The sequence below is a fragment of the Sprattus sprattus genome, assembly GCF_963457725.1.
Source record: "Sprattus sprattus genome assembly, chromosome: 2".
Taxonomy (NCBI): domain Eukaryota; kingdom Metazoa; phylum Chordata; class Actinopteri; order Clupeiformes; family Clupeidae; genus Sprattus; species Sprattus sprattus.
This window is the reverse complement of record NC_137921.1, coordinates 40,199,598-40,270,731: the sequence shown is the minus strand read 5'-3', so window position 1 is coordinate 40,270,731 and position 71,134 is coordinate 40,199,598. Positions and strand designations below refer to the sequence as shown.

At 41.9% G+C, this 71,134-nt stretch overlaps 5 protein-coding genes across 8 annotated transcripts; 1 reads left to right on the top strand and 4 right to left on the bottom strand.

Moving 5' to 3' along the window:
* Positions 1-12,107: 12,107 nt before the first annotated feature.
* Positions 12,108-16,667, bottom strand: LOC308360823 (torsin-1A-interacting protein 1-like). 3 transcript variants are annotated; one of them, XM_080832970.1, is made up of 9 exons: positions 16,527-16,667; positions 15,828-15,947; positions 15,527-15,694; positions 14,883-15,047; positions 14,598-14,756; positions 14,408-14,494; positions 14,231-14,278; positions 13,690-14,105; positions 12,108-13,269 (listed from the first exon to the last, which is right to left on the bottom strand). In XM_080832970.1, the coding sequence occupies exons 1-9, from the start codon at positions 16,597-16,599 to the stop codon at positions 12,880-12,882; spliced, it is 1,626 nt and encodes a 541-aa protein (XP_080689096.1). In that variant the 5' UTR covers positions 16,600-16,667; the 3' UTR covers positions 12,108-12,879. The 3 variants fall into 3 exon arrangements, with proteins under 3 accessions (XP_080689096.1, XP_080689098.1, XP_080689097.1); XM_080832972.1 differs by having other exon boundaries at positions 14,619-14,756; XM_080832971.1 differs by having other exon boundaries at positions 15,527-15,691.
* Positions 16,668-17,011: 344 nt separating this feature from the next.
* On the bottom strand, positions 17,012-22,054 carry LOC308360822 (uncharacterized protein). Of its 2 annotated transcripts, none has more exons than XM_080832968.1 (14): positions 22,025-22,054; positions 21,181-21,251; positions 20,757-20,840; positions 20,512-20,661; positions 20,141-20,404; positions 19,929-20,045; positions 19,693-19,836; positions 19,344-19,487; positions 18,956-19,117; positions 18,721-18,864; positions 18,516-18,632; positions 18,295-18,414; positions 17,810-18,186; positions 17,012-17,725 (listed from the first exon to the last, which is right to left on the bottom strand). In XM_080832968.1, the coding sequence occupies exons 2-14, from the start codon at positions 21,203-21,205 to the stop codon at positions 17,345-17,347; spliced, it is 2,229 nt and encodes a 742-aa protein (XP_080689094.1). In that variant the 5' UTR covers positions 21,206-21,251; positions 22,025-22,054; the 3' UTR covers positions 17,012-17,344. The 2 variants fall into 2 exon arrangements, with proteins under 2 accessions (XP_080689094.1, XP_080689095.1); XM_080832969.1 differs by having other exon boundaries at positions 21,181-21,247.
* A 6,099-nt stretch (positions 22,055-28,153) lies between these two features.
* psma8 (proteasome 20S subunit alpha 8) lies at positions 28,154-31,053 on the top strand. Its single transcript, XM_080832973.1, has 7 exons — positions 28,154-28,331; positions 29,487-29,613; positions 29,744-29,868; positions 30,072-30,194; positions 30,292-30,411; positions 30,652-30,714; positions 30,831-31,053. The coding sequence occupies exons 1-7, from the start codon at positions 28,230-28,232 to the stop codon at positions 30,924-30,926; spliced, it is 756 nt and encodes a 251-aa protein (XP_080689099.1). The 5' UTR covers positions 28,154-28,229; the 3' UTR covers positions 30,927-31,053.
* A 2,408-nt stretch (positions 31,054-33,461) lies between these two features.
* On the bottom strand, positions 33,462-44,491 carry taf4b (TAF4B RNA polymerase II, TATA box binding protein (TBP)-associated factor; the record flags this gene model as incomplete). Its single annotated transcript, XM_080860195.1, has 15 exons — positions 33,462-33,596; positions 34,641-34,733; positions 35,219-35,275; positions 35,508-35,633; positions 35,815-35,945; positions 36,618-36,787; positions 36,898-36,997; positions 37,108-37,225; positions 38,147-38,308; positions 38,388-38,477; positions 41,961-42,086; positions 42,726-42,860; positions 43,135-43,521; positions 43,733-43,833; positions 43,984-44,491. The coding sequence occupies 15 exons, from the start codon at positions 44,489-44,491 to the stop codon at positions 33,462-33,464; spliced, it is 2,439 nt and encodes an 812-aa protein (XP_080716321.1).
* A 1,763-nt stretch (positions 44,492-46,254) lies between these two features.
* kctd1 (potassium channel tetramerization domain containing 1) lies at positions 46,255-49,356 on the bottom strand (the record flags this gene model as incomplete). Its single annotated transcript, XM_080860184.1, has 4 exons — positions 46,255-46,416; positions 47,822-48,127; positions 48,506-48,650; positions 49,190-49,356. 4 exons carry the CDS (start codon positions 49,354-49,356, stop codon positions 46,255-46,257), a joined length of 780 nt encoding a protein of 259 aa, XP_080716310.1.
* Between the last annotated feature and the right edge of the window lie 21,778 nt (positions 49,357-71,134).

Below are 71,134 nucleotides of genomic sequence, written 5' to 3'. Positions count from 1 at the left end.
GGGGCGGAGATAACAGGGGGTGCCGATGATTGTGTAGAGTCTGGGTTGGAGCGGGTGAGGGGTGTGAATGTGGGGTGATCAAATCTGCAGTAAAACACATTCAGATTGTCAGCCAGTTGAGGATTCTCCATGGAGCGGGGGGAGGTTTTCCTATAGTTGGTGATGTCCTGCAGGCCTCTCCACACTGACGCAGGGTCGTTAGCTGAAAACCTGTTTTGATGCGTTGTTTAATAAAGTACAGAAGGACCTGGATAGGTGGATGCACTTACCAATTTCTCTGATCGGGAGAGTGAACTGTATTAAGATGAATATCCTATTGAAGTTCCTCTATCTGTTTCAGACTCTTCCTATATTTGTACATAACAATTTCTTTAAGAAAATGCAAAAACTGATTTCCTCATTTCCTCATGAGGTCACCCTTCTTATTTTTTATTTTCTTTCTGTATCCCTGCAAACCTATGATCTCCTCAACGAAATAGGGTGGGGCAGTGGGGTGAAAAGTTTACAACCATGTATTTTCATTTGCGCTGTATTTACTACTTGCATGTTGTAAACCAAAAATCAATAAATACAATGTTAAAAAAAAAAAATCATATTTCAGATAACTAAAGTCAATAACTAAAAAGCATATCCCTGTTAGGAGGAGCTAATAGTTTCATTTACATTTTTGTTAGGCAACTGAGAAGAACTATAGAAAAATTTGTATAAAAGGTATAAAAAATGTTTGTGTTACTATTGATTCAATTCAATTAAATGTCATTTATATAGAAGGGAAGGGAGGGGTGAGCCACAAACATGGCATATGAGAAATGTATACGATACATACAAACATAAGATGGTATATACATAATACCGTCTGTTCTCAACTATTAACCGCACCATATACAGTATAAACCCTGTTTCAGTATGTTATGTAATTTTTATTTAACAAACCTGTGTGTTGACCGCACTTGTTTATTAACGACAGTTTATGCACGCGTCTCTTCTACCACAGCTACAACAACCACGTCTATGACAGAAAAGCCCACAACTCAGCCCACAACTTCATCAACAACACCTACAAAAGGTAATATCACAATCTTCTTTGATAATATAACTAACTATTTGGAAGTTCAGTCAAGGTGAGAGAGGTTGTTTTATATTCAGTGTTTAAATGGAAAATGTACCTTTTATGCATAGGTGTGTACATGCTTACCCAACTTGTGACTCTCCAGGTTCCTTAAATAATCATATCTCAGATTACTCAAGTCAATAACTAAAAAGCATATCCCAGTTAGGAGTATCTAATAGCTTCCTTTGAATTTGTGTTAGGTAACTGAGAAGAACTTAAAATGAGTATAAAAGGTATAAAACATGTTTGTGTTATTATTGATTCAATTCAATTCAATTTTATTTATATAGGAGGGAAGGGAGGGGAGAGAGTCACAAACATGGCATATGAATTCATACATGTATCAGGATAGGCATGCTAGCATGCATATGAGAAATGTATACGATACATACAAACATAAGATGGGATATAAATGATATACCGTCTCAACTATTAACCACACCATAAACAGTATAAACCCTGTTTCAGTATTTTATGTAATTTTTTAAAACAAATCCGTGTTTTTTCCGCACCTGTGTATTAACCACAGTTTATACACGCAACTGTTCCACGACAGCTACAACAACCATGTCTTTGACGGGAAAATCCACAACTCAGCTAAGCCGTTTAGAACTTTTTATGTGAGAAGGAGCACTTTAAAGTAGATTCTCCTATTGACAGTGTGTGAGGGGCAGCGTTCTGTATTAGTTGGCTCTTTATTGAGTTGTTGCTACATCCGGACAGAAGAACATTGCAGTAGTCGCAATGCAATAAAAGCGCGGATTTGTTTCTCTGCATCTTGGAGGGGTAGGACTTTTCTGATTTTGGCCATTTTGCGTAGTTGAAAGATGTATGGCTTTGAGATCAGTTTTATGTGTGAGTAAGAGGTCTAGGTTGATTATTACACCAATATTTTTGATGCTAGAATTTGAATAATCGGTGTAATAACCTAACAAATGACAACCTCTATTATTGATCAATGTGACCACAGCTCAACACACTACAACTGTCCATCCGTGAACTAATCTCCTTTATTCCTCTCCAGAACCTACCCTGCTTCAAAGGTCCCAACAGGAATTGCCTCCATGGTTAACATGTCATGCCAAGAAATCACACTCAGTTGTCTTAACAGGAGAGCCCCACACAATGTTCACAACACCGCAAGATATATTGCAAAAGGTATTATGAATCTATGATACTTAAGCAAAGCCCCACACCTAAGCACGCAGCAACACGGCACCCCACATCAAAAGAGGAGTCATCATTGTCCAGGCAATAGTCCACAATGGTTATTACTACCCACACCCCTAGTAGTCTCTTGCCCCTCTCCCAACAGCCTGTAGTAGGAAAGGAATTCTTAAGTTTGTACTGGCCGGTTCATACCCACCGACCAGCACTGAAATCCATGTATGAGGCAGTCAATACAAAATAAGCAGCGTGCTCAAATGCGTAGGCAAGGCGTTCAGTCTCTACTGGCCAATATGGCAGGCCTGGGATTCCTCCGTTCAAGCACAGAGTGTGATCTGCGCAGGTCTGTCCGTTGGGAAAGCTCCCTCTGTGGTATTCTGGTGACGTGCAGCTTTGCCCCCCTTGAGGGATTTCCAGACTGCGAAAAAAAGACAATGTAAACACCAGCTCTCAGAGAAACCTACACACCATTTCACAGGGAACAGCTTAGTGGCACGTAATTGTTCAGTGGAGTAGAATAAAGAACTTCCCTTTAACTGGAGAGCGTAAAACAGTCAGCTTCGCAACCAATTCATACACTGCGTCCGGAGAAGCGACCATTTCAAAACAAAATATGAACTGTTTAAAGTATACTATTAATATAAATAAATACAAAACAATTGGCTTCAAACTACAGCTTCAAACTTTTTAACTTCAAACTATGAACAATACATTAACTGTTAACAACAGTTTACAGTATACTTACGTAAATAAATACAAAACAAACACACTCTGTACACACACAACAGCTTCAAACTTTACTTTGAAAAATTCTTTTGCAGAAATATGAGCATATTTGCCAAAAATGTAGTATTTGGTTTGCATTTATTTCATGAAATTTCACCATTTTCTGGTTTGTTTTATACCTATTATTTCTATCTTGTTTATACTTAATCTTGATTGACATTGAGTATGTGAACGTGTACTGCCCCTTTAAGAGACTAGTTCTAGTTTTGCTGGCCTCTCCATTTAGTCTTCAGTCTGCGGTTGCTGATCTGCTTTTGACTCTTGCCTTCTTTACCCCCTTTACACGCAATTGTTTTGTTGCATTTGCTGCACGTCGCGTTCTTTGAATCTTTTTGTGCAAAATACAACCACACTTTGGACCGTTTACCTTTCAGCATTTTCTCTGTTAAATTGATGGCTTACTCTGTTTGTACTTGCTCTGTGAAATGCTGCCTGCTCTTCGCTGTCATAAGACTGTTGCTATTGAAACACCAATGTGCGTAAACGACACAGGCCAAAGTTTACATTGGAAGATGGGGCAGTTTTAAATGTTCCCCTCAAAATCTGCCTAGCAACCTGTGACCAGGAAAAATTATTAATACAGATCGTACTCAGACAGATCTACGCCACTAACGTGACTGCTTGTTAGCTATTGCTAGTTTTCTACTGTTTCGGAACCAGCCTCCGTGTTTCATGTTGCAGCCTGAAATAATTCCTTTTTTATAACACAACATTTTATGTGTTTTATGTGTTGATATGATTTTAGCTGCATGATTTGTTGCTGTTATTTATTTATTTTTTAAGCGGCTCAGGCACCGAAAGGAAGCAGCGAAATCTGCGTAGGTACTGGTAGGTACCGGTTGTATAAGAACCAATGCCATATTGGAACCGGTTCTTCGGTACCCAACCTTGGTCATAACAGACGCAACCATAACAGACGCACACAATACATAAGTCACCAACCATCAGTCCATGGCAAAGTATTATGAGCCCCATACACCAAAGTCCCAGAAAAGCAGTCCATGGCATAGTACACCTGACATTTCAATCAGTGAATTGTCTAGTACACTTGACACCAACAGGTATATGAATCAACAGTTTCATTATTAAGGTTTTTGTATGATAACTCAGTTGTGCCATCCCACACTTATGCCAAATTGAATATGCTGACTGTTTTGGGCAGTTAAGCATACAAAATCAGTTTGGAATGCCAGTCACATCTAAAGGACTTGTGTGAGAATCCCCCGTTGTTTTCCTATCGGAGTGTCGCTACGCTTCACTTTCTTTGGTGACTTTTCGAAAAGACATTCCAATATTATGATCAAAGATATAAAAGTCTGAACTTTGTCATTGATGGCATAAGCTGTTAGGGAAGAGATGTTGACTTATCCTCCAACCAGTCCTTCTTTAAATGTGAAGAAGTGGCGCTGTCATGGCAAAAAGTGACCGGGCGCCAAACAGTGTCCGGGTGACATAATATTGGCTTTCAAGAGACTCTTGAGTGACAGTTCCTATACCAACACTAGCATTACGTAACGCGGACAGTACGTAACCATACGTATACCTCTTCAAAACTGTCCCTACAAATGCATATTGATGAGAAGGTGTAAACAGACCTGGGACACATTGGTCAGAGACAAAGGCTATTATGTAATGGCCCTGGAATGTCTTTGTGGCCCGTACCCCCCGCAGGTTTTCTTGACAAATCTTGACCCAATAGCGATCATTGAATTACCATCTCCTTATCATATGAATAACTGTCCTTTGCTAATGGGTCGGGTCGTTAGGAGCTGAAACCTCACTCAGATTCTGAAAGGTTCAAACTGTATTTGAAAAGTAAAGGGTTTAAGGTTTCTGGAGGTGTAGTTTTTATGTCTCTGCAACAAAAACTGGCTGAGCTGAGCAAGAAGTGATACTAATGACAAGATCTTACTTGGCTTTGTGTTTTTGTGTTTTAGATGTGTATTCTCTGCATGCTCTGCTTCACTATGAGGTTTTGTATTGATGTCTCCCAGGTTGTTGATGTGGCTTTGCCGATTTCACACCTCTTCAATCTTCAAGGGGCACTTTTCCTGTTGGGCTACAACCGTGATGTAATCACACTTTTGGTAGGTAGACAATGTCAAGACAAAGGTCTTTACTTAAAGTAGTGGTTTTCTCTAAGGAAGTTCAATGTCAAGGCAGTAGCCTATATTAGAATGCCCTAAAGCATAAACTTAATCTACCTACTTTTCAATGTAATGTTTTTTAATGCAATGTATATACATTTACATAACTTGTATGCCATTTATTTACAATCTTGGTTAAAGCTGCACATGTTGCTGTACTGTCACTTAGATGCTTTCTTCTCACTGATCTATCTCCACAGGCATACAGGCTGCTATCACTTTTCTCGCTATGTGCAGCCAGCGGTGCAGGGATTGGAGGGAGCCTTCTCTGCAAGGTTTGCCAGTCTGTCTCTGGTCTGCACACAGAAATTAACTCATGAATCACAACTCAGCTGAGAACACCTTTCCAGAAAATGAATTACTGGATTTTCTCACAGATGTGTTCTTGTACCTAAAGAGAGAGGGCGCATTGGTGCAGTCACCAAAAAGCTATTTTTTTTTTTTACTATTTAATGAAAACAGTTGCTGCTCATGACCAGTCAATGCTGTTCATTTCAGTGTGAACAGCCACACAAATCCACATCAATCTTCCCTCTATTGCAATGCCATAAGTGATAGATTAACGGCAGGACCTCTTCATTAGAGCAAACAAAGTCAATTCTAGTAGATTTCAATGTGAACAGGCCCTTGCACACGTCGCTTGCTTAAATATGTGTTCCTGCATTTTCTGTTTGTGTGTGTGTGTGTGTGTGTGTGTAGCCGGTTTTCCCCTTTATCACATTCGGTGTGATGGTTTTGAGCCTCACACAAACAATCATCACTCTTACCCTTTGTGGGCCAAGCCACGAACTGTGAGTATCAGTGAACAGATCACTTATAAACTACAGCATGTGGAGTGAAGTGGAAGCTGATGTGGTGCTGTTGTGGATTTCAGGAGGAATATCATGATGTGGGTCATCAGGTTTCTTGCCACCTTGCAGATAGCTTTCACAGGTAACCAACATGCTGACGCCATCAAGCTCCATTCAACTTGAGTGGCTTTGTTCCTTAGTTTTAGCTGAGAGTTGAAATGTGAAAAAGAACCAGTGGCAAAGCCCCAGAGGCTCAGACGACTGCTCTGGGTAAAGTCCTGTACAGAATAAATAGGTGGGCCCTAGAGAGAGGACTTCCTCAGAATAGTGCTGAGACAGTTTGAGTGACATAGATTTGTTTCACAACAACTGGTCCATTAAGTAGAGAAAGATTTTTGGCTAGATCATTTTATTTGCAGGCTCCCTTTGAAGGTGTTTTAAACAATGGACTTCCTTATTGAATTCAGGGTTTGTGTTGAGCTATCAGGTCAAATCTAGCTGACACACCTTGCCTGGTGTTTAACTTTAAACCAGGTATAATCACCAAGGGTTGGTACATCAGTTTGTGATCAAAATGAGCCAAACAAGTTTCCTTTTGGTGTGTCTCAGTAGTGGACAAGGATTCATTTGTGAAAATGAGTCACCCTTGATATTATCATAATCTTCTACAATAACTTCAATCACTTCTAAAAAATATGTATTTCTTCTGTGTCCCCATCTTGTTTGCAGTTGTAGCCATATTTACATCCCTGATGTGGCTTTACATGTGGCCGCTGTGTGTGATGATAGGCTTCATGATATGGACCGTGGTGATGTGGACCGGTGGGATCTGTGTGGTGGGTATAGGTAGGTATCACGCACAACAACTTCCCACCAGCCTGATGTAAACGCATGTCCACACACATACATGACACACAATTAGCACACATATATAACACACACAGGAGTAGTTGATATTTTATACAGTATGTTGGTTATTAAGTCTAAGTAAAGACTGTTGTGTATTTGTGTATTCAGACTGGGCTGAAAGAAAGAGGCGTTTCAGTAAGAACCGAACAAGAGTCTCACCAACCTCACTGTCTTCCTCAAAAGTAAGATGATGTTTTATTGGAAATGAATCAGAGAAATATTGAGCACAAATACAATCAATTCTGCCATCAGCCAAACTATAAGTGAAGATTGTCACAATAATAATTAGAATTTAAAGAGTGAAAAGAATGTATCAAAAGACTTTACTGGTGCCCCAGATTTAAATTGAGTGCACATGATGATTCAATTATGTCTCTTTTTGTTTGTTTGTTTTGTTTCTTGCAGAATTTGAGTGAGAAACCCTACAGGCTGGTCCTAGTGAGCTGCTATACCCTGGTTAATGTCTGCCTCACTGTTGCCCTTATTTTAGGAATTATGTTGTAAGTTGATTGTGACAGCAAACATATATTTTATTTAAAGAGGTGATTTACAGACCTTTGCATGGACCTAAGGTCTCTCAATAGTGCCCAGTTTTGTATGTTGATCAGAACTACCACCCTTTTAATTTCAGGGCAGTAACAAGAATTGTACTTCATAGATTGTGTAACATTACATTTTTGCACTCTTGTATTTAAACATATCTTTACCTTGACATACTTTTGTATATGATTCATTTCAGTATAAATGTACTGATACTCTTTACACTGATGTTTATGACAATGACAACGTGCACTCTAGGGTGTATGGCAGAATAGAGGTTGAATGACTGTGTGGAAGAAGTAACAAGCAACTATTTGATTTTAATTTGTCCTTTGATTTGAATCTGTGATTTGCAATGTCATGCCAAGGACACAAATAAAAACTACAAATTGTGATTCCTACTATTGCATGCAGGTATGCCTATGTTAGATTCAAGCTCCAGCCCTGGTTTCCCTCCCAGTATTCACCTGATAACAATTTTAAATAACTGCATCTACTGGACTCATAAAACATGTAGACAGTTGTGGACTTTGTAATGACCCAAATTCCACAGGTAGTGAATACACCCTTTGGTTGTAAACTTTCCTTCCTAGGAAATGCGAAAGAGATCAGGAAAAAAAGTCACAGACATAAACATATGTGCCAATTTGTGACCATAACAAAATACTACAGCTGGACTATCCCACCCTTAACACAACAAATGCACAGTTCAGTAAAGCAGCATTTGACGACTAAGTTACACCAACTGTGAGCAACTACATGAGGCGCTTATTAGAATGACAAAAACTTAACACTCATATCCTATTAATCGGAGTCGAGTTCACTGCAATACAAGGCTGTGTAGCTAGGCTATAATTATTTAATGAACCATTTTATTTTCAAACCTGAAACAAGGCTTTTGTACAGAATGTACAAAAAAACCACAGCACAACTTTCACATCTTGTGAATGTAAATAATAAATGCTATACATCCACTGACACACATATTTTGGTACAATTGCCTATGCTATTCCATCACAACTCAGCTACACAAACTATCAGACCTAATAACTACCTGGCCAAGTTCTTGCCATCTGAACAGGTAAGGCTTCCACCAGTGCCTGTTTCAACCAGGTGGAACTCGTGGTTTGCTGCAGTGATATACCACGCTGCACACTTACACCTGTATCACAGCTTTTTCAGTGGTATGTATAATGTACCTCAGTGAAACTTCAATCTTTAATCTAAAATGATCATATATTGTATGCATTACATTGTTGCACAATGTCATTCATGCAACACCTTTTCCTGAGGTATACTTTCTATAACTTACTGTCAGTGTCACTGTTGTGTGCTTTCAGCTTAAAGGAGCCAGGGCATGGCAGTCAAAAGGTTTGTGGAACTATGTGGTCACAAGGAGATCTACCCGGAGAACTGTCCCAGACTCGAAACAAGTCTGACTTCTCTAGAGGCCACCCACGACCCCTAGGCCTGCACTGTTTACAACACCATTGAGGATCTAAGGGCCTACTTGGAAGCAGGCACCACTACAAACTCTTTTTGGCCAGAGTCAAACAGACTGTTGGGAAAGTTGAAGGGCCAGGAGAAGACCAGGGAAATGAAGTCCCTACATGGTGTCTACAAGAAGTCACTTGAGAAGCTGGTGAAGCACTTTGATGACCACCAAGCCAAGGCTTTCTAGAAGGCAGCGAGAGTGTTTGACCCCCGTCAACTGCCAGTCCTCTCACACAGCATCACTGACTTTGATGCCATCCCCGGACTCAAGAACCCCTCCCAGGATTTGAGAGATGAGTTTGTGGTCTATGACCAGTGCAAGCAGGAAGACATCTCAGACCCTCTTGACCTGTCTGTTTTCTGGGGTGGTCTGCAGCAGAGGTTTCCAGGTATGGCTGCTGTGGCACAAGATGCCTGTTGTCAGTGTGGGCGTGGAGAGGCCCTTCTCCCAGTACAAGCACCTCCTGAATGACAGGAGAGAGGGCCTAACTGAGGCAAACACAAAGCAGCTATTGATGCTAATGGAAACAGTCCCCAGATGTTTCTGATCATGGTGCTGAGTACTCAGTCAGACATTCTCAGATATCATCCATGATCTCGTGTGCTGTGTCACACTCACTGTTGTGACTGTTGCAGTCATTTTGTTTGTTCAAGTTTATATTTGTGAAGGACTTGCCATGGAGTTGCTTTGGAACACTTTCATGTGTGAACTTCGTTCAGTAATTCGAGTTAAACAGTTCTGCTCAGTGGATAGTCACTACAGTGCAGTTTGACTCATTGTGAGAGACAGTCAGTATTATTCATTGGTTATGATGAACTTATCAATATCATCAGGGTATGATACCAGTAGCATAATCAGTCACAGATGCTATAATTCCAGTTGACTTAACAAGGTAAAAGTAGTTCAAGTAATAATAAATAATGTTTTTTAGTCTCATGTTCTGTTGATGGCTGGCAAACAACAATCTTAGAAGGCCAGGGTCACTTGGGGCACATATTATTAAATAATTTCTAGCCATTAATCTACCTCAGGGTGAACAGAATTTTCCAAAATGTGAAACATAAAATTCATTTTTTTGAAACGGAAAACCATTGGCCCTACAGCTGGAATAATGTCAGCTGCTATTATACATCTTATTCATTCTCAGATAAGATTCATTTGTTTCATGTAGACAGCTGAGAAGGCATTGTGGAAACAACAAAACCCAGTCAAGGCAGTGTGATGCTCCGGGAATATTGTGCTGGGGTACCCTGGGTCTGGGCCTAAATGTGGGTCGCAATTTGCCATGCCACCTACCTGAACGTAAAACATAGTTGTGATGTCTTGAGTGCTGACGATTTGTTTATCTGCTGCAGTAATACACCAAAGGCAGTGTTATATTTCATCATAGTGACGGCACTGTCACATGGCCTTCCCCTTCTGGATGCAGGCTCACACACTGGGATCCATCACACATTTACACGGCACTGTCACATGGCCTTCCCCTGTTGGATGCAGGCTCACACAGTGGGATCCATCACACATTTACACCATGTGATGAAGGATCCCTGACCTCAAACCAGTCTTTAGAGCAATGAGCCCTGCACCCTGACCATGACAACAAAGAGCTTGACTTGTTGGTATGCCTGTCAGAGCACATACTCAATCATAGTGACAGTACTCCCTCACAAATCAGTTATCTGTTGTCTTTGTTTATCACAGTACCTGGCAACTAGTCTCAGCCTCAGATAGTGCCACTGACATGCATACAGCTGATGTGCATGAGCAGGTCTGCGTCAACAAACTGGCAATTTGAACCAGGAAGAAGGGTGATTGTGCTTTAACACGGCAACAGGAACTGTCATAGTTAGGGATATTTATAGGTATACATTAACCCAACAACAGGCTCAAGAATCAAGGATGTCTTTGTATTGTATTGTGTTTTAGTTTTTTTGTATTGTATTTTATTGTGTTGTGTTTGTTTTTGTTATTGTATTGTAATGTATATTATGTGTAAGCACAATTGAGAGTCAGTTCACCAGGTCAAATTCCTTGTTTGTTCAAACTTACTTGGCCAATAAAATCTGATTCTGATTCTGATTATTCCAAAGGTCCGATTTATTGTAGTCAGCACTGTCCAAACAAACATCTGACGAACAATTATAAATGGACAATAGATACAACATAAAAATGGGTTAAAAAAAAAAATGCCAGTTAACCATGATTACAACACAAAAAACACATTGAATTATTTAAAGGGCCAATGACTGCCGGGACTAATGAGTACTTAAATCTGTTTGTCCTGCATGTTGGCAAATTTGATCTGTGGCCAGATTTGTGTGACCAATTTAGGAGGTGGCAAGGATCAGCCAGGATTGACTGGGCCTTCCTCAAAGTCCGGACCTTATACAGATGAATTAGGTCATGTAAGGTCTTACCTGCAATTTTGTTGCACATTTTGATGTACATTGCAATCTGTCTCTATTTTTGAAGTAAAGTCAGACACAATAGAATGAGGACAGATTCATTAAAACAATAATAAAACATTTGCAAAAAGGTGTTGTCATCATTAAAACTCTGAGACTCACGATAAATAAATATATATGCGCTGATGAGCCTTTCTACACAGAACAAGTTTTGATGTTGCCAGTCACAGTTAATTAATATAAATCAGTAACTTCCTGGTACCTTTCAGAGGAGCTGGTCAGTGACTGACTAATCCAACTGGCCTCCTGAATAAAGTTTTTTTTTTTTCTAACGCAGCTTGGGTTGGCCAGGGTGAGATCATAATAGAGCCCAGGACAGACAGCAGCCTATCTTTTGGTATCAAGGGTTTGCCCAGCATTCTCTGAACTTTGTTGCCCTTGGGCCTGCCTGGTTCTGCTACAGTGGCATTCAGAACTTCAGGTTACCTAGGAAACGTCAGCAGGTGTCAGTCCTGGTCCTAGATACCCCACACTCTACATGAACTGACTGAACTCATTGGAGGTGTTGTTTAGCTTAACAGAGTGTATTTAGCTGATTAAGAGCATGACGATTAAAATGTCTTCGGTTCTAGGAGAGCACACATGACGGCATATGACCAAATAAAAACAGAAGACCTTGTAGACAAACTGCCCAAGAGACTGGTTAGAAAATATACAGCATTTTTTAATTAACAAAGTCAACAGCATTAACAAAGTATATCTTTCACAAAGGAATAAAAAAGCAAAGTGAAGTATTCCACACATATAAGCCTTTTGACCCATTAAGAAACAGGGAGGAATCAGTGCAGGAGATGGGACAACCTCATAAGAATGGTGAAGAGTTGGGAACAGAACAGCTTTCATGGAACAAGCACAACGGAATTCCAAACACAAATACACAACACACAAAGAACTTATTTATTTTTTCTAACATGTTTCATAAACAATTTATAAAATAGAAACCCTTGGGTCTGATTTTAAAACAAGATGTCCTCTATCTCAGTCTTTATATAAATATATTTTTTTCAATGCCTTTGAGAGGTCACCCACCTGCCCTCTTTGAGAGCAGACAGGGACCTTATGGAGAGTGTTCACTGGAAGTGGGGGGTCCATGCTCTTTAATCAAATCCTTACAGTTCAGCACTGTATCTGTCAAACAAATCAAGAACTCTCTCTGTGTGGCTTCATATCTCATGAACTTAGATTGGTGATGAACAGAAACCATCAGAAAATGAACCTGAACTCTAATCTTAACAGGGAACCTAAAAGCCTGAGCATCTGGTAGCCTTCAGCTCAGTACAGTATCCTTTTTTTCATTCACAGATATAATCCCTCAACACTGATGTAATTCATCTTAATCTATCATCATAAAAACACACACGGACAGCTGTAGACCAGATCTTCTGCTGGGTGACTATAGTGCATCAAGTGGTGCTTCCTGACCACATTTCAAATGTGATTCTTCACTGATTTTATTCCTCTGTTTCTCTCAGTTCTGGTCACAGCCCTCTTTCTCAATGTCCTCCTCCATATTCACAGGCAGGACAAGATGTGAGATGCGGCTCCACAGCCCACTCAGCTTGTCCACATCCATTCTGTCGAAAGTGTCTGGCTGATCTGAGGTCAGGAACTTTAAGTGAATGTGGCTGTGTACCAACTCTTCCACTTTGCTGATGCTGAACTCAGGGCCGACTGCAGCCTGGGGCAGCAGGACGGTGAAGGCCAGGAGAGGATGCTTGAAGGCAGCGTTCTCGTGGTCACAGTAGCGGTAGAAGATGAGCGTGGAGCTCGGCGGCAGCTCTTCCAGACGGTGGATGACGGCAGCTGGCTTGTCACCCTCAAAGGCTTCTTTCAGCTGGTTGTCCAGATCCAGCTTCACCTGATGCAAGAACGGATGAAGTTATGAATGAATAAGTCTAAGAATGAATTAATGAATAAATAAATACATGAACGAACAAACACCAGAAATAATCTTGACCATCTTGTGTTCAAAATGTATTATGTAGTTGACTAGGCATCTTTGGGAAAAATAATGCAGCTGAAACACTGGTTTCATGCTGACTGACTGCAACATAATGAGTCATGCGTTTTTTTTGCTGTGCTCTAGAGGTGCACTTGAAACACTTCTGGGACAATCTATGGGCAAAGTCCAGTACTTAAGCCTACCTTACAAGCAGCTACATGACGTAACCATCATAAGCCAACAGCAATCGAACTCTGTATCTGAACTTTATTATTCTTCTTTCTGATCACTGCCCCCCAACTTTACTGCCACAGATAATCATACCTATGCTCTCACCTGATTACTATCCTTGTGAGCTAGGCTAGCTCCATCCACCTGCAACACAGAGCCGTTGACTGCAGAGGAAAAGGCAGAGGCCAGGCGTGTGGCCAGGCATCCCAGCGTCTTCTCTGCCCTGCTGCCCCCCGTCAGGATCAGGCTGACGGGCTCAGAGGGTTGGGCTGTCTGCAGGTGGCGCAGGAGGTGTATGCTGATGCGCCTCCAGAACTCTTCCCGCTGGCTGTGGAAGTGCTGCTCCAGCGCCCTCAGGTGGCCAGAGAAGGCATCCCGGGAGGCCTCCTGCTTGGGCTGTAATTCTGTGTGCCTGTGGAGGGATGACCACGGGAATCTCTGATAGCCCAGCACGGCGACGGAGAGGGTGACGCAGAGAAGGAAAAGCCACAGGATGAGAGTGTAAACGCGACTCACACCACCTGCGCAGGAGAAGAAAAGAGGAACAAAACTTTTGTATATGTGTATAAATGTCTAGAAATACTCTGTATATGCATGCAGATATACTTTAAATAATGCCTGGGAGAACAACATAAAAATACTGTACCTTTAGAGGGAGGCTTGGTCTTGGCTTTAGGCAACACTCTTGTAAATTCTTAAAAAACCCACACAAAAAACAAATAACTCAATGATTTACAAATAATGTATTAGTTGATTTAACTCTGATCGATAAAAAAGATGAATGCTGTGCGACTGGTTAAAAATGAAATTAAATTTGCCTCACCTGATTTTTTGGAAAACTCTTTTTTATGTGAGATGTTGTTTGAAGTCTGGTTTTGATCCAAGCCCCGTCGACGGGTTCTAGGCAAATCTATGCGAAACACAGTGTATATGACAGCAGGATTTATATGAGACATCATAAATCTTCACACTCTCAGACCTGTACATGATATTCATCTAGGCAGGCCTCACACCTTGACCATGTGAGAAGGTACCTGGTAGCCCCTCCTGCATCTTGCTGTGGTACTGTTTGATGCTGCTTCGCACAGTTTGGCTCTCAGTTCTGCTGCCCCCCGGGGGTACTGGTCTGGTGTGGATGTGCAGAGAAGCACCAGAACCTCTTTTTGAAGGCTCTAAAAATCACACACATAAACACAAAGACATTACAATTGTAATAATAACGAATAACCATGTCGAGTTAAAGGTAAACTGGTTTAACTCAGCTCATTGATTTGTGGAAGAGCGGGGTGTAGTCTCACCTGTGCTGTGTTTAAGGGCCTTTATGTCCATTCCTGAGTTTGTTGTTGTAGGGTGAATGGACCTGCGACTCCTCAGGAGCGCTCCGGCCTCAACTGGCTCCAGCTGAAACACCTTCTCTCTGCTTGGGGGGAAACTCTTCAGGGGGCTCAGCCTGACTGATGATTCTGTGACAAAGGAAGGAGAAGGGTTCAACACACACTTTAATTATCTTGTACTAACATTATTCAGGACTTAAATGTTGTTGTGCATATCTACCAAAACAAGGTTCTGAACATATACAAACCCCAGGTCAAAATAAGACCTAAAGAAACTGGATTTGTGAGAGTCCAGTTCACTAAAAAAATGAATCAGTAAAACCTAAAACGTCTCTGCTGCAGTATACAGTACAAAACAGCCTTAAACCGTGTTATATGTCAAAGTATCAGGTCACTTGCACACCATCATGTCAGTTCAATCACAAAATCACTTCCAGAATTGCACTTGTCAGTATGAATGACTGTTCAGGTCAGTAAAGCTGAGTAGATTAGCAAAACTCTATTTTTCTGGACAGGACATCTAAGTGGTGGTCTTTTTATGTTCTTAACTTGGACTAGATAGACAATTGAGTTCATTAATTTAAATTATTACTTTTAGGGTGTCTCACCCCTCATGACAGACTGTAGCTTATCCTCCTCCTCCGCCAAACTCATGTCTTTATTTTGATCAGACTCTGAGTCGTCTCCGTCCGCTTGCAGCTGCATCTTGTCGTCGCTGTCACCTGCAGCTTCATCCTCTGTCGACTGCATGCTCAGCCTTTTCTTGGGTGGCTCTGCTTGATTTCAGCATCCAATGAGTAGTTACTTATTTTCCCCATAAAAAAATGCACTGACAAATTGTAATTGTCCACTAGTAATTTTCAAATCGACTCTGTCCGGTAACGTAAGGCTATTGATAGTGGCTCTTACCCTCATCATCGCTGCTTGAAAGCCTGTCCCGGCTCTCGGATCCATTGACCGCAGTACCACCTGAATGTTGAGCATCTTTTCGCGTTCTCTTCAAAGGCTCTCTTGGTTTCAGCAAAACTTCTGTGCAAGCCAACGAGTCCGACATATTAACTAAAGTTATTTCACTGTTTGCTAACATTAGCTAGCTAGCATTTTACGCCCAACCAAATAAGGAAAGTGAAACTAAATTGACGCTCGACATGACTTTACTTAATGGATGAGTAGTAAGATACGTTGGTTGAGGTTTGACTTAAACTTTTCCTGAAGACTACTTGTCTTAATAATACCACACAAGCCAATGTAGTCAGTGTTGAAATTCGCAAAGAACAGAAGTTAAACTCAGTTATGCTAGCTAGCTGGTTAACATTAACTTGGCTACAACCGTTAAGTTAAACAGAATCCATTTCCCTGTCCAGATCGTTAACTGAAATATAGATATGCTAAAATTGGCCTGGCTCTTGTAGCTGACATGTGTTATAGAGTATATGTGTATGCAATCAATCATAGCTGGCCAGTGTGTTTCAGCTAACGTTATATTTTCTCACGTGTCACGAATGTCCCGCTTACAGTAACGTAACGTATGATGAACCTACAAACTTCACGTTTCATCTTAGCTATGGCTATGGAAGAAAAATAGATAACATCACTTTTGTTTCCCACCTTTTGTTGACTGTCTTGTTACCCTCCTACTTGGCGGATCAGTGTTGGTCAAACGTGTATCACCAGATTCCATTTTCAACTGTTTTAATGTTAGTAATCGCGGCTACATGGACATATCAAACTTTTCGGACCCCATTGACGTTAGCTCCGTTAGCACAAGGTGTAGTTTCCCTACGGACTACTTTGCCTAAACACCGCTCTCTTCCGGAAGTAAGAACTTCTTCACTGAAAAAAGAAAGTGTGTCAAACCAGAGCTATGTAGCCATAGATATATCTGTATGTAGCCATATGTCTATGATTGTAGCCGCTCTACATAATAGACAAACATAAACCACACAAATATATGCTCTACATGGCTCTGGGTCCAGCAAACGAAACAATTTATTAAAAAACGGTCCACTAAAATAATTAGTTGTGTAATAACATGTTTTAGTATTCTGTTGTTTGTTTCGAAAATATGCCAGCAACAACACATTTAATTCCATATGTATTTAATTTAAAGGCACATTATTAATTCAACAATTGTAATTTATCTGATACTGTTACACAGCCTCAAAATATAAACTGGTAAGAGTAGACCCCTCAAAAGAAAATCATAAAATTAGCGTTTCAAGCTATTCAAAAGTACTGAGTGTCTCTCTAGTAGCAAAAGTGCAAGTGAAGTTATAACGACTCATCTCTTACTCAAACGGGAAAAAACAACAAATCTGTATGGGATACATAAGAAGTAGGACTGACATGGCCACTCCATCGCTCAAATATATTCTTTCTCTTTCATTTCGAGATTATAATGGAGTCCATAATCCCCTGGTCTCATTCTAACATCCCCCTCTTTCCATGTGCTCCTCCATATTCACAGGCAGTATGAGATGCGAAATGCGGCTCCACAGCCCACTCAGCTTGTCCACATCCATTCTGTCGAAAGTGTCTGGCTGATCTGAGGTCAGGAACTTTAAGTGAATGTGGCTGTGTACCAACTCTTCCACTTGGCTGATACTGAACTCAGGGCCGACTGCAGCCTGGGGCAAGAGGACGGTGAAGGCCAGGAGAGGATGCTTGAAGGCAGCGTTCTCGTGGTCACAGTAGCGGTAGAAGATGAGCGTGGAGCTTGGCGGCAGCTCTTCCAGACGGTGGATGACGGCAGCTTGCTTGTCACCCTCAAAGGCTTCTCTCAGCTGGTTATCCAGATCTAGCTTCACCTAAAAGAGAGATATTAAAAATTTTATCAATCAGCTAACGACCGCAGATCCTGAACGCTACATCTCATTACTCAGGTTACTGACCTGGTCGTGGTCCATGTTAGCTAGACTGGCGCCGTCCACCTGAAGCACCGATCCATTAAGGGCCAAGGAGAAGGCTTTAGCCAGTCGTGCAGCGAGGCACCCCAGTGTCTTCTCTGCTCTGTGGCCTCCCACCAAGATCAGGCTGACGGGCTCGCTGGGCGGGGCGGACTTTAGGTGGCGCTGGAGGTGTATGCGGCTGCGCCTCCAAACCTCTGGCCGCTGGCTGCGGAAGCTCTGCTCGACCTTCACCAACTCCTCCCGGAGCACTTCCAGGAGGTTGAGGTTTGGCCTTTTCTGCTCAGCCGTAGGCTGCCACTGGACTACAAGCAAAGCTAACACTAAGATAAACACTGCTCCTATAACCAGCACCACTGGAACTGGGTAGAAAGACAAGAGGCATTTGAATACTGTCAGAGTTTGTCATTTGAAGACTGAGTATTAAAGTATTGATAAGATTTGGGAATTGGGTGTATAGAAATTCTTACAGTGTAGTTTTGATTTTGTTGCTGAAGGAGGTACAACACCAGTATCTCCCTCTGTGTGGTGCTGAGAGACGGCTGGGGCCTCTGTGGCTCTTTCGCCTGGTGCACCTGTATTTTCCTCTTCTGTTGTTTTTGAGAGAGTAGCCAGCCATAATGTCATGAGTGACACAAACTCTTTTAAAGAACAGGGGTAACAGGCTAGGAGGAAACAAGAGGAGTTTTACCTTTTGTTAAGTCTTCCTTGCTGGTCCTCTTTCCATCTCCGCCCTCTTGCTGGGTTTTTATTGCAGCATCATTATCGCCTCCTGCTTCTGGTACATCCACAGTAAGGACCTCTGCTGCTTGTGGGAGATAATTTAACCATAAGACCACACTTTGAAGAAACAGCCGTAAGAGGAGTAGTGGAAACAAGACCACTTTTTTACTCACTGGTGCTCTGCACATCTTGCTCCTCCATTTGTGGGGTTACTGCTTCTGCAACACCAGTATCTCCCTCTGCATGGGGCTGAGGGACCGCTGAGGCTTCTGTGGCTCCTTCGCCTGGTGCACCTGTCATTTCCTCATGTGTTGTTTCTGAGAGAGAGCCAGCCATAATATCATGAGTGACATAAACTCTATTAAAGAACAGGGGTAACAGGCTAGGAGGAAACAAGAGAAGTTTCACCTTTTGTTAACTCTTCCTTGCTGGTCCTCTTTTCATCTCCGTCCTCTTGCTGGGTTTTTATTGCATCTGTTGCAGCATCAATATCTGTGTCACGCTGAGAGACCGCTGGGGCTTCTGCGGCTCCTTCGCCTGGTGCACCTGTATTTTCCTCTTCTGTTGTTTCTGAGAGAAAGCCAGCCATAATGTCATGAGTGACACAGAGTTTTCAAAATAGAGGAGCATCAATATCGCCTCCTGCTGCTGGTCCATCCACACTAAGGTATCTGCTGCTGGTCCATCCACAGTAAGGATCTCTGCTGCTTGTTGGAGATCATTTAACCATAAGACCACTCTTTGAAGAAACAGCTGTAAGAGGAGTAGTGGAATCAAGACCACTTTTTTTACTCACTGGTGCTCTGCACATCTTTCTCCTCCATGTGTGGGGTTACTGCTCCTGCAACACCAGTATCTCCCTCTGTGTGGTGCTGAGAGACCGCTGGGGCTTCTGTGGCTCCTTCGCCTGGTGCACCTGTATTTTCCACATCTGTTGTTTCTGAGAGAGGAGCCAGCCATAATGTCATGAGTGACACAAACTCTATTAAAGAACAGTAAGGATCTCTGCTGCTGGTTTGCCTGATGCATCTCTACTCAAAACATCCTCCTCTGCTGTTTGTGGGAGATGATTTAACCATGAGACAAAACTTTGAAGAAACAGCTGTATGAGGAGTAGTGGAAACAAGACCACTTTTTTTACTCACTGGTGCTCTGCACATCTTTCTCCTCTATTTGTGGGGTTACTGCTCCTCTAACACCAGTATCTCCCTCTGCATGGGGCTGTGGGTTGACTGGGGCTTCTGTGGCTCCTTTGCCTGGTGCACCTGTATTTTCCACATCTGTTGTTTCTGAGAGTGGAGCCAGCCATGATGTCATGAGTGACACAAACTCTATTAAAGAACAGGGGTAAGAGGCTAGGAGGAAACAAGAGGAGTTTTACCTTTTGTTAACTCTTCCCTGCTGGTCCTCGTTCCATCTGTGGCTCCTTCGCCTGGGGCATCTGTCATTTCCTCATCTGTTGTTTCTGAGAGAGGAGCAGATCCTGCAACTGCTGTTTCTGAGAGAGGACAGGAGCCAGCCATAATATCATGAGTGACACAAACTCTATTAAAGAACAGTGGTAACAGGCTAGGAGGAAACAAGAAGTTTTACCTTTTGTTAACTCTTCCTTGCTGGTCCTCTTTCCATCTCCGTCCTCTTGCTGGGTTTTTATTGCATCTGTTGCAGCATCAATATCGCCTCCTGCTGCTGGTCCAGCCACAGTTAGGGTCTCTGCTGCTGGTTTGCCTGATGCATTTCTACTCAAAACTTCCTCATCTGCTGTTTGTGGGAGAGATTTTAACTGTAAGATCACGCTTTGAAGAAACAGCTCTTCTGTTGTTTCTGAGAGAGGAGCGGATTCTGCACCTGCTGTTTCTGGGAGAGAAGTCAGCCATGATGCCACACTATGAAAGAATAGCTGTGAGAGAAATGAAGGAAAGAAGAGATACATAACAATGTCATTGTTTTAAGATCTGCCTTACCGTTGCTCTGCACAGGGCCTAGTGTTGCTGCATCCCCCTCACATCCTGCTTTGTGTCCTTTATCTCCTCCTTGAGCGCCTTTGTCTGCTAAAGCGGTATCCCCTCCAGCTCCTGCCTTCTTTACATCATCTTCGTTTCTGCTCGGGTAGTCTTCAGGAAATGAAAAATAAGTCAGCAATAATGTTACTGACAAAGTCTATTTCAAAAGAAAGCATGGGAAAGCGGAGATGGAACAGGAACTTTACCTTCTTCCTTTTCCTCACTAGAGCGGTCTCCCTCTTCTGAAACTTTTTCATTTGAACGATAACCTTCGGGCATCTCTGTTGCCACTTGAAAACAAACCAGTACAATACAAATCAATAAACTACAAAAGATTAAAAACAAACCAACACACACACACACACACACACACACAAACATTATTGTTGGGCTACAGTCTGAGTCACATAAGGTGAAAAAGCAGTAGGTTGATATATAAAAAGCTGACTCCAAATAATCCATCAACTTTACTGAAAATACTTTTGAAAATAAAGCCTTAGATCCCTGCCAAAGAATAAATTAATGAATTAACCTTAAATGCTGTAAACACTAGCCTAAAACGAGCTTTTTGTGGAACTGGCTACCATTGAACCATGTCAGACAGGGTTGTAACAAGACAAATGTATTAACCTTTATCGTCTTGACTGACGTCCATCTCCCGGGAAAAAATATGTACACCCGAGGCGTCAACTTCACTCTTTCTTGAGGATAAGGAAAACAAACAGCTAAAACCTACTACACAAAGAAAGCTCAAGATACAGCACTGCAAGAAAACTGTCACTGTTCCCGTCGGCCAACTAAACACACGACAGCAGGTCAAAGATCAGTGAAACGAAACATTTGCCAGACTTATGATTTGTGAACTTATAGACCGTAACGTGTCTGGTTTTGATAAGAGTTCTAAAAGGGGCGTACCTTCAGTGGTCAGTCCCTTATGTTAAGCTATTTTACAAACGAAAACAATAGTGACATGCATATTAATATATTTCATAAAGACTTTCGTCAGTGTGCTGTACACTGGCCTTACTTATATTATCGTTACGGCGGCTATAGTCTCATTGAAGACTTTCCCCAAAGCTGTCAACTGTCAATTCACACGAGGTCCCATGAATACAACTAGCTAACCCACTTCCCCTTAGTATATCGCTAAAGGACACAATATAGCCTACGTAGAAAGAAACAAAGACCTTGGAGAAGATAATAGCGTTAAAGCATTACTTAATTAAAACTCTAGCTAACGTAGTTAGTATCCAGAGCCCGTCTAATTTATAATAGAAATTCTCTGTTAGTAACGTTAGCTATCATCATGATAGCTAAGTTGTATATGAGTTTTACTGATATCTTCCTTTGGTGTGCTAAATAAAGACAAACTGTACTCATTGTAGAACTCTTGGTAAAATCATAGAATGAGCTCTAGCAGTGAATTAATATGTATTTGTAGTTACGGCTTACAAAACGAAACCAAAACACCTACCAATGTCGACTACCTCCGTATGGACTGAACATTTTTGGAAGGAACTGTTATTTGGGACATTTGTTGTAAGGGATGTAATTCGTGTGTGCACATTCTGAATACAGCAACTTCCCTTTCTTGTTTTTTTTTATGCGGCCCTATGATATAGGGAAATGGCCATAGACAGACATTCATGTCTATGCATAGTTTATATGTCTTTGTTACGTTTATATGTCTATGGAAATGGCGACCCCAAAACTGTCAAAACAGACCTGCCAACATGTACGCATTTTGCGTACCTGGCACGCATTTTGACATCAAAGTACGCTGGTACGAGTTGATGGTCTAAAAGTACGCATAACCAAAAAATATATATATATATCTTTTTTTTTTTTAGAACGCATAACGCTCAATAATGCATTGCCGGTTTTCAACGGGTTCAAACTTCACAGTCTGTCTCGAGTCACCAATGCGTACATACTAGGCAGCTGCAGCAGATCAAGAAGCAGAAGAGGAGTTTGACCAATCACAGACCCCCTGCCGTTACTATCGTTACTATCATAGACATGTATAGACATGTACATGTCTATGGTTACTATTCCCTGTATGACCATCGAAATCAGAGAATACTAGGTTACTCTGCGGTCAGAGGAATCAACCGCTGTTTAGGTGTCAGTTAGCGATTTTTCATTCATGAATACTTAATTCTACCTTCCCGACCACATCTGGCCAATTCTTCAAGTGAGGACATTAAAAAAATCACTTAAGGTAAACTAACGACTAATGTAGAGATAAGACGTTAAAAATGTAGCCCAACGATGTTAACCATGTGGTTTTCGTGTTCGCCATCGATTTAAAATGGCAAATAAATCTAAGTGTCTTGGCTGTGTTAGAAATGGTTTGACTTTACGCTTTTTGTGTTTTTTCAAACTACTTATTTTAGACAAACTCTTGTAGTATGTTACCATGGCAGAACCACCGGATAAAATAAAAAAGATCGCAAAAAATCATAGATAGTTACCGGGAGAGATGGCCATGCCTCCGTTCTTTTCAGACACATCCCCACCATGCTTTCTGCACAGTGTGCAATGTCATTATTGACATCAGTCACCAAGGAGCAACAGGTAACGAACACAGTAAGATGCATATTATCAGAAAATCATAGGCCTATCTGTCAAGTTCATGCTAGAGGTCCGCGGCAGTCTTCTACGTACAGTGTCCACACATGCTTACGCACAGCTGTTGTCAGGCCACAGTGTAAAAGGCTATATGTTTCTAATAATAATAATAGGCTAATGATAATAGCAGACATCCAAAGTCTCCCGGAAGTTCCGGGAGTCTCCCGCATATTGATAACCACTCCCTGATGCCCGCAAATGACTTAAAATCTCCCGGAATCTAGAGCGAGCGACGTGCTCCAAACCGTGTTAGCATCTGTGTAGCGCGCGCACGACAGAGAGAGAGAGGGACCTGGAGACTGTGCGTGTGTGAGGCAGTGTGCGTGTGTGCCTCAGGAGCATCCTGATTGGCCTGTTTCGGTAAGTCAACCAATCAATTTTCAGTGTGGGCGGCCTTTTATCTCTTCTCCCGAACCGAATTAATCAGTTCAGTGTATCTAGGAACAGGGGCACCATGGCACAGGGAGAGTGCCCCCCAAAAAGTTTCATTTCATGTGCATATTATTCATGCCAGCTAGTTGCCAGGGCTACATGAAAACAACAAGCTCCTTAAACTTGTTTAAAGTTGCAATGGAATACAAATAAAAGCAGTTAACATAAATAGGATAGTATTAGCTGCATATAATAAATAAATAGTAAAAGTAATCTACATATTTAAACATAATTAACAAAGAATTGCATAGGGCTATAGCCTATAGAATGATATTATGCTTTTATAACTTTTAGGGACCACAACAGTAATACGTAGGCCTAGGGGGGGGGGAATACCTCCCTGAAATGACTTTTTGCAGGTTGGGATGTCTGTAATAGCCTAAAAAAACGCTTCCACTGACTAGAATTTAATTAAATAATAAAGAAGCAAACACAGCGCCATCATTTGGTCTTAGCAGTTGTCTAGTCCTGGTATCACATGTAATTGGGCTTGCATTCAAACATCAGACGTGGGGAGAAAAAAGAATGATGAATCATGACACTTGATAGGTATGAGGTAGGGAAAAAATACAACATGACCATTTTGTGAGAAGTTCCTAAGGAGCCTAGAGTGAAATAACATCCCAGGCTACAAATTAGTTGTCACAGTTATCACTTGTAACTGTTATCACAGTCTTTTTATTTTATTTCATTAGGCCTTCTAAAGTGGTTCAGAACTGCATTATTTATTAGCTCAGAATGTCGTCGATTGGTTCAATCATGCAACAACAGCATTATAACTAATAAAATGAAGGCCACAAAATCTTGCCGCGCCGCGCCGCACCGGGGTGGTACTCAAACACATTTTCCAATGTTGGCAGGTCTGTCAAAATAATAGTCTGGTCTAAAACTGTTACTACAAAACGCTTGTAACAAATGGGGAGTTTTGAAAATAAAAGTAATTAAAAAGCCAATCATGATTTTCATATATTATATTATGTATTGAGACAGTTTAATAGGTATGTATATTTTACTGTTACTTTGGTTATCATCTTATTTTCTTTAAAAACGTAGGCCTACCATGTAGCAAATAAGAAATGAGTTCACTTGTCCATTGCATACAGGCATTTAACACAACTTCAACCTGCAGATATCCAGGGGAAACAGAAGCGGAAAACACTAACTTGACCCTGCCATATCCTGACCACTCAGAGAGATTTGATTTTGTCTATCAGTGGCTGTAAAGAGGCCATTTTAGGCCAGTGTTACTGAGAGGTGCAGTTGAGCGACCAGAATGGTGTCCTTCTAGTTGTCTAAAGGTATCAATAGGAAAGCAATGGCTTTTCCTCCACTCCCCAGCTCCTACAGAATTGGTATTTAGGTTATTACAGGAAAGGAACACTGTCTTTCTATCGTGTCAGACACAGTGACAGTTATCCACAGAGTTCAGACAACCTTTACTGACCCTCTCTATCAAGACTTTGGAGTTCCTTTGGGAATATTTGCAACTCAGTTGTTAAAATGACTAAATCAATGTAATGGATAAAATAAATCAAACTACATTCTTAAGCTGTCTTTCCTTGCCTGTGAGTGACATTGTGAAATGGTTTCATTTAGAATGAGAGAAAATTAAAAGCTACAAGTTTAACTTTGCATGCTTGCCCTTAATGAATAATACAAAATAAAAAAAACCTTTGAAGTTTGTAACTGTGCAATTATGAAGTGGCGATGGCAAACAAAAAATACCCGCTCCGTGACATTCATACAATAGGACTTCCTGTGCCTCATCAATCTATGTTTGCTACAGGGGTATTGGAAAGTTATTTTAAATCATGTGCTTTGAATATTGCATCCATTCTTATATACAGCCGCGGAAAAAATTAAGAGACCACTTCAAAATTATCAGTTTATCTGGTTTTACTATTTATTGGTATGTGTTAAAGTAAAATGTACATTTTTGTTTTATTCTATAACCTACTGGCAACCTTCCTACCAAATTTCAAATAAAAATATTGTCATTTAGATCATTTATTTGCAGAAAAATTACAATTGGTCAAAATAGCAAAAAAGATGCAGTGTCTTCAGATCTCGAATAATGCAAAGAAAACAAGCTCATATTCATTTTTAAACTACACAATACTAATGCTTACACTTAGGAAGAGTTCAGAAATCAATATTTGGTGGAATAACCTTGATTTAAAATCACAACTTTCATGTGTCTTGGCATGCTCTCCACCAGTCTTTCACATTGCCGTTGGGTGACTTTATGCTACTCCTGGCGCAAGAATTCAAGCAGCTCGGCTTCTTTTCATGTCTTGTGACCATCCATCTTCCTCTTGATCACATTTCAGAGGTTTTTTATGGGATTCAGGTCTCGAAATTGGGCTGGCCATGACAGGGTCCTGATCTGGTGGTACTCCATCCACACCTTTACTGGCCTGGCTGTGTGGCATGGAGCATTGCCCTGCTGGAAAAAACATTTCTCAGAGTTGGGGAACATTGTCAGAGCAAAAGGAAGCAAGTTTTTCTTCCGGGACAACGTTGTACTTTGCCTGGCTGAGGTTTGTAAAAGACCATAAGGATTTAAAAAAGCGGACTGGAGGGTCTTCTAGTTCGTCTTCTCTGATGAGTCCAATTTTCAGCTTTGCCCAACACATGGTCGTCTGATGGTTAGACGGAGACCTTGAGAGGCCTACAAGCCAGAGAGTCTTGCACCTACTGTGAAATCAGACTCATCGGAGAAGACGAACTTAGAAGAACCTCCAGTCCGCTTTTTCAATCCTTATGGTCTTTTACAAACCTCAGCCAGGCAAAGTACAACGTTGTCCCGGAAGAAAAACTTGCTTCCTTTTACTCAGACAATGTTCCCCAACTCTGAGAAGTGTTTTTTCCAGCAGGGCAATGCTCCATGCCACACAGCCAGGCCAGTAAAGGTGTGGATGGAGTACCACCAGATCAGGACCCTGTCATGGCCAGCCCAATTTCGAGACCTGAATCCCATAAAAAACCTCTGAAATGTGATCAAGAGGAAGATGGATGGTCACAAGCCATGAAAAGAAGCCGAGCTGCTTGAATTCTTGCGCCAGGAGTAGCATAAAGTCACCCAACCGCAATGTGAAAGACTGGTGGAGAGCATGCCAAGACAAGTGAAAGTTGTGATTTTAAATCAAGGTTATTCCACCAAATATTGATTTCTGAACTCTTCCTAAGTGTAAGCATTAGTATTGTGTAGTTTAAAAATGAATATGAGCTTGTTTCTTTGCATTATTCGAGATCTGAAGACACTGCATCTTTTTTGCTATTTTGACCAATTGTCATTTTTCTGCAAATAAATGATCTAAATGACAATATTTTTATTTGAAATTTGGTAGGAATGTTGCCAGTAGGTTATAGAATAAAACTAAAATGTACATTTTACTTTAAAACATACCAATAAATAGTAAAACCAGAGAAACTGATAATTTTGAAGTGGTCTCTTAATTTTTTCCGCGGCTGTAAGGTATTTTACTGTAAAAGCCACCATCCCCTTTAAACCTGGTGCGGCCAGGTAGGGGCAGATTTTATAGCAATATCCACCCCAGTTATGGGATCACTGCCAAGTCATGCAGAATGTTTGACCTCCATTATTTTCCCTTTTTATGTGTCTATGTATTTAGACAGTTGCAAAACTGTAAGGTGAGGTGTGATGTTTGTCTTTTTTGACTGGCAATGTTTAGATAGACGCTGCAGCTCAAGTAAAGAAAATTAAAGCAGACGTGAAACTGGGAGATACCAAAGGAGCATTTTAACAACAAGGGGGAAATGTATGACTGTGATGAAAGTTGATATAAATTCTGAAAGTGTGAGTTGTAGGCTATATTCATTTTCCATGAAGGATGGTGACAGGTAATCTTTTGCTGGAGGATTGAAATCTGGTTTGAAGAGGGTGAGGAAGATGAAGACAACGATTTCCTGCTATGCTGAGTCAGCCAAACTGAAGCTGCCTCTGGAATATCTGATCCTGGTCAGGAAGTTCTAGAATCAAACGCTTTGTCCAGACTTTCTAAACACAGCAGAATCGGTGTAATTTAAGGAAAGTCAGTCAGTGAAGAACTCTGCAGTGTGTAAACTAACGCCGTACTACACCTGCTCACAACACACCTGTTGATATAGCCACCTTGCTAGCAAGTCCAAGTACTATCCAAAGATGGGACTCTGCCTCTTAGGCCCATAACGAACAAGAATTTAAAATAACAGAAACAACTTACGGAACACCACAAAGAAAAATCTTTTCCACTCAATAAAAGCTTACCACCTCTTGTGATACACTGTCACTTAAAGACAATGACTGTTGTTCGATTGCTTTGCCAATTGTAGTACAGTCTTATGTAGTTGGTATAGCTATAATTATATGTTTTCAGAGACGTTATAAGAGAGGACATGTGTTTTCTACTTCTGGGCAAGCATAAAAGGCTATGTTGTTGATTCAACTGTAAATGTACTGCAGAGGGCAGCAGAGCCCTGAAGCCCGTGAGCGCAACACGCATGAAGAAATTGACGCCTGCGCATCCTTATCATCCAAACAGCCTGGAAACAGGCTCGAGAATACACAGATTTTTGACAAAGAGTCAAGTTGCAGAAACTGTATTGTTAGCGCAATGTCTGCGCGATATGATAGAGCTATAACGGTCTTCTCTCCCGATGGACATCTTTTTCAAGTGGAATATGCACAGGAAGCTGTGAAAAAAGGGTCAACTGCGGTAAGTTTAGCGTGTGAATTTCGCTGCCATTCATACATCTAGCGAATAACTAGCTAGCTAAACAAGCTTTAAATTAGCTGCGTTTTTGCTAACGTTATGGCCGGGTTATTAGACACGGGTTTACCCTTTCGTCGAATTTGAGCTCTCTGCCAGTGTTAACCTGTAAAAGCAGTTATGTTGGTAGATGAGATGTACGTTTTTGTCGAACTTCTGACGCATTGAATGACTAGCCAAGTTGGCTAACTTGCTAGCTGATCATGACTTGCATGTTGTAGCTGCTGTAATTGCCTTCGGGGGGAGCTAACGTTAGCTAACAGTTAGCCTCCTAACCTTATATAGCGCTGTTATAGAGTATTTGTATTATTATAATTAACGTACACATATAAAGCATAGTGTAGCCATATAATTAAAGTTGGGTAAGGTGGGCAGTGGTCACATGCAAATGTTCACGCTACCTATTTAACGTTAGTGTTGCTGGAATTGTTTTGACTTGTCATAGCTGGACGGGGGATCCCATTTTTTTCATGTAAAGGCAAAGCGGATACAACCAGTGATATCTTTGGCAATGTTTACTCTAGTATCCGTATAACACGATTGTATTTATCACCACACTGTCAAAGCAAGGAGCACTAAAGGTGATACGAACTCTGTCCACATCCAGACCAGCCTGTAAGAAACTTATCGTAGCCCGACCTATTATCCCGCACGACCTATTATCCGCAAGCGCTGGTACACGTTACTTAATATTGATTTTGGTGTCATCCAGGATCGCGGATTTCGGAAAACTTAAGTCCCTGCTCAAAAAGTGTATTTAAATTAGCTTTGTAGCAAAAATGGCACATACACAGCGTATTGAAGTGTTTACGATAGTGTGGTAATACTGCGTGTACAAACCAGCCTGATACAAATAGTAGTATTTTGATTTCGCGACGTTCGTCAAACAAGACTTCGTGCATTGTCTACACACCTGTCACTTCTGAAATATGTAAGGTTGATTCATTAAACCATATTTATATTGATAAAAACATATGTGTTAAGCGGATTTTTTGGTGGCCCGGGGGATAATAGGTCGCGTTACGATAGATATATCTGTTTATACTTCCTTACATCACTCGTTTTCATGTGAGCTAACCTGATGTTCCACTCCTTTCTCAGGTTGGCATTCGTGGGAAGGACATCGTCGTTCTGGGTGTTGAGAAAAAGTCTGTGGCCAAGCTGCAGGAGGAGAGAACAGTCCGCAAGATCTGTGCGCTGGATGAGCATGTCTGCATGGCCTTTGCAGGTATGGCAACATAACATTTGATTGCAATATGCTTCTCAGGTGCAGCTTACATCTTACATCTAATTTCTCGTGTCAGTTTTATTAACAACCGATATAGTGAAGTTGTGTCCCTCTCCTTTTGTGCTCGCAGGTCTGACGGCAGATGCCCGCATCGTCATCAACAGAGCCAGGGTGGAATGCCAAAGTCATAGGTTAACAGTGGAAGACCCTGTTACTGTGGAGTACATTACGCGTTACATAGCAACACTCAAACAGGTAAACAACAGTACAGAAACGAAAGCCATCACCAACCACCATTACCAGCAGTGCTGTCAGAACAACTAATGTTTTCCAGAAGTTTGTATTTATGAAAATTTGTCCTTGTTCGTCTTCTCCCTGATCTCCCCCACCCTTGTCTTTCATGGCCTCTCATTGTGCCCTTCATTCTCCTTGTTTTTCTCTCCTTTGCTTCTTTTCAGCGATACACCCAGAGTAATGGCAGGAGACCATTTGGGATATCTGCTCTGATTGTTGGATTTGACTACGATGGCACCCCAAGGCTATATCAGACTGATCCTTCTGGAACCTACCATGCTTGGAAGGTGAATTAGCATGCTCTCCCTCACACATAGATTATGGACTTTGGGAAGTTGGGGTGTGATGGTGTTCTCTCCCCATGCTAATGATGTTCTCTCTCAGGCAAATGCCATCGGACGCAGCGCAAAGACCGTGCGAGAGTTCCTGGAGAAAAACTACACAGAGGAGGCTATTGCCACCGACAATGATGCCATCAAACTGGCCATCAAAGCACTGTTGGAGGTGAGGCAAACACGTTGGCTCCTTGAAAACATTAGGCTATGTGTAGATCCAATTTTTCAATGGACATGTCTTGTATAAGTCTTGTTAACGGTCAAGGGTTAAGTGAAGGATCTGAATGTGGAACACATGACTGTGAAGCTTTGCATAAAGCAAACACACACACACACACACACACACACACACTAAACTCCAGTGAGAGATTGAAATAATATGCCACTAATTGCAATGCGTCCTCTACAGGTTGTCCAGTCAGGAGGCAAGAACATTGAGCTGGCCATCATCAGAAGAAAGCAACCGCTGAAGGCAAGTTATCCCCACATCCTCTTAAATGCAAGAAGGTCCTGTGTGTCTGTGTTTAGATATTTGTGTTTATTTATGTTTATGTACGTACGTGTCACTTAATGTGTCATCTGTCACAGATTCTTGAGTCCAAAGAGATTGAGACGCTGGTGGCTGAGATCGAGAAAGAGAAGGAGGAAGAGGCTGAGAAGAAGAAGCAGAAGAAGTCTTCATAGATTCATCTGCTTGCCAGCCACGCCTGACCTGCTCCGCTCCCGTTGCTGGTGGTTCTGTCTGTTGCGTGTCAGGGTGAGCTGTTCACATGGAAGCTGCTCAATAAAGTTGTTGTTTTTTTAGTTTGTACCTTTGTGTTGTGTTCTCTGAATGGACACCATCATGAAGCACACACTTGGACACTGGGAAGCGGATATATATACAGGGGGAAAAACAGCATGCACTCATTAGGAAGACCAAGTATAGTGTATGTATATGTTCAGGGAGTACGCTGGTGGTTCAGAAGATTTCAGGCAGAGGCATGCTGTGAAAAAAAATCCCTTTTGTCTTTCTCCTCCCTTATAGATGTGATGAAACATTTCATTATTTAATTAGCAACTCAGAGGCAATGAGTGTTTTGAACGGACTGATGGTCAATAATTGAATGAATGTCGAGTTCACAAGAATTACAGTGAACTATGGTATTTTTTGAGAGTTGACCAGAGATCAAGGGTAGAGCAGCAACAAGAGGAGGAATAGAACAAAGAAAAACTTGTGAGCACTGTGCTAAAAGAACCTAAAACATCGGAAATACTTTGGTTCAAAACTGACTCAGTCAATGTCCATTGGGGAGACCCAAATGAGAGGGTAGTGAATTCTGATTTTGCTTTCATTTCGTAGCTTGAAGATTAAGTGTTTTGTTACATTGCTCTTATTTCGTAGTTGAGATGAACTGTTGTATTTTTATTTAAAGCAGCAGTGGATTTGAGCTACAACTAGTGAGCTGTAAATTATACATCAAGTTGGTTTCTTTTTTAAACAAACAGCTTATACTTTATATTTTTATAACCAAAATTAGAAACCATTTAGTTCTATGCATGCCTAACCTATTCATTACCTAATACAGGGTTTTTCAATCAGGGGTCTGCGGCCCCCTGGTGGTCCGCGGCGGCATTGCAGGGGGTCCGCGACATGAGCCTGTGTTGATCAGTTCACCATTAAATATTTTTTTTATATTGATATTTTCTTTCTCGAATAAGAAAAATATGTCAATTTAAATAGTCAAATAGCCACATGGCCTGAAATATACTAATGTATACCCATATTCAGCGAAGAAATTACACTGACAAGTGCTACAGGCAGAATATCTGCGGGGGGAGGGGGCAAGGCGATGGGGGGCGGTTCCAAACACACGCGCGCGCAGGTACGCGAATACTTTCTAGTCAGAATGGTGGTCCCTTGGACAAAACCAGTTGAAAACCCCTGACCTAATAATTTCTGCTTGAAGCTGCTTTTCAATATATTGCATTGCTAAGTCCTTGTGACTTTTAAGCTTGTCACCATTAACCTCATTGCACTCCCTGTGGTTGTGAGGACTTTCAAAAAGTATTAGGAAACTTGTAAAGGGTATGTGAGAACTCATGCGTGAAACAAGGCGCAAAAGGGCTGAAATGCACATACACGTTTTTTAAAAACGGTACACGTTGATTCCTATGGTACGGCGCGCTTTGCGTGGGCGCCCCTTCTCCACCACGGGTTACGTCTTTGTGGCGTTTTTTCGGTGCGCTTCAAAGTTGAACTATTCTCAACTTTCCAGCGCAAGGCAGGGAGGCACAGGTGGTGTTCGACCGAGGTTTCATTAGGCAACAACACACATGGGATTATCCCTTACCTACCCCACTCCCACGAGTGCTATATTGCTTTTATAAAACAATTTTACAGTCAACCAATTAACATTTCAACACGAAGTTATTGATTAAAAATGGTTTATTTTGCATTGTTTCTCCGCAACAAAAAATTGTTCCATTGTCACGTCTTGGTTTGGAATTATACGAATTTTAAATGCGCTTTCATCGCGGAGTGATTTATTATTAGCTGTGAAAAGTCTATACACCAGGCTGTTTTGGCCGCTGCACTTTACCAAGGCGTTACTAAAGCGTCTGCGCCTGAAAAAAGACGCGTATGTGTATTTCAGCCCAAAGGCTACGTGTTGTGCACCTGGGAGGGATAGCCTAAGGCTTCAGGATAATGCATTTGTGCCTCTTAAGTTGCTGGATATGGTTCCTAACAACAACCAGGTTGCATTACACGCACACACACAATTGAAAATCCTCAGTGAAAAGTGCTGTTTGGTCAAGATCTGGCATACGCTCTAGCTAGAGAGTACTGTTACAGAAGGCTCCAGCTGTATTGGCTCATCTTCCGATGCCAGGTGCGGAGACAGTTTACACATCTCGGACTGGTTCCATTTTGGGAACATACTGCAGGTTACTTTAGCATCCTTAACAAGAAGGGAAAAATGCACCAGACCTAGTCAGTAGCTGTGATAAACATGTTTAGTGTCCAAAATAAACAATTTATTAATTTCATATTGAATACAACATTGGAATGTTTACATAATATACATAGATAACATAAATTATAACATGTTTTGCAATCCACATTTCTCCCTTAAGTATAACAGAAAAATAACGTGCTGTGCTACATTGGCAGTGTTCAACAGACTGCAGGCAGTCTAGTTCCACTGGAACTTTCTCTGGACCCAGTGTTTGCTGCTTTTACTTCAGCATGGCGCTGTAGAGTAGAAGGGAGCGTGAGAGGTGGGAGTCCTGTTCCATACAAAAAATTAGATCCCGGAGAGTGACCCGCGTCACAGACCTGGGCGTGCTTCTCTGACCCAGTGTACTGCTTACCTGAGAGAGGGGGGCAGACACACAAGTGATTCACACAGAGCCACTCCATCTACTGATGGTGGAAGTTTAATCTTGTGTGATGTTGCCATGCCAGCTTTAGTGCCGTTAGTCTCAAAGCACCATATTCTACGGTTATGAGCTCTACACCTCAAGCATGCTCAAACTAAAAGGAAGCAAATGCCAAGATCAAACATGCCACTTTTGTGTGTTTAGATTCCCGCCGTCAGGCAGGCATTGATTGGCTTATGGTATCCAAGAATAATTTAAAATAATTAATTTAATTTAATTTCTCCAGGAAGTAAATCTCCTATTCTTCTACTCAATGTGAGAGGAAATTTGTAGATTTAGTTGAAATGATGGATTTACTATCAAGGGAATGCTTTTCACAAGAATAAACCAACTCTAACCTTACAAAAAGTGAAGAGACTTTTATCAATACAAACGCACATTCAGATGCACCCTCAGTCTACTGGTCTTCTCAGGTAGGCGGCGATCTAAAAGATCTACAAATTTCCATTCCTTGCTGAACCAAACACAGAAATTCTCTTCTAAATTCTCCATCTTCGTACATGAGCGTTTGATCAGTGGTGTGATCTTGTTTTGAGTCTTTGAGTAATATCTATAATTCACACAAGAAGTCTGAGTCTTTCCAGTCCCTGACTCCCTCTTTCTTGGCATATGTGCTCATTTCCCAGTTCCCTCTTCCCCCATCCGACCCCCCTCCCTTCTCTCCCCACCAAGCCTCCTTGCACACAGGCAAAACCCCAACATCATTAACATAGCAGCCTGGGGCGAGTGGAATAAAATAAATGGAGAATTACTTACAAATTAAAACACACACACAGACACACACACATACACATATTATTACCCACCCACACATTAGCAACCAGCATTAATGCCTCATAAAGAAAATGTGCCTTGGGACCAAAATCATACAGATAATAATAAAAAGCAAACATTACCGAGTAAGACAGAGTGAACTACAGCTGTTTAGACAGAACTGACTACAACTGGCTACTAATCAGCCACACACACACTCACCTCCAGGGGGCGCTTCCTGCGGGGACCGATGGCGGCAAGGGCTGCCAGGTTGGCCTGCCTGTGCTGGGCCTGAGCAAGCTCCAGCTGCTGCATCTGAGGGAGAGAGAGAGACTCTGCTCAGTATTTCTTCACCTGGCCTGGGAATCCTGGGAGAAACTTGACTGTGACTGTGACTGGCAGATGGTCATAGATCACAGTGAAAAGGTATTCTTCAGTCTTATTTGTGGTTGCTGGGAGTATTAGATGAAATTTTGTGTGTACAGAACACTAGCAGCCAATCCATCCCAAATATACGCAGCACACAAAACTACCTCCATCTTAAAGCTTCATCTACTGGCTAGTATTAAAAAAGTGATATTAAATGAAGAATATTATTCATAATCCAAGCTGCACTATTCAAAATGATGGACCCACATTACAAACCGGAAGCATACAGACAGTCTCATATGCGGTCCCTTGTGCCACTTCTGGCTTCTACAACTGACTTGAGAATTCTGTGTGAGGGAGGGAGTGAGTTAGTAGAGCTGAAGCCTGATGTGCTATGATGAGAAAAATGTTAGTATGAATGTTATCCTGACCTCTTTTGCCCTCTGTCTGAGACTCTGCTGTTCAGGGTCTTCATTGCTGGACCGACTCTGCAGAGAAGAGGGGAGGGGTATTCATTAATGCAAAGGGTTGTGATTATTATATACCAAAACTAATGAATCCAACAGATCTCAAAAAACATTTGAGCTAGCTGAATTTCCAATGTGTACAGAAGGAGCGAGGGGCAAACCTTGAGTCATAAAAGTAAACTTTAATAAAAGGTGAGTGGGAACCTAGCCGTCATTGAGCATGGTACCATGAATGCCTCAGAGGAGGTGTTACCTTGGCAATGCGGAGCAGCATCTCTCTCTCCTCCTCCTCCCTGCGCCGCTGCTGCAGTTGCTCCACGTGCTCTAGAAAACGCAGCTGACTCCGGACATCAGTCACCTGCCGGTACTGCCAGCAGTCCTGTGTATGTATGTGTGTGAGAGAGGGAGAGACAGAAATGGTGTGACAAGAATAGTGTGTTTGTGTGAGTGTAAGATTGCCCTTAATAGTGTAATCAAATTCAGAGAGAAGGGGGGGGGGGGCGGAGGACATTGAGTCTGAGTGTGTGTATGTATTTGTGTGTGTGCGCTTTAGCGCTTACCTTTAACTGCATGTGGCGGTGTTGTGCAGTGACTGTGAGTTTCCCCAGCAGGTCTCGCAGTCGTTCCTCAGTGGCGTGGGACACCAGACCCACAATGTCTCCTTCCAAACCGGACACACCTCCCGCCAGAGCTACACAAAAAAACACACACACATACACACACACACCTTAAAATAAGAACAATAAGCAAACACATACATACACACCATCCAAGTACAGTGCAGCTGTCTCCCCCTCTCTCTCATTTAAATTCAAACTGGATGATAAAAATGACTGTAGTAGTCTCTCCCCCTTCCTGCTTTCTGCTGATGAGGGCACGTCTGATGCTCTCATTTCCTCTCCTCCGCCCTGGAGTGCATCTCTCCCGCTCCCTCAAGGCACGCTCTTCTCATTCCATCTTATCTCCCTTTTTCCCTCTCCCTTTCTTTCTCTCTTTCTTTATATTCTTCTCTCTTCTTCTGTTTCTTAGTTCTCTATTTTGATTCACAGTTAATTTGCATACTGCATCACAGCTTCTCTCTGTCACACACTCACAGTCTCACACACACACACACACACACACACACACACAAAAAAACTTGATGATCAAAGCTTTCAGTGCCATCTATCTTAAAACTTTTTCTGCTTCTCGACTGAAATAAGAAGGTGGTAGACAGACGGTGGAATCTGTTACAGAAGTTTCAGACTTTCAACCGTCTACATATCTTGACCCCGTCTCTCACTCTCATGTGTGCACAGCTCCTCCCACACACACACACACACACTTTCTCCCTCAACCACACACACACACACACAGACTTTACCTGTGTTAGTAATGCGTGTTCTGAGGGCAGCAGGACAAAGGAATGGCTCGTCCCGGCAAGACCTAATGACCAATCCAACGGAGTCTGCCCCGGTTGCCAGGATACGGGCCCTCTCCTCACTTACGCTCACACCGGCCATGGACGCCACATCATTGAGATCATCCTCATCCCTAAACAAACACACACGCGCACACACACACACACCCTGATAATTATAAGCAGACATTGACAAACATTCAAAAGCATCAGCCTAAAGTGAGTTCACACATGCAGTCACTACCGGAAGGTGCCGGTGCTCTCCTTGAATCGGAGATTGAGAGTGGGTAGTGATGAAGCTGTATGTGATTTTGTGATCTGTGCTGAGGGCCCCACTATAACACCTGCAGAGAGAATGAGAGATTTCAGACAGTGGCACTCTTGGCTGAAACATGGTGACAGTGGCAAAAAAAACACCCAAATATCTGTTCCCACACAGATACGCAAGCCCTACCTGTGGTGGGTGTTCTGGTGGTCTGGAGGACAAAGTGCTTGGACACAGCCCCTCCCTGTGCAGCATGTTGTAAGGTCACAGGCTTTTTAAAGACCATACCTTGCTGGGGCTGAATCACCTGCACAAGTAGAACTGGTCTAAGGTGGGGAACATCATCATCGACTAGATAAACACAGCAAGTAGGTGACCACTGTTCTGAAACATATGTGGTTGCAGAGTAGATGTCATTGGCAGGAGGGACAAAAACAGAACATCTTTCTATAAAAATCATAGAAAGTAGGAGTTAAAGAAAAAGCCCTCGAAATAAAGTTACACCAGGCACAAAGTGAACGGGACAAGATGTTCAGACACATAGAACTGCAAAAGAAATTCAAAAATAGAGCATCATGACAGAGAGACAGAGGGACCCACACAGAGAAGCCACACACACAGAAAAGAAGTGCCAAGACTAGCAGAGAAGCTCAGAGATTAGAAGAGAGAGCTGTGACAAGTTTGTGACAGATCGAGGAATCAGCCCTGAGCACCCACCTACTTCCCACAATGCAAAGCCTCCCCTGAACCTCTCAGGCTCAGCATTAGATATCAAACTCGCTGAAAATCTAATTTCATTTACCTAAATTAGCTTTGGGATGTCTGCAAAACTCCGAAAAACTCTCAAATAGAACAGCCTAATGCAATTTATAGTATTACATTAGGAAACACAACTCAATATTTTGTTTATGCGATGTGATGTGTATAAAGTTCAGAGAAACAAAGCAGATGGGGCATATCACGTGTGTGTGTGTGTGTGTGTGTGATAAGGCTGATGAATAAAATAGATGAAGGTGTCTGTTTGTAAGTGAATTAGCCCTTCCCTCAAGCCAGAGTGTTACAGGGGTAATTAAGATGAAGTGGAAAGAAAATTACACAATATGAACTCCACTAAAGGGGGGAGAGAGAGAGAGACACACACACACACACACACACACATACAAAAGTACATGCACATACATAGACACCCATGCATACCCAGTGTGAGGGTGTAGTGCACAGTAGTTACCAGCGGAGTGGGCCTGGCTGGCTGAGTGGTTTTCACTGATGAGGAGGGCTGGGTGGAGGTGGAGGCCTGGGCTAGGGGTGCAGCCTGAGGGCTGGGTTGCTCACACTGCTGGATGAAGAGCTGGGAGTTTGGGGTGAGCTGCCGAACAGCAGGGAGACTCCTCTGAGGGGGAGATGAGTGAGGTCACCGTCCCTCTTTTTTTAACATCCCAGTTGATCAAGCATGTGTTTATGTCCCTCACCTTCAGGAAAGTCACCAAGTATGGTTGAGGAGATGATTTCAGCTCAGAGTAAAGTTTCTCTGTGAACTCCTCTGCTTCAAGCTTCCCATCCTTAAAACATACACAGACACAGACACAGACACAGACACAGACACAATCAATAACTAAAGCCAAAACATGTTAACCTCAGATACATGTGTTTACATCATGGCTTTCTTGATTTTTTTGAAAGGGTGAAAACATTGCATTATTTTCCATCATTATTATGACAATTCTACATTTGTTGACTGCATTATACATGCATGTCGACAGTATTCACCACAGTCCTTTGGTCAGTTTGAATAATGAAGTGGCAAAATAAGATACAACAGACACACATAACAAACAAAATACTGGAAGTTATTTGCCACAGCTTTTAACAAAAGTGGTGAGCACAGCAATTTTGACACCTGTGTTGGAGCCAGGAGGTTTAATAGTCATTAAGTGGACTGAAGCCATTGGCTAAAAGCATAAAGGTGAAAGAATCAGGCAATATTGTGTGTGCTTATTGACAAGCCATATCAGCCCTGCCAGAGGTGATGCATAATGTACAGTACTGTGCAAAAGTTTTAGGCAGGTGTGAAAAAATGCTATGAACTAAGAATGCTTTGAAAAATGTAAACAATAAATGTTTATTTTTTATCCATTTACATGGTAAGACTGAGCACAGCAACAAGACACAACGTAGTTATACTGCATCAGCAGGGTCTCTTCCAGACAAAGATTTCAAAGCAGACAGGGGTTTCAAAATGTGCAGTTCAAGCTCTTTTGAAGAAGACGTTGAGGATCGTAGACGCAGTGGTCAGCCAAGGAAACTTGCAGCTGATGAAAAACACATCAAGCTTATTAACCTTTGAAATCGGAAGATTTCTAGCTGTGGCATCAGCTCAGACCTGGCAGAAACCAGTGGTACCCAGGTACAGACATTTACTGTCCGGGGAAGTCTGGCCAGAAGTGGTCTTCATGGAAGAGTTGCAGCCAAAAAGCTCTACCCCGACAAGGAAACAAGGCCAAGTGACTGAACTAAGCACGAAAACATAGAAACTGGGGTGCAGAAACATGGCAGAAGGTGCTCTGGACTGATAAGTCAAAATTAGAAATATTTGGCTGTAGAAGAAGGCAGTTTGTTCGCCGAAGGGCTGGAGAGAGGTACAATAATGAGTGTCTGCAGGCAACAGGGAAGCATGGAAGAGGTTCCTTTCCAGTTTGGGGCTGCATTTCTGCAAGTGGAGTTGGAGATTTGGTCAGGATGAATGGTGTCCTCAATGCTGAGAAATACAGGCAGATACTAATCCATCATGCAATACCATCAGGGAGGCGTATGATTGGCTACAAATGTATTCTGCAGCAGGAACATAACCCCAAACATACAGCCAATGTCAATAACAACTATCTTCAGCTTAAAGAAGAACAGAAAGTCCTGCAAGTGATGGTATGGCCCCCACAGAGCCCTGATATCTACATCATCGAGTCTGTCTGGGTTTACATGAAGAGGCAGAAGAATTTTAGGAAGCCTACATCCACAGAAGATCTGTGGTTAGTTCTCCAAGATGTTTGGAACAATTTACCAGCCGAGTTCCTTCAAAAACTGCGCAAGTGTATCTGGATGAATTGATGCTATTTTGAAGGCAAAGGGTGGTCACACCAAATATTGATTTAATTTAGAATTTTCTTCTGTTCCTTCACTGCATTTTGTTAATTTATGAAGAATTGATGAAAATAAACTGTTAACACTTCCATTTTTGAAAGCATTCTTAGTTTACAGCGTTTTCACACCTGCCTAAAACTTTTGCACAGTACTGTATGTCATACAGGCAAATAGCCATGGCCCAAAATGTTGGCTTGGCAACAAAATAAATAGTTGTGGAAGAATGGGTTGAGCAATCTGCTTACAGTTTTTCACTATTGTTAAGACCTAAAAATTCAGCACAATCTGCACAACCTCCACATCATGTATCAATCGCTCGGCCCAAGTGGGCAATATTCAAGACTCCCTTATCTGCATTAGACTCTGATTTTCCTTGTGAACACTCTAATGTCAATTACACATCACATTGTTGTCAAAACACTATACACAAAGTTCTGTTGTTGCACACACTTCTCAAGTAAAATCTCAAAGCATCAACCTGCAAGACACAAATAGTCAAATCTCTAAACTTTCAGGTCTTTTGACCAATTTGCAGTGAGGACTGCACCATAAAAGTGTCTTGAGCCTCTGTTTTGTTTGGTAAACTATTGAAAACATCGACAACCAGAGAAGGAGAGGGGTAAGAGAGAGAGGAGGTGGAAGAGGAGGACAAGAAGGAGGAGGAGTAGGAGGACAGAGAGAAGGAAGAGGAGGACAAGGTGAAGAAGGAGGAGGAGGAGGAGAAAGAAGAAGGAGAACGGTCATCTCTAATGAGATTTGGGCCGGTGTGGTAGCCCATGTTTTCATGGTTTTTCATTAGAACCTTCAAGATGGAGAACAAGTACGAAATCTGTTTGCATATCAATAGAATATAGTGTGCTCACAGTATTTGTATTTTGCAGGACTGAAAGAGAACCACACTGTGGAGGAAGAAAACACACTTTCAATATCTGACAATTTCATTGGTAAGATCATTTTGCTGAAAACTCATAATTTCTCCCCAATGGAGCAGTGCCAGACCTAAAATGTTGTGGGCGGGGTTTGGTCTGGTATCCAGGCTAGGGTTTTGCATTTTGTGATAGTTGTTTTGGGATTTGTGTTTAGAGTTTTGAGAAAACGAGGCATGCTTTAAAAAAATGTGTGTAAGCAATTGAGAAAAACTGTAAGCATTCTGTATACAATTTTATGTCAATACAATCTAGTGTTTGGTGGAATAGGAGACTAAAATTGGAAATATGGTTTGTGAGAACAACGGTATTGCTGTTTTATGTTTGACTATGAAAGATGTAGGCCTACACTGATAGATGTTACAAACGGAGAAATGGCTCAATAAGTCAGTCATTCATATGGTGTGATTCGATGATTGCGTTTTCAATTTTGCACTTCTGTGTGCTGTAAATGCTTGGTAGTGTGCAGCAAACGCTTAGTTGTGTGTACTAAATGAATGTATGTGTGTGTGTTTTGAAAATATGGCTGTGTGTACCAAATGAAAACACGAGTTCCATTTTGTGAACAGTTTAGAGATTTGATAGCAAAGAGTCATCTTGCAAAGGGAGTGTCAGGTTTAGCATTTTGTGTGCGAGGTTTTCAGTTTTCTGTGTGCAGTTTTGAGAAAGCCATTATTGTTTTGAAAAACGGGTTTTAGCAATAGTGAAAAACTGTAAGTACTGGCACCCTAGGCTAGATGTCAACAAAGATATTTATCAACAATGATAGAACAAGGGCCCTACTTAAGATAACAGGTGTACATGGGGAGGGGACTTGGAGAAGACCCACGCTGAAGGGGAGGAGGTGTGTGTATCTTTAGCTAGTTCCCTTCAAATCAGCCATCTTTTGCTAATTTAGTAGTCTTCAGATACAAGCCAGTAAATGTGGCTGAATACAGGAAGCACAGGTGCTATGACAGGAAGAGATATGGAGCCACGTACCAGCAGGCTTTTGACAAGGTTGCGCACGTTCATGCCCATGTCTGAGGAGCGACTGCCACTGGACGCCAACTTCATCAGCGTCACCAGGAAGTTCTTACACTTGTTCACATTCTCAATGGTCTGTTGCTATGACAAACAATTTAAGATAACAGAGGAGGAGGGTAAAGACAGTCAGGCTCCTGACAAGAGTTTGTGAAGATAATGTTGTGGGAATAGACAAAAGAGATAAACAAACTACAGAATTTGTTGTGCTAAAATTGAAATGAGCACCCACAAGAACACACAATATAAACCAACAGTCACACAATGAAAGATGCCACCAGAGCTCACACAAACTCACACGCCAGTAAAACAGAGGAGTACGTAGGTATATGTACCTGTTCCATGACGGTTCTACCCCGTTCTTAATAAAAACGACATTTAATTGAGCAGTTTACTGACACCTCCCTCCCACACCAGTCTTATCTCACCCTAGCCAGAAGGTCAAAACAGTCGTTATCAGGCCATGACCAGAGGGTCAAACCACCCTTATTATTACACCCTTGTTTGGTCTAATGTATCAGCTCATCAAAATGTATGACATTTTGGCTCCTACACGGTCATGGATCTGCACAACCAAAATCGCAGTAGGACAATGGTCCAGTCGTAACACATAATAGATATTTAAAATAACAAATAATGTGCCTCAAGTTACTGTTTACTCTGAACAAAAAAATGGAATAACACACAGATGTCCTTAAAGAATGATTAGGCTGGAGGTCTCACTGAGGTGACAGCATCTGAGGGCGTGGGCTTGGGCTTGGGCTTGGTGGGGACATTTGCTGAAAGGATCCGAGGGGCAAGGCCTCCTGGACGGCTCGCTGGAATCACAGCTGGAGTGGTGGAGGCTCCAGCTGTAGCCTGACATCATATTCAGAAAAAATAAGACATTCTGATCACCAATGAATGAGAACAATGAATATCAGCAAAATTTAAAAACGTTTAATTACATCAGTCTCCAGGGCACTACAACTTGCTTCTAGTAGCTGCTGAATGAACTCAACTGAATGTAATATTTATGAACATACCCAGAGGGATTGTTACCCAGCTACATATGAACGCGCTCATCACACGCCTACTGTCTGACAACAACAGAACCCCTAGCTTTATACCAGCTGATCAGTGCATCGGCTACCTTAATGATGGTGGTGTGTTGACGAGTGGTCCCGACAACGGAGTTGAGCCTCTGGGGGATCGTCCCTACGGCAGCGGTGGGTCTCTGGGGGATCGTGCCTACGACAGCGGTGGGTCTCTGGGGGATCGTGCCTACGACAGAGGTGGGTCTCTGAGGAATGGCCCCCACTGCAGAGCCAGGCCTCTGTAAGCAGGTCCCAATGGCAGAGCTAGGCCTATATGAAACCCTCCCCACAGCATTGGGCCTCTGTAAGGCGAGCCCTGCGGTGGAGCTAGGCCTCTGTGGAATGGTCCCGATGGCATAGGTGGGCTTGGGATTGCTGACAGGAGGGCAGACTCTGATGACCGGGGCAGATCCTGGCTTCCTGATTACGGTGGCTGCAGATGGCTGAGAGAATGTTAAAAAACATTACAAAACCTATTATTCCGTATTATTCCTGATACATTAATCATTTACTTCCTGACTTACTTTAGTTAAATACTTTCAATAGGTTTTTGACCCAGTTGTGAACAGCTGAACAATGGCTCCAATCTATGGCAATTTATTATGAGGTGTGTAGGTACAGCATTCAACATGCATGTCACACACAAACACACACCTGGATCAGGCCTGGGTTAGTGATGACCCTCTGAGCCTGTGCTAAAGCCTGCTGGGATACAAGCATTAGTTGCCCACTGTCGCTACGCACCAGTACCATACCTGAGAGAGAGAGAGAAAAACAGAAAGAGAGAGAGAAGGAGTACATAACACAAATGTGCACATAAACAGCGCCTGATAAAGACATAAAAAATACTGTAACATGAACAATACATGTGAGTGTATAAAAGCTGACTGCACGTATAGGCCTACCTGGTGGGATCTGGAATGTTGCAGGAAGCTGAACTGAAGCAGTTTGTGGGGGCCTTACCATGGCCACACTGGACTTGGGAGGAGGCATCCTTGGAGGAGTAGGGCCGACAGGGTTCGCCGTTGTAGGTAGAGAAGTAGTCTGGATTTTTGGCACGGGGACGCGAGGAGAGGCACTACTAGTTGGACAAACCTGGATGGGTGCCACGCTTGTCTGAGCAACCGGACCACCGCCGGTCGCGGTACTTGGTGTGTGCGAGGAAGTGACCGGCGTGTTGGATACCGCTTCGACATTACTAGTAATACTTAGCCCGGCGTTAGCTGCGAGTTTGTGGGGTGGTTCTTGTGCGTCTGTTATTGTACTTTTTAATTGTACTTGCGCTACAACGCTCCCTTCAGTCGTAGGTGACACAGAGGTTGAACTTTCCGTAGCGCCGACATCTGCTGCAGTTTGGCATGTGTTCTCGGATGTCTGTGTTTGGCTGCACTCTGAACTACTGTTCGTAGACATGGGTAGCTACCATGTGTGTTGCGTTGCGCTAGATTTGCCGTCTGCATCCATAACAACGAAGAATCTGTGATGTGTTTTGCTTTGGTGATGTGAATCCCATCATTTCAGTCTTTCATAAGCTTCTGCTCAAGTTATAGTGTTGGATTAACGCTTGAAGTGAAAGGGAAACCACACTCGGTGTACGCCTATCCATCTTATCACCGTGTGTTCAATTTACCCAATTACCACACAGGTTAATTAGCCCCGAACACAGCTCTCCACTTACAGATACACCATTCGCCAATGTAGGTATTTTTTTGTGTCTGCAAAATTCGAACATATATACACATAGTAATGTCCTAATTGTCGTATATCCGTGCCAATCTATAAGGCTTCATGTCCTGTAACGTGTAACGACTCAAAAGCAGGGTTTCTTAAGAAACTTTTATTGTCAGATTCAAATAACATTCCTCACGGATAAGGTCTTGTTTATTTTTTTCTTCTTTTTGTTGATGTTCTGAACATCTTCTCTTGCAAAACCCGTTTAATTCAAAGAAGTTAACTGTCATGGATGTATGTAGTGAGTCTTGCACTGACTCTTCTTCATAGGTCAGATCACAACCACAGGCCGGTCAGAATAAGTAGGCCTATCTTTTTCCACTATGGACAAAATAGTGTGGATATGTGGTGGTGACAAATAGTGACAAATATGTGGACCTATTGGGAAAAAGTAATGCAGAAATGTCCTAGAAATGTACGACTCAAAAGCAGGGTTTCTGAAGAAACTTTTATTGTCAGAATCGAATAACATTCCTCACGGATAAGGTCTTGTTTATTTTTCCTCCTTTTTGTTGATGTTCTGAACATCTTCTCTTGCAAAACCCGTTTAATTCAAAGAAGTTAACTGTCATGGATGTATGTCGTGAGTCTTGCACTGACTCTTCTTCATAGGTCAGACCACAACCACAGGCCGGTCAGAATAAGTAGACCTAACTTTGTCCACTATGGACAAACTAATTATGTGGACCTATTGGGAAGAAGTAATGCAGAAATGTCCTAGAAATGTGCAAATAGTTATTTTGCTTTTCATCCCATCAGTATTAGTTTCCTAGACACACCTGTTTTACGTAGCTGTATATAAATCAGTGTGTTTGAGTGTATGAATTTGGGTTCTTAAGTTGCAGAACTCATTCCCTTTTAGGATAAAAACCAACACTGCGAAGAGAAACACGTGTTCTGCATTGCATCAGTGCAAAAACCACACCTCAACAGTGGCACAGGGTAAAACAGAACTGGCTTGAAGGGTCAGCTAATTGTGCGCCTGTGTGTGTGCGTGTGCGTGTGCGTGTGTGTGTGAGTGTGCTAGTGTGTGAGAGTGCAGTATAGGTGGGTAGATTTAGAGTTTGAGTCAGCTTTAGATCTCAGTAGAGTTAAAGTGGTAGTCAATAAGTAGATGAGACAGATTATGTGATGCATTCAGACAGTTGACATGATCTCCTCCTGTCCAGGTTGCTGTTTGATTGCTTGTTCATAATATATGCTCATAAGTTTACACAATGGGTTCTTCTCTCAGAAAAGACTATTGCTTTCATGAGGAGTCTCTCTGAAGTTTTAAAACAAACTTTCACTTTTTAAAATGAGCTGGAGGCCTTTGCCCCCAAAAGAGCACTCTGATCCACTTTCAGTCTTTTCAGATAAAGCTGTGCAGTGAGTCTACAGTTCTCCAAACAGGGCATCCATGTTTAGATGGGTAGGTCACATCCAGTAACCTTTGACCTCTGACTCTAGTTGAGGGGCTCCTGTTTGATGCAGATGACAGAGGTGACCCCAGAAGGGCCCCGCCCCACCTCCCGCCGCAGGACGTACTCGCTGAACTGGGAGGAGTCGACGCCCCCTCCACTCGAGCCCACAATCTCAAACCCTTTCTGCTGGAGTCGCTCCAGCACCTGCACACACACACACACACACACACACACACACACACACACACACACACACACACACACACACACACACACACACACACACACACACGAGGGAAACATGAGGGAGAGTTTTAAAAATCTATGTGCTGAATTCTTCGATATACACAAACAGGCTGAGTTTTACATAGTAGGGATTCTCTGCAGAGGGTGAGATTACATTCCATTAGTCTGCCCTGAGGAGGTATGTGTTCCTCTCTCTCTTGTTCAACCAAAATCCCCCTATTTTTTCCCTCAAAGCCCCCCCCCCGCATTCTGATTTGACCTCTCTCGATCATGCTGTCCTCACACTCTCCCTGTGTCTCTCCTCCATTAGTATATGCCACAGGGCAGAAATGTTAATAACCAAACTGTTTTTGTGCCTACAGACATACAGACATGCACAGATTCACATTCACACACAGATAGTCATAGACACACTCAACAACAACAATACAAACCTACAATTTCAATTCAGGAGGTATTGTATAATACTGTATGTGCGAACGAGTGTACGTATACGTATGTACAAGGCTCTGTAAAACGCTAAGAGACCATTTTATTGTTTGGCGCTATATAAATAAAAGTGAATTTAATTGATTATGTGTGTATGTGTACGTGAGAAAGAGAGTGATAATATATTCATGCCTGATTACATTTGTATGCGTGTGGGAATGTTTGCATATTTGTTCTGGTATATCAGAAGACAACACAGATAAAAGAAGAACATCCCATGTCTGATTCATGACAAACCAACAACACCCAATGCGATCATTTCCATACCAAAAAGATGGTGCATGACGTCTCTATCACAATGCATATTTAAGTCAACACACCAGAATTCCATTGAAACATAGTTTTCTTGAGAACTGTGTGTAATGCATTTACCCAGAACTTAGAGAAGATCTTCAGAGAGTCACATCCGTTTAAAATCTTTTGGTCTCCCAGTGTTAGCAGTGGTGTCGCGTAGACATAAATAAAAACACAATGAGAGACAGGTATCTCTCCTTTCATGCATTGCTTAACAGCACAGCATTGGGGCTGGATCTGGGTCATGGCTATAACCAAGCAAGTTGCACTGATCAGAAAACAGTTTGGCTTGCCACTCAACAGCCACACAACCACTGGAAATAGCATGAATGCATGCATGAATATACGTAGGTGTAGGAGGCTGTGGGATGAATGGTAGCAGTTCAAACTAATGTATAAACCCAGCATGTCAGCATTTCTGATATTTACCTAAAATACTGCATCTTGAGAAAAATGTGTCCTCTACTGAAAAGGACCTGCCCTGACACTGTCCTCCGGTGACCATACAGAGGAAGAAAATGTGTGTGTGTGTGTGTGTGTGTGTGTGACTGCACCCATCCACCTTCCCCTACTAGCCCACCTGCACGGAGTTGAGCTGGCAGTAGCCATTGAGCGGGAAGCGTATGACGTGCGTGTGGTCCTGGTTCCAGCCGGCGCTGAGCGCCTCGCACATCACATCGCCCACCTCGGGGAAGACGTCCTCCACCAGGCCTCGCTCGCCGCTCAGGGCGATCCTCTCGCCCAGCTCAGGCGTCACACGCACAACCACACACTCGCAGGGCCGCGCCGCTTGCCGGGCTTCCCGCTCCTCGCGCCAGCGCTCCAGTTCCGCCTGCATGGGGACCAGCTGGAAGAACTTCACCTCCTCAAGGAGCAGGGAGAAGTCCTGCACAGAGACGGAGGGAGGGAGGGACACGTAAGGAGTGGAGGAGAGGATGGAAACAGAGGGGTGAGTGAGAGGAAGAAAGTTAGGACACACATTAGAGACGAGAGACAGAGAGAGAGGGAGAGAGAAGAAGAGGTAGCAAGATAAGACACATCAGAGGTGGAGAAGGTAAGGAAGAGAACTGGAGAAGGGAGGGAGAGGATGAAAAGGAGGCTGGTGATGAGACATAGGTGAGACACATAATACAAATAAACTGACTTCAACGTCTGGAACACTTTTTCAATTGAACAACACATGAACATATACACTGTAACCCTCCAACTAGGAGATGGAGGGAGGGAGGGAGAAACAAGTAGAGAGACAGAGGGAGAATCCAACCTTAAAATCATCAGGGAGAAGGAGTTTGCAGGTGCGCAGGAAGTTGAGGATGTAGCGGAACATGAGGCCGTCCCGGTCGATGAAGTAGTGCTGCTTCAGACTGTCCAACACTATGGGCTCCGAGCCATCGAACAAATGACCAATTCTTAAAAGAAGGAGGGCAGAAGGAGAGGAAGACAGAGAGATATGTGACAATGCAAGACTGTGCCTTTGTAACACAACAGACATGGTTTGGAAGTTTAGTACACGTATTGAAGACCACAGGGTGCAAGATGACCAGGAGGTGAAGTTGGCAAAGCCAGCAGTTTACTGGACTGTTTCAGATGCAATAGATTTCGAATGCTTTCAAAATCAGCTCATTCATGCATGACTTCAAGAAGTGTTTTATTCTTTCTTCATTTTATCACCACTTTATTTACTGAACAGCAACAACACCAAGAGAGCTCACTGCTGGGAAAAACAAGGGATGTGATGACCTCAGGCAGTAGAGTCCTGCCTTCAGCTAAACTAGTTCTTCTCTTGCAGCCTTTAGTGCATGCAACACTGATACAAGCTCAAATTCCATAAGGCCCCTTGGCATTAGTGGCAAAGATATCCTTGTGAGGTGGCTGACCTCTAAAGATACTCCTGGAGTTGCATTAAATGCTGCCTAGGTATGCTGTGTTTTTACTTTAGTGTGTGTACCTTGACTCTGGGTACTTGGTCAGTGTAGCGAGGCTGCTGGTGTACATGTGCCCCCCCACGTCGATATGGACCGGTGCGTTGGTTTTGCTGAGCTTTGCAGGTGTGGGTATCCCATGGCAACCAATAGGAGAGGCAGGTGATTGTACCAGCAGGGGGCGACCTGACATACTGATGCTGTGACTGTCCTGCATACACAAAAAAAAACGATTTGGTACAACACTCTCCATTGCACACAACCGCAAACACACACACACACATTTTCAGGTCTTGGATAGCCTCAAGGCAGAGTTTTAAGCATTTGTATTTCTTTAACTCCTGCTTTGACACTTATTGAAATGCAATACCTAAAAAAAGTGCAGTCTGCATTATAATGTTCATCATTTGTCAATAATGCTATAATGCCAGCAACAAATAAACACATAGATAAAATAAAATAATTTAATTGAATAATGTTAAGCAAATACAAAAGAACACCTTAAACAGAAACGCCTAATAAAAACAGCCTCACAATTAAATTAGGAAGGCTGGGTCTACCACCATGTCTATCTTTTGAGGTTAATAATGAAAGATTTCAGCTTTCAGCTCTACCGAGATCGAGTGCAAGTACAATATTACCTGTACAGAGGTGTAGGCTATATGTAACATTTAGAGTATAAACAATCATTAAGTCGAACACTGTTTCCTCGAAGGTATTTCAACTTTTGAAACGGCACTTTTACTAATAATAGCTAAAATGAGACATTCTTAATAAACCATCCGGAGATGTATGTGTTTATAGCCGTGTACAGTCTGTGTGGCGTATGTAGGATATTTGCCACTGGAGAACAAAAAAAGACCCGAGTTCTCCAAAAAAGACTAAATCAGAGGATATTTTCCTCTCTGAGCCAAGAGAACCATCTCCATCTGCCTACCTGCACTGGAGGCACTAGAGCAGGGGAGGCTGTCTCGCTATTCTGCTCGTGTGAAGCCGGCTGCAGAGTGGAGTCCGCACCAGTTGTTATGGCCGGAGTGTCCTTGTGCCGTTTTTTCAGTGGGGAAGCCTCTGTTCCTGCCACATCCAGCGGGTACAATAAAGTCCTTTTGCTCGCTCTCTGCGGTTTGACTTCAGTTGCATCCTCCTCCTCCACGTGCTGCACATACGGCAGCAGTAGCTGGACCGTTTCCGATGCAATGCGCTGAGCGGGAGCTAACTTTGACCCAATACCGGCGATGCTATTAAGCGTTGCTATGGAGACGGCGCCGATGCAGTGGTTCGTGTAGGTCTTGGACAGTTTGGCCGCACGCGACAGCATCTGCATCCTGGTGCCAAGCAGGTTCTTGCCAATCGCTTTGTTCTCGTACCAGGTCGCGTCTCGTTCCCCACAGTGATCCCGCGGACGCTGGAAAAAAGCCTTGCACAGCGGGTTGCGTTTTGCGAGGTATTTTACAAAACTGGCATAAGGGCAAAACTCCGTGCCAGTTTCGTACATACGGGGAAGATTGTCCTCATCCGAGTCAGATCTTTTTTTTGTCCAAGATGCAGAGCGCGACTTGTGGTAGGGACCAAGCGCTTTGAAATACACAAACTTTCTCCCGTCCTCATCCATCGCGAGCCCGAAAGAATCCTCCTCCAATTCCCGCTGGTTCTCGCGCCCGCGTGTGCAAAAGTACATGCAGGTCTCGAACCACACTTTATTGAGCAGCCCGAAAGGTGAACTCGCGCAGAACACGGGAGACGTATAGAGTTTCCTCAGGTCGGCGCGCGTTATCGCCTGTTTCTGCACCACCGGACCTGCACCCTGTTCCTCGAGTTTCCTGATGACAGCGGCGAGCGTCAGGTTCGCGCCCCGCAACTCGGGGTCTTTGGTGAGGTCGAGCGCGCGGCAGTAAGGTGGCTCATTCAGATACCGGTTGAGAGAACTACGGATGCTGATGAGCGAGGACTTGCTGTAAAGCTGCCCGCTCTTGGAACGTGCCTCTGCATAGAAGGAGCGCAGCACGCGACACAGAGCCTCCTTGTTCATGCTCTCAAAGTCCGGACTCTGCAGTTTCTCGCTCAGATACTCACGGAATATTCGGACCGCATACCGGGTGGCAAGGCGTGTGTTTTCACTCAGACGAGACCGGTCGGAGTCCCTCCCCGCGGCTGTAGCGTCCTCTTCCTCCTCCAGCTCGTCCACTCCTTGCCGGTCCGTATTGCGCATAACGACCGAGTCTTCTTCAGTCTGATCTGATGCGCAACTGTCAGGAACCTCTCTTTCCTCCTCATGCTCCCACTCCTCCTCAAACTCTCCGTCCTCCTCTCCAGTGATCTGGATCTCTTGAATCTCTCCATCCTCTTCTTCTTCCTCTTCTTCTCCTTCCTCCTCCTCTTCTTTCCTTTCATGGTCCCCCATTCCCTGCTCCCGCTCGTCGCTGTAAATGCGCTCACGGCTGCCAGGCATTCTCGCCATATTGCGGTCTGTGTGTCCCAGTCCCGAGGCAGTGCGCATGCGCTATATTGGACCGCAGCGGAGCCGAGAGTGTGTTCGGTGTTTTAGTGACCTTCAGCCACCAGCACAGACACGCGCTCTTAAAGGTGCAGGGAGAAGGGGGGCATTCCAAAATTAAACACGCACAACACACACACACACACACACACACACACACACACACACACACACACACACACACACACACACACACACACACACACACACACACACAAAACAAAGAGAGAAAAAAAGAGGGGTAGAGAGAGAGACAGATAGCAGTCTGCTATATGTTGTATTGGCCCAGGGAAGATGATTGGCTAAGGAATCTTGATGACAGAGACCTTTCTGGCAGTAAACCACTGCAATGCACTGCAGACACAGGTACACACAAATACTGCATGCACGCATGTGCACTTGCACACACAGATAGATAGATACAGATAGTAAGAAAGGCAACAACTTGGTTAAAACAGACACTCAGGCATAATGATCTAAACACAACACCACTGGTTAAGAATGTGGAATGCAAGAGATGCATCTAATGCAGTAATGTAAAGTAATGTCTTAAAGTAAAACTTTCTATCACAATTATATAACAATATCCTCTCTTGCATTCTCGGTCTTGTCGTCTCACTCACACAGAGAGAGAGAGAGAGAGAGATAATGAGATACAGATACACTCTCTTCTGCTCTCTCACAAACACATTTACAGACATACATATCCTCTCCGTTCTACTCGATATAACACATTTTCAGTTTGACACGTTCCCACACACGCATTCATAGAAATACACACACACACTTGTCTTCTCTCTCTGAAATGCACACATGAGCACACGTGTCCCTATGGGTGATAGCTGACCTTGATAGAGATCCACTCCTCTGTGGCGCTGTAATATTAACAGACTGCACGCACGCGCACACACACACACACACACACACACACACACACACACACACACACACACACACTGCCTATAGCCTAAGGGACTGCTTTAAAAGGCTCAGTTTCTCACTTTTGTTCTTGAGCGCCATCCACATTTGCCTCTCTCTCCACACACACTCTATTTCCCTCTCTATCTCTCTCTCTCTCTCTCTCTCTCACACACACACACACACACACACACACACACAAACACACACACACAAAATAAAACCATGGTCGGTTATGTTTTTTGCAAGAAGCACTATACCATCAATTGCCACAGCTACAGCAGGTCTTGTCAGGCAGAAGGTTTCAGTCTCTCCTTGACCTTGAATTACCCCAAATGTGGATCTGCATTTTCTTTCGTTTGATAATACACTGGATGTGTGTTAAGATGAACAAGGGGGGCATTAAAGACCATAAGCAAGCTTCTGTGTTCACACATAGCAAGTCTTTAGTTTGGTCATGGGTGCTGCCTTGTTTCATCTTCATCTTCCAGGACACTAATTTCTATAATCAGTACTGAAATGGCAGTGCTAAAATGATTTTGATAGGTCAATTGGTCTTTCATCTATCAACCTGATAGAACAGATAAACACATTTTGTCACTTGTTAACATTTTTAAAGTGTATTATCCACGTTCAAAACAAAGCACAATATTCCAGTACTGTCTTGACTCTTGAGACATATCCTGGTTTATGTCGAGACCATGTCTTAACACGTGCACAAAAACATCTCATATCAGACTACAGACTTACAACAGCTGGACCAAACTGTTTGGGATAGTTCCAAATAGGTGTTATTAACTGCATCAGTGTCAATTTTCTCTTCTCTATCAACTGATGAAAGACCAGATAATGTAATGTAACTGAGGGGTATACAGTCAATAACACTTCAGATTGGCTTCAGGCATGACTGCCCTTGCTGATTGGTCCGTGTAGACATCTTGCCTCTGGTGGTCACAGCAGTAAGGCTTGGAAAAATAATAACAAAAAAGTTAATGATTGGCTTCTTTGTTTATCACTCTATACAAAGAGTGTATACTCTGTGCGTCTATCTTTCTCATTATTTTGGTATGTTGTTTGTTTTTTTGTTTGTTTTGCCTTGCTACACCATGCATGCTGCATACAGGGATGACATCACAGTTTTCATACCGTTTTTGAAAAAGGGTGTCACACCAAATATGCAAGAATACACACCCACAGAAACGCACACGGATATGAAAAATAAATAAATAAATAAATGAATTCACAGGGGCTGTTGTTGGGTTTTGATCTCTTATAAATGCAATACTGGGATATATTGGGACAAATACTAGCCTTCTACGAAGCCAATACGATATGTAACAGACTGCTCCTTTTCACCTCACCTCCACACTCTCTTTCTCATGCTTTCACAGTAACTCCACCTCGCTCAAGGGCAAGTCACAGGAGAGGCTTTGACAGTTTTAAAACGGAAGAAAAATGAAGTAAGAGAGCAAAAAAATAATGATTTGAAAAATCGGGCCCATTCCATGTTTGGAATTCTCATTTCACACCTAGACACCCAATTAGCAATTAAGCATCGTTAGGCAGGGGCAGAAAGCTGTGCCTATGATGTGGGATGATGGGTATGCGCTCTCTGAAGTTTGTGTGTGTGTGTCTGTGTGTCTGTGTGTGTGTGTGTGTGTGTGTGTGTGTGTGTGTGTGTGTGTGAGATGGAGATAAGTGCTGGAGCTCCATTTCATTCTGCTGTCATCTGCATGCCAGCGTGCCCTGAGGCGGCTTGCCAAATAACACAGCTGCTCTTCAAAAGGAGACGTGGGTCTCGCTGCATGTGCTTCCTGGTGTGTGTGTGTGAGAGAGAATCTGTGTGTGACAGAGAATAAGGGATAGTGGGAGAGAAAGAAAGAGAAAGAGAGAGAGAAGGAGAGAACAGGCAGGTGATGTGACTAATCTGCCGAGATATGGGAGTTGAGTTGAGAGAAAGCTCTCTTTGAAAAGGCAAGAAAGTGCAGTGGTGAGAATCAGCTCTGGCTCTGGGGCTCCTGTGCAGGTGGAACATTAACAACAAGGAGTGATTACTGCCCCAGCCCATTGCAAAGAGACCCAGTAGGAGGTGCACAGATACGACGGAGAGAGTGAAAAGATAAAGAGAAAACAAGAGAATTCAAATGAAAAAGGATAGGGTGATGCCCTGAAAATATATGAGATGTCGTACCCTTTATCTCTCTCTCGCTCTCTCTCACTCTCACTCTCTGATCGTATGTGTGTGCGAGAGTGTGAGTGAGTAAGTGAGAGAGAGCGAGAATGACTATTATTGTTACGCTTAAACATACAATCATATACAAATGATTTCTTCATTTGAATCACCTCTATTGATTTTGCTCCAACTCCACCCCTTCACCCCACATCTCACTAAACCATCATCCATGGTGAAGAGACTGATGCAGCGCCACGGACAGAATGGCCACACACACACACACACACACAAACATACACACACACCTCACAAGTACTTACAGAATGTCATGTCTGCATCCGGAAAAATAGCTTCAATCAAACTAACAGAGACAACCAATTACATTGTTCAAATTTACATCATGCATCAATTAAGTCTTACTGAGACATTGTCCGTGGTACTGAGAGTGTTTCAGAACCATAGACAGGGTTCCTGGCCACTGGTCCGCTCAATCATAACTAAGAAGGTATACTGAATCACAGTTGGAAACTCCTGCCAAGAAAGCTGAATGCATAGGTTTGTGTGTGAGGGAGAGATTGTGTGTGTTTGTGTGTGTGTGTGTGTGTGTGTGTGTGTGTGTGTGTGTGTGTTTGTTTGTGTGTCATACGTCATTATTTTTGATGGAAAATCAGTCAGGGAGGTGAGCTTTTCATATACCTGGGTGGGCCTGTCAGAATTCCGTGCACTCCCCTCTAACCCAAACTCTGATTAAGCACTGGCTCTTTTAATCCTGATCGATGTGATGACATACTCTCTAGTCCATGAGATAGATAAAAAGAGAGGGAAAGCAAGAAACAAGAGGTTTGCACATTCCTCTTAATCTTCTGTGTATGTGCGTATATGTCTGTGTGTGTGCTCGTGTATGAATGCGTGCATGTATGTGTAGAGATTACTTACCTGGGTCTGAGGGCTTTGAACCTCTCCGATTTACATACTGCAGTGCATATTTAACATGTTTGATCAAAAACACACTGTGGATTGAGCATTACCTGATACATGCATAACAAAATATCCCGCTCTCTCACACACACAACACTCAATCAATCACACACACACATACACACCGAGCGAGCTCTTGAAAGTGCATCTAAGCACATTCCTGAACTGGGGAGAAAAGCAAGCTGTCATTTCTCGCTTAATGAACGCACCAATATGTATTATTAATGAAAAAAACTAACGCTGTCGCCAATGGCAAAATCGCACAATAGCTAAATGTGTGTCTGTGTGTGTAAGAGTGAATGTATGCAAGTGTATTTCTGTGTTTTTTGTGAGACAAGAGCACTGAAGAACCCTCACTCACTCATTCTCTCTCTCTCTCTCTCTCTCTCTCTCTCACACACACACACACAAACACCCAGCAAGGAGACTTTTGGCTCAGCTTGCCAGTTCCCCAGATTGTTTCTCACCATATCTGAGCAAGACAGTAAAGTCAGAATATGAGCAGGGCCATCGCACCACATACTTGTATGTATAGGCTTCAGTTAAGTTCGGTGCGGACCCTATTTGTGCCGTAATATCATTCCCCAACCACTGCCTCTGTGCACACCTGGCACATTTACAGCTGCAGGGGTTTCTTTTATTATGTTCTTCGATGGTGGTTTAAGTGGTTTGCACACCTTTCTGGTTCTGATTACATACGTGTGTAGTCAGACATCATCTTAATATGCTTTGAATAATGTCATTTCACACTCACCTTGGCATGGTCCCTGTTTATATCCTCCAATAAGGAGTATGAAGGTTCGTTACTTTAACATCTGAAAATCAGTTAACTCATCAGAGTGCTAATGTGAAATGTTTTATAGATAAGAGACATAGGAGATCTCATGCTATCATGATTCAAAGCAAAGATGAACATTTAGTTTGAGAAACTACAAATAGGCCTAACAAGATAGACGTCACCCTCAACATGTTCGAAATCATTACTTATCACAAACTTTCCAGAGTAAGGATACTTTCAGATGATAGCCACATCTAAGGAAAATGTGTCTCTCCTTTGAACTACAGAGCGGCTCAGACATTGAGACATTAAAGTAGGGTAAGAATCTAAGAAACATGGGGAAGAAATCAGGAGCTCCTTGCTCCAATCATTAAGATACTTCAAGTAGAATAAAAAGCACTCCAGATTAAGATTAATTCCTTCAACTGTCATAAAAAAGAAAAGGCTAGGGCTATGTGGTTCCTCTAGCCTACTGATAGCACACCGACACGGTACAAAAGACTACCGTTCGTACTTCGAGTCATTCATTCCAGTCACATTACTCTCTGTGTTAGTCGAAAGCCGCGTCTTTGAATAGAATCGCAACAATTAAGTACAAATTGTTGCTTAGTACCCTGCGCAACAAGACACATGGACACGTAAATGCGACGTGCTAGGCGTGAAAAACGCCCCTGCTGACGTTTATTTTACGTTCCACACCACAACATTTTCTTACCTGAGAAGTAGAATAGTCGGCAGCGTTGGCTCCCATAGACATATAGATATGTCTATGTTGGCTCCCCTCACCACGCCGAAATGCCTCTGTGACTTGGGTCAGATCAAACTTGAGGGTTACAAAACCGCCTAAGGGCAGTAATGCGTCCGCTGTTTAGCTCATCGTTCATTGGCGTGGTTAAATCATTTCAAAGAACCGTGCAGATGCTGCGCATTCAGTTTTTGTGTGCCCTGACAGCGACGACAGAAAGCAAAGCATTGAAGGTTTTTATTTTGCTTTCCCTGCGTTTCTTCCCTCTCACCAGTCGCGTCCCGCTGCGGGTGCAGACTGGTGCTAATCGGTGTGATTAGTTTTGATGGCACGCAGCCAGAGGGCATAGCCTACTGCGCGGCTGTCTGAAGCGCGTGTGGAGAAGCATAACAGTTGACGGTAATCATCAGCATAACTTTTCGCTGTAATGTTACAGGAACAAACAAACAGGGTATGTTCTGTAAGCATTACAAATTTACAAATTAAAATATCAGGCTGAAATATGAATGTCGGCATTACGTCCATGCATCAGAACCTTGGACAGGGTTGACTAACCATGAACTTTGTTCTGCATTGCGCTTTCGTTTCATTGTCATTATTTGGTTAACATTTTGGATTACATTTCGTTTAAATTACTTCACAAACACTAGAATTCGATATATTATGAAAATCACGATACTTGAGGTAGGCCTAGAGGCTTTTGTTCTCTCTCTCACATACAGACGAGCTCACAGGTTTCCAGTTATTCTGTAGGCCTAATGATTTTGCCTTTGTCAAAATCGCCATGCACTCACATGGACATTCATTACACATTCACTTAAATCTCTATATTGTTGCAAAGTCATACATACATTAGTAATTAATATTCGAAGTAGCGGAAAAAGCTAAATGGAACATTTTCACAGCAATGAAAGGATTCACTGACACACACACACACTTCAAAATATCAGCATCAAGCTGTTTAATATTGCAGGATAATATAATTAATCGATGTGATCTCTCTGTAGAAATCTAGGGAATAAGCTACTGGACTGTAATATGACCCTTCAAGGAAATTATCTTTAAATATTCAAAAAGGCACACTGGAAATGTTTCTTTTCTTAATTAATATTCAGTAAATGGAGTGATTAGGATTTCAATTTTCATGAATAGCTGAAGGAGAGAAGATGTGAGGACGTGGAGTGAGGAAAGAAAACACCAAGCAGGAAGAGAGATAGGGCGGGGGGGGGGTTGTAGGGAGTAAATTAAGGTCCTTTCAGTTCCAAAAGTGGGCGCTGAAACTGTAAACATTGCCCACCAGAGACCACTTACATTTTCCTCGGCTTCCCTCTACTGGCAACCTTGAGTAAATGCAGAAAGTTATGAGTGGGCCTACTTGCAACACTCGGGGGCTTTACAACCATATTACTGTTTTTCTCCATTGCTTACAGTTTTTCTCGATTGTTTAAGCACGATCTTTATGGTATTGTTTTGTTTTTCAATTAGCAAAACACCTCAGATCCTTTGGAAAATGAAACGCTTTTGTAAAAACTATACTCTTATTTATCAACACCATATTTTGTTACCGTATGAAACACACGTTGATTATGACTTAATTCTGTTTGTTCCAGTTACACACATTTAGCAATTCTACTTCTCAGTGATTATAGTGTAAGTGAAGTGCAAAAAGAAAGTGCAAATATACAATACATTCACCAAACACAACAAAAGACCAATGCTACAGACTGATAAAAATATAATGTATTTCTCCCCATATACCCAAATCAGTCAACATGTCAACATGAATAATCAAGCCAAAACATGTCCCAGTTTTCATGCTACTACAGTAGTGTGCATAACACTGTAAGCTCAGCAAATATCAGGCAAACGTAAAATTCTGTATCCAGTTCAGGTTACAATTACAGTAAAAAAAAAAAGAACTGAGGAAAGATCTGAAAAAAAAAAAAACTGAAAATACAGCACAGATAGAAGTTGTTTCATTTGAGCCTGATGTCTTTTCAGGATGCGTGCCAGTTTTGACTGAGAGACCTGATGGACATGATTGAAAATGGCATGGTCACTGATAATGTTGGCTTGAATTTCTCTGAGCCTGATAGCATTATTGGCCAAACCCATGACCTCTCCCTCTCCTGTTCTTGCGTGACTATTGGCCCCCTTCATTCTTTCAAGTTAATTTGATACATTTGGTCCTCTTCTTCTTTGAGCACGTTTCCCTCCTGCTTCAGGTCTTCCTCTTCCTCCACCTCGGCCTCCGCCTCTTCCTCCTACTCCTTCTGCTCCTCTGTGGATTACAACACTCACGCTCACTCTATCTTTCTTCCATTTTGGTTAAAGACAGTTGAACTCACCTTCTGCATTATTATAGGGTTTACACAGTTTTTCACTATTGCTAACACCCGTTTTTCAAAACAATAACGGCTTTCTCAAAACTGCACACAGAAAACCGAAAACCTCACACACAAAATGCTAAACCTGATGTAGCGGGTGTACTCTTTCGTGCGTTGTGTCTTTTTGGCTATCACAGCCGTTTATTCTGAGGAACAAAACCAGCGTGTCTCACAGTCAATCAAAGATACACAGCAGCTCCACACTATGAAACTAAAAATGAAACATAGAAGTTTTAGCCACCACAACTACACCAGCAAGCTAGCGCAACGTGGTGAGCTATCATTTTGAAGCTAAAACTAAAGAAACAAAACAAACTGGTCTCCAATATAAAATGAGAGACCTCCCGTTTGGGTTCAAATGTATGCATACTAAATTATCACAAATACAATTACAGTTACAATCACACATATTAAAACACATTATTCTAGCTGTAGTTGAGCTCATGCGACTTACCACGTTACAGGCTACTGAAGACTGGATAGTCGGCAAGAACGAACGTGCCCCCCAAGTCTGCAGAATTGCACCAATAGATGGCGCTAATGTTACATGAAAAAGCCTGTCTCGCTAGCCAAATGAAAAGTTACTTCTTAATGGCAAGTGGAATTATTAGCTCCGCTACACTGACACTCCCTTTGCAAGATGACTCTAGTTGCTATCAAATCTCTTAACAGTTCACAAAATGGAACTCGTGTTTTCATTTAGTAGACACAGCCGTATTTTCAAAACACACACACATACATTAATTTACAGAAGTACACACAACTTAGCATTTGCTGCACACTACCAAGCATTTACAGCACACAGAAGTGCAAAATTGAAAACACAATCATCGAAATGGAACACACCATAATGAATGACAATCTTGACTCTGGAATTTCTCCTTTTGTAAAAAGTCTCAGTGTAGGCCTACATTTTTTATAGTCAAACATAAAACAACACACAAATATGCAGCAAAAAAAGTTTTATTTCGCTACACACAGAGAACGGTAGTGTACTGTAAACCGTGTGATACCGTTGTTCTCACAAACCATATTTACAATTTCAGTCTCCTGTTCCACCAAACACTAGATTGTATTGACAGTATATTGTATACAAAATGCTTACAGTTTTTCTCAATTGCTTAAACACATTTTTTGAAAGCATGCCTCGTTTTCTCAAAACTCTAAACACAAATCCCTAAACAACTATCACAAAATGCAAAACCCTAGCCTGGATACCAGACCAAACCCCGCCCACAACATTTGAGGTCGGGAAGTTCGGTCTGGCACTGCTCCATTGGGGAGAAATTATGAGTTTTCAGCAAAATGATCTTACCAATGAAATTGTCAGGCTGGGCTTTATACGATGATGGACAGATGATCAACCAATGCTTGAGTTGAATTAACGGTAGATTCGAAATCGTACCAAGATGGCGGCGTCTCGAGAGCCTGTTAGTGGGAAATATTTTATGAGAATTAAGCTATCTACACGACTTGTTTTATGTCTACATTGACTCGGTTAGTTGTGTATGTGCTACACGAATGTTGCAGAGTAGTGTAGGTCTTAGCTGAAGCTTAAGACCATTATTATGAGGTTACTTTTAAAAGCTCAGAGATGTATGAAGGTGCTATTCCATTTAGAGCCTTATAAGTGATCAACATGACCTTAAAATCAATTCTGTAGGAGACAGGGAGCGAGTGGAGTTCAGCCAACACAGGGGTGATGTGCTCCCTCTTCTTGGTCTTTGTTAAAAGTCTAGCAGCAGAATTCTGTATGAGTTCTAATTTCTTGATATGTTTTTTTGGAAGACCAGTAAATAAAGCGTTGCAGTAGTCTAACCTACTGGTGATAAAAGCATGGATTAATTGTTCTGCATCTTGTCGCATTAAAAAGGCGCGTACTTTGGCAATATTTCTCAGGTGAAAATAAGCTGTCTGGGTAACTTTACTAAAATGGTGCTCAAAGCTTAGCTCTGAATCTAAGATGACACCTATGGTTGCTTTTGGTTTGACCTGATGTGCCAAGTTCCCAAGATGACAGAGAACCCAACCAAAAGAACCTCTGTTTTGTTATCTTTCAACTTCAAGCAGTTTTTGCTCATCCACTGATTAATGGAGGTTAGGCATGCCGTGAGGGAGGAAAAGCCATCTGGGTTGGTTGGTTCCACAGAAATATAAAGCTGGGTGTCATCAGCATAGCTGTAGAAGTTCACATTATTCTGAGTTATGATGTTTCCTAATGGGAGCATGTATAAGGAAAAGAGCAGAGGACCAAGGCAGCTTCCCTCGGCCACCCCAAAAGGCAATTTGTGTTTAACTGATACATTATCTCATAGACTAACATAAAAATCTCTGCCAGTGATGTAGGTTTGAAACCAATTTAAAACATTTCCGGAGAGACCAACCCACGTCGCAAGGCGGTGATTTAAAATGTCATGATCAATGGTGTCAAATGCCGCACTCAAATCTAAAAGACTAAGGATTGACACTTTGTTTGAATCAGTAGCAAGTCTGAGGTCATTTACTATTTTAACAAGGGCCGTTTCGGTACTGTGATTTGATCTAAAACCTGATTGGAACTTTTCCAATATGCTGTTTTCTTTGAGGAAAGTATTTAGTTGATTACAGACAACTTTTTCAAGTACTTTGCTCAGGAACGGTAGGTTTGAAATAGGCCTGTAGTTACTCAGGATGGTGTGGTCAAGATTCGTCTTTTTAAGCAGAGGTTTCACAACAGCGGTTTTAAAAGCAGTCGGAAATATACCTGTTTCTAATGAGGTATTCACTATCTTAAAAACAAAGGGGGCCAAGCTATCGTATACTTTTTTAAGGTATTTAGTGGGGACTACGTCCAAGGCACATGTTGAGGAGCTGGTCTGAGTTATAATTTCGCTGAGCTCAGGTTGAATAATAGCCTTAAAAGAACTTAGTTCTGGGGGGCTATTTTTGGGTGTACTATAAATTTTATCATCTGTGCTACCAATAGCCTCCCTTAATGAAGTTACTTTGCTTTTGAAGAATTCTGCAAATTCTTCACATCTTCTAGAAGATGTCTGACTGAGTATGTCAAGCGGTGTTTGGTGTAGCAGCCGATCAATGGTAGAGAACAGAATCCTAGAGTTTCCGCTGTTTTCAGCAAGTATCTTAGAAGTGGATCCTTCTCTCATTCCGAACAGCTCTATTATAATTTGCTATTTTTTCTTTTAAGATGTCCCGGTGAACCTGTAACTTTGTTTTTCTCCAAGTTCTCTCCTAAAGTGTGTGTTCTTCCTCCACAGTGTGGTTCTCTTTCAGTCCTGCAAAATACAAATACTGTGAGCACACTGTATTCTATTTAAAGTTTTTCTCCGTTCCAAAAACTCAATTTTTCAGAGCATGCCTCGGTTTCTCTGAACACTAAACCCAAGTGACAACTCCCTAAACCAATTCTGCTAAACTATATGCACAATTCTCTGCTTTAGACACAGATTTCAATTGTTAACCGCACTTTCTTCAAAACACAACACACAATTCTCTGCTTTAGACACAGATTTAATTTGTTAACCACACTTTCTACAAAATACTTAACACCATCCTCTCCACTTTGCACAGTTTATCAATGTCAAAACCTCCTTGCTTTCAGACAGAACACACTGCTATTCAAATGACAAAACTTCCATTTCCAAAGCTGTTGTGCAATTTGAAATCAAAACTTTAGCTCCTATTTTGGAGAACAATTTATGGCAACATTGAAGTGAGAAGTGATCAGAGAGGCAGAGGAGTGAGAGTAAGAGGAGAAGGAGGAGGAAAATGATGAAGAGGAAGAGGAAGATGGAGAGCCATTACTGTATCTCTGATGAGATTCAGGCCAATGTGTTCAACCATGTGGTCAACATGGGTTTGACCATGCAGGAGACTGGCAAGGCTGTCCAGAGGGTTCAACCAAACATAAGCCGCTTCTCAGTGTCACCGATTCTCTGGACATTCAGAAGAGAGAATGGGTAAGAAACACTACTATGACAGTAAAACACTAGTTTGAATGCCTTATCAGGAGCATAGTATTCTTGTACTTAGAGTATTTTACATTGTACTGTATTTGTAAAATTATACAGTAAACAAATACAAAGTGCAACCATTGATGACCAAGACATATTCCTAAACATCAATACAGTGAGCCTAGCCACAGTGGACCATGTTCTAAGGCAGAACACCTCGAGAATGAAGCAGGCGTACAGGGTGCCTTTTGACAGAAACTCTGATAGAGTCAAACAATTACAGTATGATATGACTATGTGCAAGTAAGTCATATACGTTTCCACAACTGATTACGTTAGTAATGAAACATTACTGTACTGTATTGTAATCCAATCAAATGTTACTGTATTTTCAGATGTTTCACAACACAACAATTGTCGATATTGTCTTGAGCAAGAACAGGATGCAGTCTAGTTTTTTTGTCCTTTTTTATTTTACATTTTTCTTTCTTTTTTTGTTGACTGTATCAATATCCTATTGTTTGTTCTGTGTAAATCATCTCCACATTCGGTTGTGTTTGCTCTGATGTAAAGGCTACAGCACTTTTGAAAAAAAAAAGAAATCTTTACTGTAAGTCGTTACAGTTTTTCTCAATCGCTTTGGCGAATTTTTCCATTCACTGTTTACTTTTTCAAAACAGCTCACACACAGCCCTTAACTGAAGCTGAAATGACCAAAACACTATATGATGGTTGCAGAATGACACTACCTTCTCAAAAACGTATCACACACCCATCAAAACCAAACAATTCCTTAAAAACTTACAATTTGTGCTCAATTGAAAATGTATGTTTTCTCATTTATTTAACAATGGATAGCAAAACTCAAAATACAACTTTCAATATCAACCTATGAAAGCATCACTTCAACTTTTGTGCAACACCCTCCCAGTATTGCAGTGAACAATCTCCCCCTGCCACCAGTTTGGGCCAGTGTGTTGATTCTGTAAAAATAGTGCAATAGGCTGTAAATACTGTAAATTTACGTAAAGTAATCAGAATTCGACCGTATATGTTGTAAAACACTTTACAGTTTTTCTCAATCGCTTTGGCGAATTTTTCCATTCACTGTTTACTTTTTCAAAACAGCTCACACACAGCCCTTAACTGAAGCTGAAATGACCAAAACACTATATGATGGTTGCAGAATGACACTACCTTCTCAAAAACGTATCACACACCCATCAAATCCAAACAATTTCTTCAAAACCTACAATTTGTGCTGAATTGAAAATGTATGTTTTCTCATTTATTTAACAATGGATAGCAAAACTCAAAATACGGCTTTCAATATCAACCTATGAAAGCATCACTTCAACTTTTGTGCAACACCCTCCCAGTATTGACTACTGTATTTTACCACTGACAACGTACGACAATTTGGGTTTTGTACTGAGCACTCTTGCTGAAGGACTACTGTCAGAAAGTATTCGAAACCTGAACATTTGTATACAGTAAAATTTTGATTTTTGTATTGCTAAACACTATACATGATGATATATATGACTACGTATCATTTGTTCTACTGTTTTTTACAGTATTGCAGTCCTTTTTCCACAATACATGTATATTCTGTACGTCAAAATGAGGTCAACTCTGTTCTGCAGTGAACAATCTCCCCCTGCCACCAGTTTGGGCCAGTGTGTTGATTCTGTAAAAATAGTGCAATAGGCTGTAAATACTGTACATTTACGTAAAGTATTCAGAATTCGACCGTATATGTTGTAAAAAACTTTAGTGAAACTACAGTATACATTGTATTGTGACAACATACTTTACAAAAGTATAGAAATTGTTGTTGCCAAGAGTGCAAATACAGTGAAACACAATACATTATATTGACTGTGAAGGCCAGCAAAGTGTCATTGTCATTGCTGAACGTACAAACAATTGATGCCACAGTATGACAGCTCAGGTTTGAAAGAACCCTTTGGCCAGCCTCTCTCATGGTGGTCATGATTCACTATACAGTAGTGAAACTACAGTATACATTGTATTGTGACAACATACTTTACAAAAGTATAGAAATTGTTGTTGCCAAGAGTGCAAATACAGTGAAACACAATACATTATATTGACTGTGAAGGCCAGCAAAGTGTCATTGTCATTGCTGAACGTACAAACAATTGATGCCACAGTATGACAGCTCAGGTTTGAAAGAACCCTTTGGCCAGCCTCTCTCATGGTGGTCATGATTCACTATAGATCAATGACTCTTGCCCTAATTTCATTTGAGCATCTTACACGAATGCCACATCCCCTGACAGGGGCCCCTCTACCTCTACCACAACCTCTTCCTTGTCCTGATCCTGGTGGCCTATCGATACATGCTTACTGTAGTATCAACTTCGATCTATTGACCCTTTTTTAGAGGTTGAGAACTGCTTGATTAGTTTTGCACAGAGAGTTCACACAGGTGCTGACGATATTTAGAATATAGAGAGCAGTGCCAGTAGGCTGCTACTAAGTGTCTGCAATGTGTTGACATGGTTATTCAATTAGGTTTTGTGTCTTTCTCTGAGAAGTGTGTAAACTGTTTTGAAAAGTGTGTTAAAACTCAAAGAAATTTGTGTGAAAGCAATGAGAAATGGTTAACCCATTCGCCAGAGAAGACTCTTGCTGTGCAAAGAAGATGTGAGCATTAGATGAAGTTGACCCATGATTCGCTAAATGCCTGAAAACGATTGGGAAAAACTGTGATGTTTGTGAGTTGTTTTATATTTGAGTTAAAACATTATACAGTTACAATATTTTACAACAGGAGAAAGCGTACAGTAACCCTGGAGATGAAAAGGCATAATACTCCTGATAAGGCCTTCATACTAGTGTTTTCCCATTTCATAGTAGTGTTTTCCATTGAACACATCAGTGTTCAATCAATGCTTAGAATGTCTACTCAAATAATGGTCTGTGTTTGAGGTGACATAATAGTGTTTTGAAACCAAAGTGGCATTTTGCAGGAGATATAAAGGGTTTTGCATTTTGTGTGAGTGGTTTAGGGATTTGTGTTTAGAGCTAAGAGAAACCGAGGCATGCTTTGACAAATTTTGTTTTAGGAACAGAGAAAAACTGTATATGCAGTATTACACTACACAAGGCAAATAGATTTCGTACCTGTTCTCCATCCTGAATGTTCTAATGATGGCAGCAACTGTGAAGCGGCTGAGATTTGGTTGGACCCTCTGGCCAGCCTCCCTCATGCTCAAACCATGGTTGAGCACATGGTCTACCACAGCGGCTCAAATTTCATGAGAGATGACCATTCTCCTTCTTCTTTCTCCTCCTCCTCCTCCTTCTTCTCCTTGCCCTTCTCATTATCTTCCTCATCCTCCTTCTCCTCCCCCTTCTCTTTGTCCTTCTCATTCTCTTCCTCATCCTCCTTGTCCTCTTCCTCCTCCTTTTCCTTCTCTCTGTCCTCCTACTCCTCAACCTCCTACACTTCCTCCTTATTGTCCTCCTCTTCCTCCTACTCTCAATCTTACCCCTCTCCTTCTCTGGTTGTCGATCTTTTCGAAGTTCTCCATAGTTTACCAAACAAAACAGAGGCTCAAGACACTTTTATGGTGCAGTCCTCACTGCCAATTGGTCAAAAGACCTGAATGTTTAGAGATTTGACTATTTGTGTCTTGTAGGTTGATGCTTTGAGATTTTACTTGAGAAGTGTGTGCAACAACAGAACATTGTGTACAGTGTTTAGGGCCAATAGTTTTCCGCGTCAAAAAAAAGCAAATTCCGTGTCACGTTTTTGGTAATTCCGTGATTCCGCGTCAAAAAAATAAAAACAGCCGTATAACGGTGGGTGTCCACGGGGCGACAAATCGTGTCGCTCTCATTGGGATAGAATGGAAGCGTCTTGTTGCCTGCCGACAACGGCTGAGGAAAAAGTTGGCTCTCCTGGCTGCAGAAAGTTGGGGATTTTTTAACTCTATGCAAATGAAGGCGACTTGCTGCCTGCTGAGAGCCAATCAGTTCGGCGTGTGGGTGATTTGGAAGTCAGCGTAGCTCATAGGGGCGGGAGTAATCAAACATTTTGAACAAAGATGGCGGACATCGGGACTCATTTACCGGGACATATTTTATGTGAATAAAGGTTATCTACACGACTTGTATACGTCTAATCGACTCGGTTTGTTGTTTATATGCTACACGAATGCTGTGAGGTCAAACATAATATTGTAGGTCTTAAATTAAGCTCTAATTAAGCTCTCAACTATTAGTTAGCTTGCCGCTAATACTTTGACCGAAACCCCATTGAAAAGCCATTGTAGCTAGCTAGCTGCTAAATATGTTACAATACCATGTTTTCGTGATTGAACTGGCTGATATATATGGTTTAGATAGAATAAATTCACAAATTACAAATTAAAGTAATCAGCGCAACATCTTAACTGAACTATTACTGTTAGCTTGCCGCAAAAACCCATTGTAATTAGTGGCTAGCTAGCGAGCTGCTAATAAGTTTCATATACTTGGAACATTTGCTACAGCCAAACTGAATTTTCTGACCACGCCCCCCAGGCAACTAAACGCATACCGACTAAACGCAAGACATGTCGCCCCGTGGACACCCACCGTAATGCCTTTCTGCACGTTAACTGTATGAAAAACTCTGTTGATAGTGATGTTGCCTAGCAACGCTGTTTGCGTGCGTGCAGCACCCACAGTTAAGATACTGTCCAGTTCAGTTTGTCGCTAAGTAGTTGACCATACTGTGCCTTATACATTTCCAATGCTTAAATCATCATTGTTCGACCTGTATGTGAGGCATTATGTGCATACTTAATGAAAGTAAGGGTTTTCACGAAGTTGCTTATGTAATAGATCGTGTATTAAATACCAAATTTTGGGCTACCTGCTCGTGCTATTAGTAGTGATTAGCATGATGCTAAGCGGAGATTTAGCTATGTTCTGTTCTTATGTTGATACGCTGTAATAAAGATGGGTTCAATCCTGTTAAGATTTCGACTGGATGAGATATGAATGACATCCATGTTGCCTAGTGTAATGTCCACTGTGTATCTAGTAATATTAGTTGTGTAATTGTTATTGTGTAGCAATAAGTCATGGTAATGTAATTCAGTGCAGTGCTAATGTAATTCAGTGCAGTGCTGCTTGGTAACTCAGTGAACTAGAAAATGCATTTCCTGAAGGAAATACCAGTGCATGAAACGCAAAGGTTAAGAAAAGGAGGAAAGGAAGGAAAGACAAAAGGAAAGAAGAGTGAAGAAAGGAGAGAAGAGTGGAAGAAGGAAAGAAGAGTGAAAGAAGGAAAGAAGAAAAGAAAGAAGAGTGAAGAAAGGAAAGAAGAGTGGAAGAAGGAAAGAAGAAAAGAAAGAAGAGTGAAATAATGAAAGAGGAAAGGAAAGAAGAGTGAAGGAAGGAAAGAAGAGTGGAAGAAGGAAATAAGAAAAGAAAGAAGAGTGAAAGAAGGAAAGAATAAAGGAAAGAAGAGTGTAAGAAGGAAAGAAGAGTGAAGAAAGGAAAGAAAAGTGGAAGAAGGAAAGAAGAGTGGATGAAGGAAAAAAGAAAGGCAAGAAGAGTGGAAGAAGGAAAGAAGAGTGAACAAGAGTGGCTCTGGATGAAGAGATAAAGAGAGAGTGAAAATATTGAAAAAAGGACATAAAAATGGAGTGAAGAAGAGAGATTGAGTGTGAGAGAAAGTTGACTGAGAGAGAAAGATGGAGAGATGGAGAGAAAAAAAAATAGAGAATGGATGGTGTCTTAATGTTCCTAGTTACAGTTAAATTGAGAGGGACAGAGAGAGAAGAGGTTCCTTTGATTTGGCACAGGTGTCAGTAAAGCACAGGTGCAAGCCAGTTTTAAGACCCTATTATGATGTCATAATGGCCCAATGTAAGTCAATGGGAGAAATTTATATTCGTTTTTCTTTAATCGTATTTTCTTTAATATAGCTGCGCCAAATCAAAGGAACCTCTTTGTCCCTCTCAATTTAACTGTAACTGTAAAAAAAGCAACTTGTATTTGTTGGCCTAAAACAGTACTTTATGTTGGTAAAACTTGAAAATATAAACTAGAAAATGCATTTCCTGAAGGAAATACCAGTGCATGAAATGCAAAGGTTAAGAAAGGAAGAAGAAAAGAAAGAAGAGTGAAAGAAGGAAAGAAGAAAGGAAAGAAGAGTGTAAGAAGGAAAGAAGAGTGAAGAAAGGAAAGAAAAGTGGAAGAAGGAAAGAAGAGTGGATGAAGGAAAAAAGAAAGGCAAGAAGAGTGGAAGAAGGAAAGACAAAAGGAAAGAAGAGTTGTCATAATGGCCCAATGTAAGTCAATGGGAGAAATTTATATTCGTTTTTCTTTAATATCTTAAAAAGTATAAAGTTTAGAAAAGTGAAAAATACATAGCATAAGTGTCGTTTACAAGACCTACGCGACAAAGTTTGAATGAAGTTTCTACGTTAAGTGGTTCGGGCTGAATGAATCGCAGAAAAAGGTAACAAGAATAAGAAGAAGAAGAAGAAGAAGCCTAGGAATAACAATACAGGGCATTTCATGCACTGTAATAATAATAATAAGAAGAAGAAGCCTAGGAATAACAATACAGGGCATTTCATGCACTGTAATTAGTGACATTTTAGGCAATAATGTAAGTTAGCACAACAAAGCAAGAAAGTTGTATGATCCAAAACGATTTGGTGAGTTGTTAATACTTAAGTCCTTAAGATGGGGTTCAATACGAGGGACAACAGTTCTGCTAACTCTTATTTCTGTGTTGTGAATTGCGGGGAAAAGCCCTCTTTGTTGTGAAATGCGGGAAAAGCCAACTGTCCGTTGGCACTTTACAATTGAAGTCTCATTCTGGCTGTGCTGCTGCCTCTTGCTGGTGTCCAAACAGGTACGTTTTAAATCAACCTTTAATTAAATTAAAATGATGCGCGAATTTTATTCTGAGTTGTGTTGTGCAGTAGGCCTATGTTGTACGTCGTTTAATGGAGAAAGCGACCTAGACATTTACACAAAGTTTTTCAGTCATTAGAGAAAGCTAGCATCAGTCAGGCAACCTATTCAAACAGGACAGGCATGTTATCTTCTGACTGTTGGTATTGTGTTAAAGTAACACAATGCAACAATTATACTTCAGGACTATGGTTAGGATAATCAGTTTAACCTAAAAATAACAGCTTGAAAAAAATTGGGGCGCTACAATGACTTTTAATATGGAGAATTGCATCCGCGCCATTGCTATGCAGGATCTATAGGCACATAACTTCGTTCTGTAGTTTTGCCGCCCAACTTTCCACTGTCTGCTGAACTAGTAAGCTTATTTGCCATCTTGCTTAGTCTTGTGTTGCACTTGCTTGACTGTGTAAGGACAGTTGTTGAGTAACTAGTTTGTAATAATGTCAAAGTCAGCACATTTCAAGAGATTTCGTCAGTTTTAGCTGATAGCATATAGCTAGCGTATAGCTATTGATCCGTTGTGCTGCTTTAATTTGTGTTTGCCAGCTTGTTACAGATACAAAAAAGACATTAGGGTATTAATGCTAACTC

What these genes read in the sequence shown, in the direction of transcription:
- LOC308360823 (XM_080832970.1), bottom strand. Translation starts at nt 16,599, where the DNA reads ATGGAATCTGGTGATACACGTTTGACCAACACTGATCCGCCAAGTAGG. An exon ending in GCTACAGTCTGTCATGAGGG is followed by an intron (nt 15,048 to 15,526) that starts GTGAGACACCCT and finishes CCTTTGTCACAG; the next exon opens with AATCATCAGTCAGGCTGAGC. An exon ending in TACCTTCTCACATGGTCAAG is followed by an intron (nt 14,495 to 14,597) that starts GTGTGAGGCCTG and finishes TGTTTCGCATAG; the next exon opens with ATTTGCCTAGAACCCGTCGA.
- LOC308360822 (XM_080832968.1), bottom strand. Translation starts at nt 21,205, where the DNA reads ATGGACGTCAGTCAAGACGATAAAG. An exon ending in CAAGGAAGAGTTAACAAAAG is followed by an intron (nt 18,865 to 18,955) that starts GTGAAACTTCTC and finishes GCTCTCTCTCAG; the next exon opens with AAACAACACATGAGGAAATG. An exon ending in CTAACATGGACCACGACCAG is followed by an intron (nt 17,726 to 17,809) that starts GTCAGTAACCTG and finishes TCTCTCTTTTAG; the next exon opens with GTGAAGCTAGATCTGGATAA.
- psma8 (XM_080832973.1), top strand. Translation starts at nt 28,230, where the DNA reads ATGTCTGCGCGATATGATAGAGCTATAACGGTCTTCTCTCCCGATGGA. An exon ending in TGTCTGCATGGCCTTTGCAG is followed by an intron (nt 29,614 to 29,743) that starts GTATGGCAACAT and finishes TTGTGCTCGCAG; the next exon opens with GTCTGACGGCAGATGCCCGC. An exon ending in ACATAGCAACACTCAAACAG is followed by an intron (nt 29,869 to 30,071) that starts GTAAACAACAGT and finishes GCTTCTTTTCAG; the next exon opens with CGATACACCCAGAGTAATGG.